We start from the raw sequence: 70,809 nt of genomic DNA on the forward strand, positions 1-70,809 counted from the left end.
CTCCGTGTCAATGATGGCTGGTTTTCTTCAAATAGGGCACCGGGGATCACGCTAGGCACATCCCCTCCAATGAAGAGAAATTCTGACTACTCTGAACAGCACAGTGGTAAACATAGATGACAGTATTCTTAAACTGAGTTCAGCAAAAATGAAAGAACTTGACATTGTATGTGAATGAGCCCTTCAGAAGTGACTCTTGTTACTCTTTCCCCCTTTTTGGTGTGAACTTACCCTATTTTATTTTTGGTGTGTGCCAGTCACAAGTCTGTTTCTTTATGTTATACTTAATGGCAAAAGGCATTGCTCTCAAGACTGAAATTTGTTCCTTTAATACTGGGGGGACAGAAACAAAAGATCTCTGCTTCATGTTCATGAAGACACTGGAGACGCTGCTGATACTTAATAAATTCTTCCTGATTGGAACAACTAGCCATGGATTCTTTTAAAGTGCTCATTCCAATTGGCTTAATAAATTAATGGCTAATACAGAATTCTGAGCACAGACAATATTCTCCCTCTTTTTAAATATTTTATTTATTTATTTGACAGAGAGAAAGAGACATCTAGAGAGAAGATCAGGCAGGGGGAGTGGGAGGGGGAGCAGCAGGCTTCTGGAAGAGCAGGGAGCCCCTGTGGGGCTTGATCCCAGGACACTGGGATCGTGACCTGAGCCAAAGGCAGATGCTTAATGACTGAGCCCCCAGGCACCCCTACAGACAATATTCTTAAGTGGCTGAATTAGAGGGGGAAATGTGGAAAGTATTCTGAAGTTGGTTGGTAGTAGAATACCATGGAGTATCCAGTTCACAAAAACTGACGCAAAGCCTCAGCTTCTTTGAAGAGTAGCCAATTTCCACAAGCTAGTAATGATTTGTGTGTATTAGGATTATTGGATCAGAAAATGACTCATATAGGTATCATTTGATAATCAGCTCTACTCAATATAAAAATCACCTGCAAAAGTTGATGTTCAAACATTCTGGTTGAGGATTCTATTTAGGAGGAGAAGGAAAAAATGGAATTTTAGGAAGTCATATAAAGAGATCGCCGTTTTCATTGTGGAATGATGTGGTGTTGGTATTGCTGGATTTTATGCTTTGAGTTTGGAGCCTTGTACCTGGAATTTTTGGTATTAGCATACTCAAGGTTACTGGTGTGTATTTAGCCAGTGCTTTGTGATAGACTTTGTGTGTGTTAATGGGGAGACAAAAATGAACGAGATGTGATTTGTACCCTTCCGCTCTCACAGACTAGAGGAACACAGGGATGTAGTAAAGATGAGCCACCTGTGACTCGATACTGTGTCCTATGATCACGATACTGTCTGGCCATAAAGGAGGCAGCGGTAATCATGGGAGTGCCACTGGGTGGGTGGCGGAGGAGAAAGAAGGCCGATGTGTGGTACAGACACATTGTGATGGTCTTTGCTGGTTTGGGGATAAGCTTTACAATCATTAGAATCATGCCAGTTGTGACTGCGGACACAGCCTAGGAAGCTCATGAGGACAAAACAGGTGCAAAAACCTGGGGCCAAGTGCTTCCCCAAGTGAGAAAGGCTACTGATTTGCCAGAAAGAAGAATCTTTTTACGTGTTAGACATTAAAATATTTGCACCCTGAAAGAGTTTCATTGCCTCTGCCACCTTCAATTTTGCCTCTGATGTAAACATGCTATGGTGGGCAAAAGCTTAGGGCTCCAGGGGTGCCTGGGTGGCTCAGCTGGCTGAAGGTCCGACGGTTGATTTTGGCTCAGGTCATGATCTCAGGGTTGTGGGACTGAGCCCTTCGTGGGGCTCCACACTCAGTGCAGAGTTGGCTCGTCTCTATCCCTCTGCCCTGATGCTCCTCCTGTGCCCCTGCATGTTCTCTCTCTCAAATATACATACATAAATCTTAAAAAAAAAAAAAAAGTTGGGGCGCCTGGGTGGCTCAGTGGGTTAAGCCGCTGCCTTCGGCTCAGGTCATGATCTCAGGGTCCTGGGATGGAGCCCCGCATCGGGCTCTCTGCTCAGCAGGGAGCCTGCTTCCTCCTCTCTCTCTCTGCCTGCCTCCCTGCCTACTTGTGATCTCTCTCTGTCAAATAAATAAATAAAATCTTAAAAAAAAAGAAAGAAAGAAAGAGAATCCTAGGATTCCATTCACAGAATTGTTGGCACATCTGTCACTGTGAAGACAGCATACTGGAAAGTACTATATACAGAAAGAGTGAGTTTATGATCTTAAATAATCCCGAGTAGGAAATGGCTTTCCCCCATATCTTTAGTTTTTTAATGCCTTTGATCACCTTCCTAACTTCTTGAGCCCTTGGTACCTCTGCTCTTCCCCCTCTTCTCCCTTCCCCCAAGAGATGGCCTGAACTAGAATGTACATTTTTACTTATTAATTAAACAGCTCAAATCTGCATGTTGAGCCAGGCACTCTTCTAAGCACTTCATAAAAATCAACTAACGGAGTCAACTCACATTTCTTTGGGGTGGCTACTGTTAGTAACACCCTTTAGAGAAAAATGAGCAGTAGAGATCTTTAAAACTCCCTTAAGAACACAACCTCAGAGAGCAAGCTGAAGAGCTGGGATTTGAACCTGGAGACCTAAGCTCTCAATGTCCACCTGGGTGCTTAGTCCAGCCATAGCACTAAAGCGGGGATACGTCCTGCCTCGGGCCCACCTGCTCAACCACTCTTAGGCTCTTTGCTACTTACTGAAGCCTTTTCACTTGGGCCCAGAGCATGGGGAGCTCTTTACAAAAGATGCCTTTGAAATGCAAAGGCTGACCGCATCATTTGTGGATTCTCACCCTGGCTTTCGGCAGGAGTCTACTGGGCACTGGCTATGTGGTAGGCAGTCTTTAAAAATGGTGTAATATTCACACTGTTTATGTTGGATAATTGCATACTTTTAATTTGTGGTATTATAAACAGACCAATAATCTCATTTAGGAGTAGCCAGAGAAAGTTATTTGATATCCATTAAGTCAAGCTGCTATTTTTATTCACCTCTGTAGAGGTATTATTTTGGTCCAGAAAAAGCAACATTGTAATATAGTCTAATGGATACCTCCTGGGGACTGGATAGGTTGGGGAACAAACAAACAAACAAACAAACAAACAAAAAAGAGCCTTCTGAAGAAGGTAGGGAACAATTTTGCTTACTTCCCTAAAAGGTAAGCCCAGTTTTCCCTTTAGGTATTACAACAGTTTAGCTTTTTTTAGAAAATGAATTTTTAAAAGGGGGGAAAAATCCACAGCTTCTTTAGTTCATGGATTTGGAACAGTGATTTTTTTTAAAGACCTCCTTCAACCACAACTGCCTAAAATATTTACCTTACTCAGAAATGTCTGAGAGTTCAAGAAAAGTGAGAGTATTAAATCACGTAAAACCAATTTAGTAAATGCAAAGTCCATATAGGAACCATATTATAAGTAAGAATATTCATCATCAGTGATTGCTTTTCATCAATGTCCTGTGATTTAATTTTATTATGTATTTATAGACAAATAATAGGTTATTTAGATAGCATCTCCCATCTGAAGACATTTCAGTGGTTTGCAAACTTGAGCCTGAGTTAACTGTTCAGTCTTTGGAGATGAATCATTCCTTTTGTTTAGCCCATTGGTATAGTATTTAGATTAACTTGTAGGTTTGTATTTAACCTGACAGAATCCAAAGAGCCAGATCAGACATGTGCTGGGCAGTCTTTTTCCTGGGGCCCGGACAGAGCTACATGCAGGGAAGAGGGCCTGAATCATTAGTTTGTGATTAATGTTTGTAGAAAAGTAATATTTCTACCATTTTATGGATGGAGCAACTGAGGCACTACAAGGTTAAGTGGCTTCCCCTCAATCACAAAGCTGTTTAGAAGATCCAGGAAAATCAGGCACGAATGGAAGCCAACCATGATTTTGTACTCAACTCTCACCAATTTTAAATCTTACAGTTTTGAGAAAAGTTCTAGTTCCTGTACCTGCCCACGGGCAGGTTACAAACCGGAAGTTGAAACTAAGATGAGAGGATGTTGCCAATCATTTTCTAGGGGAAGGGAGGGACCAAGGAAGGGTTGCTTTGGCTAACAGCTGCCTTGGGGGCTCTTATTCCCACGGACCCAGCCCTCTCGGACCGGCTGGCTCTCTGCTGATCCCCGAAGGCATCTGTCCATGAGGATTCAATCAGGCTCAGGACTGCTGGCCGGGGTGGGGAGCAGGGAGACTGTAAATCTGGGAAAGCTGCAAGTATTCAGGGTCTTGAACTTTATCAGGTTTGAATGTGTGATTGTGAAAGTAAAGAGCAGAGAAATGACAGCACTCAGTAAATCAAACATAGAGAAGATCAGGACTGTCACAGACAAGAGAAAAACAGGCTCTGGGCACAAGCCCCGCTGAAAACCTGCAGGCAGGCAGAAGTCTTTTATGTTCCCTCCAGACTGTGCCTTCTGAAAAACAAATCTCTTCCCCTGTCATTTTATCTAGAGAACGGTATTCTTTGTTTTGTCCCACAGATTTCTTTATGTTTTCATTACTGAAGCTGAGATCCTGTTTTAGAAGATGGGGTGCTACACGGAAAAAACAAAAACCAAACAAATCAAACCCCCAAAACCAACAACCCAGAAAGAAAATCAGTTGAAAAATGGCTGGAACGATGTAGATTTTCCTCTATCAGTGTGTTCCGTAACTTCTAAGTGATCTTTATTTTTCTATTTCTTAACAAAATGGGATGTTCAAGTTTCCTGCATATACAGCAGTATCAAACTGAAAGGTACAGAGCATGGGAAGAGTATAGAAGTATCATCAGATGAGCAGGTCCATTTAATGAGCCCCCGCCCTCCCTTTTATCTAATGCCAGCCCACAGGTTGCTCTCCTTCATGGTCCCATCTGTTAACTCACTGCTGTTGCCAGAAGTTGTTCTCAGGGAGGGGTGCTGCTGAGGACTGGGATACTTTTCTTAAGGATGAGCCTCAAGATTACTATCTTTGTTAAGATTACTATCTATATTGTTTTTTTTTTCTTAAAGATCTTATTTATTTATTTGACAGAGAGATATTACAAGTAGGCAGAGAGGCAGGCAGAGAGAGAGGAGGAAGCAGGCTCCCCGCTGAGCAGAGAGCCCGATGCGGGACTCGATCCCAGGACCCTGAGACCATGACCCGAGCCGAAGGCAGTGGCCTAACCCACTGAGCCACCCAGGCGCCCTACTATCTATATTGTAATAGACTCGCGTGTACTACAGCAGATTTCAATTTCTTGTGTGACCCAACTGTTCCCCGGAGCTAATTAATTTCCAGGAAAGAGGATGTTCGAGTCTGCTGCTGGCATTTGCAAAAGGGAACGACAAGGAATGTTTCTTCTTCAAAGGAACCAAAAGCCAAGTAAAGGATCTCTGTTTGTCTCACCCCACCCCTTTCTACTATAATGCAATAAATAAAATCCTCACTGCTGGTACACAGAGAATGCCTGAGACCTTTAATGAATGGCAGGACTTAAAGTGTGCTCAAAGCAGTTCTTCCCTGGAAATGAACCAGCTCCGGGGAACAGTTGAGACACACAACAAATTGAAAAATGGTGTAGTACAGGAGTCTAATACAGTATAGATACTAGTAATCTTTTAATCCCCTAACAATCCTGTAAGGCAGGTACTTTTATCATCCCCATGTTACGGATGGGAAAACTAAGGCAGAGAGAAGTTAGGGAATTTGTCCTGGTCATACAGAATGTGGCGGAGTCAGGTTTGAAACCTATCTCAGTTGCCTCAGTCTGTGAGTCAGAGTGACTCCCATCTTCACAAACTCACTGTGAAGCCGACAACACAACATGAGGCTGGGTACTTTTTTAGAGAAAGGATCAAGCATCTTCCTCCATCTTTGAGGCTCTACAGAAGTGCCAAACTTCTAGACTGTAAACACTTCAAAACTAGTTGCTAACCCTTCTAGTTCTTCTTTGGGCAGTGTACATGCAGTGCTGTGGAGCAAGTGCAGGAAACTGGAGGGCTGTATATGGGTACACAACTCTTGGTCCTGATTCTCTGCATATCTGTAACATAACTGAGTGTAGAGATCATAGTTCTGGGGGCAAATGCAGTTATTTTTTTATTTGGGGGCACTCCCCCCTTTAACTGACTTGAGGCAAACGTCCAAAAACTTATCTCCTTTTCCGCTTCTCCTTAGCAACACCTAACCAATGCCCCCCCCCCCCTCAACCCCCTAAGAAAAGAAAAAACAGGTCTCTGAGCAGAGACAGCTCTGGGGCAGTGGCATCTGGACTCTGACCCTGGAATTGGCATTGTCTGCCCATCTAGTGATACCAGCAAACTCCAAGGTAAGCCTGGGGCCTGTCTGTCTAGTGTGTTGAAAATTTCTGTATCTCGTTCCCCTTTTGGGGAGTAGAAATGGTCTTTCTCCTTCCGATGTTCTGAGTTTTCCTATCCCAGGAGGCTGGGGTGGGGGTGGCGGTGGAAGGATTAGATAAGACAGCTGGTTTTGGAGTTCACCTTATTTGGAGGAGGGCAATGAGAAAAGAGAGGCAGATTTCACTTCCGGGGCCCAGACCAAGGTGACAGAAACTGAGGAAGTTGGTTTGCCTTCGGAATTCTGACCCCTGTCTCCAACTTCACCATAGAGCACAAGGGGATGGCAGAAGATATGGGGAGAATCTCCCCGGCAGGGAAGTCAGTGCAGTCTCTGATCTACCACCCTGAGGTTCTTACCCACACATACTACAAAGAGGTAGGAAAGGCTTCCATGTGTGTTTAGAGTTATAGGGGAATGCTACCAAAGAGGAAAAGAAATGATTCAGTGCACAAACTCCCAAAACATAGCCCCTGGCTCCCCAAGACCACTTTCCAGTCCTGGATCAGGAAAGTGGATATTCCCTGCTTCATCTTTAGTGAAAGGGAAGGGATCCCGGCAGGGGCAGGGCCTCAGCCAAGCTGGCAGCCCTCAGCTTTGTGTAGTGATGCCAGTAGTAATTAATAATGATAATAAATACCACACTTCATAACCAGACCCAACCTGGGGATGATTGAATGGCCGGACCTCTGCCTCCCACCTGCACGCTCTTACTCTGGGAGTCCACACCCTCCCCATTAGCCTCAGTCTAATTTAGCTGCCCAGTTCCACCCACCAGGTTCTGACCGGGGTTCAAAGGGAGTTCTGCTCCCAACGGCCAGTCATGTGAAGTAACTCGGACCCTAGGCAAACCCGCAGGGAGTGAGGGTGGGAAGGCAGGGGTGGATGGCCTACAGTAGTATTCAGCTTCAGAAAATAATCAAAAGGGATAGTAATTCAGGTCCTAATGAGCTCGGTTTAGTTTTTCTGCCAAGTGCAGGGGGTCTGTTTTCGGAGCCCAGCCGGGTCAGGCCTGAATTTCCACGGCTCCCGGGACCGTGGGGCCTGGCACCCCCAAGCCCGGCCGCCTGGGGACCTCCGCATTCCCAGGGCGACGGACGCAGGTCTCGCCGGGCCCGGGGAGATCTGGCCAGCGAAGCGGAGATCTCAAGGCGTCAGGACGCAACCAGGCCGTGGGGAGGGAGGCCGGCGCCGTGTGGAATGTCTTTATCGGGATCAGAGAGCCACAAGTTTCTCCTTCGCTGCTTTAAGCGATCACGGATAGACACCTTTCGATCTTTTGTCAGACATCTTGGCCCTTAATAGCTAAATTTATTTGGTTTAAAGCGGCCGTGGGAGAAGCCGGGAGGGAAGATCTTTCGTCGGTCATGGGTGGCCTAGATAACAGGCTTTAAAAGAGGGAGGGAAGAAGAAAGTAAAAAGGTTAATGGATGAGGGGAGGGCTAGGAGGCGCCCAGCGTGGGGCTTTTACAGCGACCCTCCTCCCGCCGCCCCTTATCGCGGCCCTAACTTACCCGCAGCGTATGAAATACATTAAATCACGTAAACAGCGCGCAGGGAGGAATGCCACCGCGATGACCTCTCGCGCGCCGCCGCCGCGAGCCCACCTCCGCGCCGTGCTGGCGGCCGCTGGCTGGGGGCGGCCCGGGGGCGGCCGGGCCCGGCCTGCAGCCGCCGCGCGCCGGGACGCTATGCCGACCGCCCGGGCTCGGCGAGTTCCTTACCCGAAGTGACCGGCGGCTGGGGGCGGCCCGGGGGCGGCCGGGCCCGGCCTGCAGCCGCCGCGCGCCGGGACGCTATGCCGACCGCCCGGGCTCGGCGAGTTCCTTACCCGAAGTGACCGGCGGCGGGAAAAGGGGGCGGGGGACGGGGAGTGCGGGGGGGGGGGGGGACCCAATTTTCTAGTCTGCGCAGTTTTCGTGCCCCCCCCAACCCCTGCCACGATCTGATATTTCTAACATATTTTTGGGCTTTCAAGAATTAAAACAAAACAAAACCACCCGCCGCCCTCCACCCCAAACACCGTCAGGACTTTCCGCAAGCGCCTGCGCTGGACTGACAGCGGCTGAGTCCGAGAACAGGCCGCCCCACGACTATTGGGCGCGGAGGATGGCTGGGGTGGGGGGACACCAGGGTGACCCCTGTCCTTCGGCAAAAGCGTCCCAGGGACGGTAAGAAATCCGGTATAGGCGAAAAGGCCCTAGAGATGTGGCTTTGTAAAAACTCAAGTTTAAAACTTAAGTTTTAAGTCACAAATTCTCAAGTGTCGCTGGAGCACCCTGGAGCTTTGGGGAACTGACGGCGTAATGAGCTTAAGTTTGCAGGGGTCAAGGCGTGTCGTTATGCGGGCCCCCGCCCGCGTGTCACAGCTCCTCTGGAAACAGAGCGTGGCTGGGTCCCCAAACATCCCTTCGCATTTAGCAACAAAGCCTCCGCCCCCTGCCCAATTGGCTGCTCTATTCTGGCTGGATTCGAATCGCGAATAGTAGTGTGGCGGCGCGCCCCAAATAAATCAGCCCTGGGGACAGGTCGCGCCCCAGAGCCAGCAACTCTCCGAGGACGAGGAGGTGGGCTCGAGGACGGAAGGCACACTGCGGAGGGACCACTCCTTGAGTCTAAATAGTCGGGAGAGAAAGAATTTCGTTAAGATTAGCAATCCCTCCACCCCCAAAGGAGATAGGCAAAAGAAAAAGGAGAAAGAAAAGGAAAGGAAAGGAAAAAGAAAAAAGAACCACGAAGAAAATAGAACTGTTAAGAGCCTGTCTATTTACTGGTGAACTATGAGGGGACTTCTCCAGTTCTTGGGTTCCTCCCTAGTTTAGGGTACACTTCTTTCCTCCGCGTTCCCTATGATGCCCGCCTTCCCAAATCAACTGGGGTACTCAAAGGAAACTCACAGCGCGGGACCTGGGAACCCCTAGGGGGTGGCTTTGAAAATGTGCCACTCCTCTCCACCCCGGGGAGTGGAAGTTTTCCCCGGGGCCAAATCCAGTGCTTTAGGAAAATGGTAAACTGGATGGGTCAGGCTTTACTTGCCTTTCCGCCTGAAGAAACTCTGCGGATTTAAACAGTTTTGATTTTAAGTTAACTAAAAAGAAAAATATTTTACTATCCATTCTCTCCTTTAGTTGGTAAACCAATCTAAAAAACTGCTACCGTACAAAGGAGCAAATTACAATCTCCCACCCTTGCTTTAGGCAGTGTTAGAGAGACTGGGAATCGGGACAGTAAAAAAAAAAAAAAAAAAAAAAAAAAAAAAAGCCGGGTCCCTTCTTGAGCCCTTAGAAACAACAGGCTATAGTCAGCGTTTGCGCCCCTGCTCACCTCTGTCCCAGCGGTCCCAAGGCCAGTGCACCCTCTCACAACCGCTGCGAAGCTGCGGGAAAAGCAGGTCCCTAGAGCTTTAGCTGTTGTCCAAGGAAATTCACACAGACACCTTCATACTTGCTAATATGAAGAAATACAACAGGAACCAATTTCGGAGCTAGGTCTCCTCGGGGCTCAGGCTTGGAAGCTGTTCACAGCTTAAAATCTAAAGAGAATTTTTTAAAAAAACTCATCTCTATTGGAAATCACCTCACTGAGATAATTAAGAAAAAAACCAACTGCTTTCAAGAGTAAAACCGAAAAACATTTCAAAAACAGTTGGACTCAAAGGAAAGTCAAATGTCCACAACGTTTCCGTATCTGCTGACAAATGAGCTTCTGAAAAGCTCAAAATTTGGTCGGAACTCAGGCAAAAGCCAAAAGAGAAGGCTTTGGAAGCCTTGGTTGGAGTTAAGTGGGAGGTGGACACCGGGTCATCTCTTTTGCTAGTTCCATTCGATCGAATTCAGGTTAAATTTTAAAGTCCTGAATCCTGCTCCAGTGCCAATCTCTGTTCCAGAGTTTTCCACCTTCACTCTTCCAGAATTGTGGCCACATTGAAACTGGGAGCCACCACAGTGATTGGGGAAAAGCAAAGAGGAACGTAATAAAAGTGACTAAACTGGAGGAGAACGGTTTATGGACCGCCGTAACAGCAGTTTAAAATTCAAAAGTGTTTAGCAGCAATTTACAACGAAGAATGGAAAAAAAAAAAAAGATTTCTCGCCAACTTCCTCGATTTCGCTTTCTTCTCCTCACTGCCAGGCCCTGTCCCCTTCTCCCCCTAGGGTAGACAGCTTACAGTTCACATTTATGTTGAGAGAAAACATACTTTTAACGACGAGGTCTCACAATCTCTCAGAATCATTATTTTACATTGTCCCTACCTACTTAACGCCGGTTCAACTCTGTTTAAACTCCTCTCCCCTCCCCAACTGGAAAAACGCAGAATCAAAAACAACACAGAAACAAAAACAACCCCCCCCCCTCCAAGAACCCAAAATGCTTCTAGGGAGACTGACTTTTAGAAAATCATTTAACATCGATTTACCTGGGAGAAAAATGTAAAATCCATCCCCACAAAGCAACTCCTGCTGCCCTAGTTAAAATTCTCTCTCCGCGGCCTTCTGGGGTCGCGTCTGTCGGAAGAAATCTTTTTGTGAGCGAAAGGGATTGGAGACATATATCACTACTCCTGCCGCGGACGAACCCGCAGCCGCGCGCCTCGCTGCTGACAGATCCGCGCTGATAACCCCGCGACGTTCATTTCCAGTCCCCTTGCCGGCTCAGCACCGTATCAGTTTGTACACAGTTGTGATAACCATTTGGAGGGAGCGAAGAAGGGGTGTGTATGTGAGGGTGAGGGTGGGGGCGGGGAAGCGGTATTTCCCGCTGGGTCCAGGGAAGGTGAACCCCCTCCCCCCTTTCCAACGACTTATCCGGAGACTTACCTGAAGTTTTCTCCAGGATAAGCTCAGAGCAAACGGGACACGAAAACTTGGAAAGCACCTTGGAACGCGACTGGGGTGGAAGCCCTTTTCATTACGCGCACCTTTGGGGACTAGACTTTACGTATACCACTACCCCGAATTAAAAGTTCCCCAAGGTTAGCTGATGTGTCGACGTAAACGTTCCGAAACCTCCTAGGAATTTAGTCTGTTTTTAAAAAGCAGGGCAGATATAGGGAGCTGGGCACTAGAGTTCCTTCTTTCCCATATCTTTGGAACCTCGATCCCCGACGGTCACCACGACCCAGGGGCTCGATTAGAGGTCGGTGCAAGTTTAAGGTAGTTCACATACAAAGGCAGAGCATAAAGCTCTTTTACTGTGGGCTGAGGAGCGGGGAAGGCCCGAGGAGCAAAGCACTTTCCCCCTTATTCTGGAGGCACATTGACCCGAAAGCTAGAGCGTCCCTCCCGCCTCGATGGTGGCGCTGAGCTGTGCACTGCCAACTCCTCTCGTGCCACCCCCCCCCCCGCCCCCGTGAGTGCGTGTGTAACTGGAGGCGGAGGAAAGTGCTGGGCCGGGTGGGTGTGGGTCGCCAGCCAGGTCAAGCGTTCCGCCACCTCTGCGCTTCCCCGGGTGTCCCAGGACTCGGCGCCCCCTTGATGGACTGGCCCCCCTCCGTGGAAGGTACTCGCAGCTCAGCCCACACACCCGCAGGCTGCGCGGCGCTCATTGTCTGTTGGGGTGGCGCGCTCCCCTCCCCCCGCCGCCCGCGATCCCCTCCCCACCCTCTTTTCTCTCCTCCCCTCGCTCCCTCCTCCTCCTACTCCTCCTCTTCACCTCCAGCGCCCAGCTGCTCTCACAGCGCAGTTCCGACCCACAGCCTGGCACCCTTCGGCGAGCGCTGTTTGTTTAGGGCTCGGTGAATCCAATCAGGAGCGCAGGCTGCAGTTTTCCGGCAGAGCAGTAAGAGGCGCCTCCTCTCTCCTTTTTATTCACCAGCAACGCCGCGCAGACCCCGGACTCGCGCTCGCCTGCCGGCGCCCACAACCTCTCTCCACGCCCGAGAACAGTCTCCGTCGCGGCCGTTCTCCATGCGCAGCGCGCACTCGAGGTTCGGCTGCTTTCTCGCTTTCTCGGGCTCCCCTCTTTCCTTCCCTCTTCCCCCCGCACCCGTCGCGGGCCCCTCCGCCCCGGGCTATCCGACACTCTGCGGGCCGCGGTTGGCTATGGGGTGTCTCCCTTCTGTCGTGGCTGGCTGTAGCGACTCCAGGTTCCCGGGACACGGTGGACCAACTTCTGCTGTCTCTTCCTCTCCCCGAAGCGCTTATCTGCGCGCAGCCTTATCTCCGAGTTATCTGGCGCAAAGGGGCGGGAGCCGGCAGTCAGGCGGGCAGAGAGATTTCTTCCATGCTATCTAGCCCGGGTCTGTGTGTGGGCATTAATTTTAGTATGGTTATCTCGGAGGAGTCGAAGCGATTTGGAAAAGCAGTTCGGAGGAGGCCCGTCCGGCTGCATTTTGTCTTCCTATCCCACTCCCTCCGAGTCTCCCCGTCTTTTCTAACTGCTCTCCTCTTTGGGGTAGCTTCGGCCGCGGGGCGGTCTTATGCCCCCCGCCCCCCTGCATTTCCCCCTCCTCCTTTTCCCTGCGCTGCGCTCCACCCCGCTACGTCCGATTCCGGAACGGTCTGGCCTTTCGGCGGCTGGGGATGACCACGGGGTGGGCGGGGGTGGCCCAGCCGGCGTGAGCGCACGCGCTGGTGACTGCAGACGCCAGCCTTGTGTAAGGTGTGCGGCGCCACGGGGAGGAGGGTTGGGCGTGAGACTGCGGCCCCGCGGGCACCCAGCAGTGCCTGGGCCCGGAAGGTCAGAGACTCGTCTCCGCCCCGGCGCCCCACCTTCCCTGGGCTGGATCGTACTTCTCTCCGAAGCTCGCGTTCTGTCCCGTCAAGCTCAGGGAAGCTCTGGGAAAGCCAGTGTGAGAGAAGGCGGCGGTTTCGTTTTCCGGGACATGTTGCTTTTTTTAGGCTAATGATTTTTGCGCGGGCAGACCTCATACTGAGGCATTCCAGGCGGGGGGCATCCGTAGGAAGGCGGGAGAAGGCAACGCCGACAAGCACAACTACGTAAAAAATTCTTTTGTGTGTCAGCGGCCGAGAGGGAGCCACTTCGGGGGCGGAAGAAAAACGGCGGCTAGTCTCACCGTCACTCCTGGGATCTGGCGCGCGCAGATGGAGGATGCTGCGGAGGGGGGTGGGCGGGAAGGCGAGGCGACCCAGGCGGTGCAGACGAGGGAGGGCGGATATCCCGGTCCTGGGAGGATCCTGCGGCGGCTGTCCAGGCTCCAATTCCCTTCTTTGCCCATCTCCCGCGCCCGGGGCATCAACAGGGTATTTGAGGATTCCCGTAAGCTAGAAAAGGCAGTGGGAATGAGGTTTTATGCGGTCTACGGTTCTGGTAACTTTTCTTCCCCTGTTTTGCCTCCCCTCCCCCCGTGTCAGGAGCTAGAAGTTAGCTTGGAGAGGCGCCGGACCGTGGATGGCCTTGACTGACGGCGGCTGGTGCCTGCCGAAGCGCTTCGGGGCCGCGGCTGCGGACGCCAGCGACTCCGGAACCTTTCCAGTGCGGGAGCCTTCCACGCCACCTTCCCCCATCTCCTCCTCTTCCTCCTGCTGCTCCCGGGGTGGGGAGCGTGGCCCCGGCGGCGCCAGCAACTGCAGGACGCCGCAGCTCGACACGGAGGCGGCGGCGGGACCCCCGGCCCGCTCGCTTCTGCTCAGCCCGTACGCCTCTCATCCCTTCGGGGCTCCCCACGGACCTTCGGCGCCCGGGGTCGCTGGCCCCGGGAGCGCCCTGTCGAGCTGGGAGGACCTACTGCTCTTCACTGACCTCGACCAGGCCGCGACCGCCAGCAAGCTGCTGTGGTCCAGCCGCGGCGCCAAGCTGAGTCCCTTCGCACCCGAGCAGCCCGAAGAGATGTACCAGACCCTCGCCGCCCTCTCCAGCCAGGGGCCGGGCGCTTACGACGGAGCGCCCGGCGGCTTCGTACACTCAGCAGCCGCCGCCGCCGCAGCCGCCGCCGCGGCCAGCTCCCCGGTCTACGTGCCCACCACCCGCGTGGGCTCAATGCTGCCCGGCCTGCCGTACCTGCAGGGGGCGGGCAGCGGGCCCGCCAACCACGCGGGCGGCGCAGGGGCGCACCCCGGCTGGCCTCAAGCCTCGGCCGACAGCCCTCCGTACGGCAGTGGAGGCGGCCCGGCGGGCGGCGGGGCGGCGGGGCCCGGGAGCGCCGGCTCCGCCGCGGCGCACGTCTCTGCGCGCTTCCCGTACTCGCCCAGCCCGCCTATGGCCAACGGCGCGGCTAGGGACCCCGGGGGCTACGCTGCAGCTGGTGGCGGGGGAGCCGGCGGCGTGAGCGGCGGCGGCGGCGGCAGCTTGGCGGCCATGGGCGCCCGCGAGCACCAGTACAGCTCGCTGTCGGCCGCGCGGCCGCTGAACGGGACGTACCACCATCACCACCACCACCCGAACCCCTACTCGCCCTACGTGGGTGCACCGCTGACCCCCGCATGGCCCGCAGGACCCTTCGATACCCCAGTGCTGCACAGCCTGCAAAGCCGCGCGGGAGCCCCGCTCCCGGTGCCGCGGGGCCCCAGCGCAGGTAAGGGGATATCTGCTGCGTGGGAGTGGGGGCCTAAGGCTCTGGAGTGGACGAGGGTGTGGAACACCTATTTGACGTGGGCTTTGTTCGAAGGGCTTTCCTGTTTTCGGTGCCTAGAGGTCGGCTGAGCCCCAGGGAGGATTTGCAGAACTTTGGCAGGCCTACCCCCAGAGTCTAGCAGTGTCGATGAGGTGCTTTTGTTTTGTGGATTGTTTCGGTTCCTTTCCACGAAGGAGTTTAAGGTCGCGTGTACAGTCTCACTGCCTTGGAGAAGCTCGAGGGGCTTGAAAAGTGAATGGGGTGGGCAAATTGGAAAAAGCTTGGGAAGGAACTTGTCACCGTCTCTAGTTTGCCTTAGTGGAAGAATGAGATTCTTTGCGGGGGGGGGGTAAGTTTGGGAGGGTGTTGGGCAGTTGCTTCACAATCCCTTCACATAATAGCTTCTCCTAGTTCAATTCTGTAGGGGTGAGGAATTGTGTTTCTCTTAGGGAGGGTATTTAAGAACTCCACTGTGGAAAAGATGCTAAGGAGGTAGTTGGCTTGGTCCTCGGTGAGAGAGGGAGGAAGAGAATACCTGGACTGGTCAGCCTTGTGACTATGCTGAGGGAAAGCTGGTGGAGGGGCCCATTTGCTGGACATGTCTGGAATTGGTTCTGCTGGTGGCCCCCCTGCCAGTCCTGGGAATCAGGGATCCTGGAGGTCCCACATCACTCCCAAGTCCAGAGTTCAGTCCGTCACTTAAGGTTTTCCATACCACTGGTACCTTTCTTCCAGTGTTTGGGGGCAATGCGGGGTGAACTGGGAAAACACAATTGTCAAAACACCTGGAAACACCCCTGAAAAGTGGTTGTTTTTTTTTTTTTGTTTTTTGTTTTTTTTGCTCAAGCAGAGATTATGAACTGTGGTGTCTGGCCTGACGAGGCACTCGGGGGGATGCAGTATTCTGGGTTCTTCTAGGAGCTTTCATGGGTGTCTGTCTTTGTATTTAACCTGTTTGATAACATGACAGACTTCAAGAGAAAATCTTGTTGGGGACGGCGGGGGCTAGTTGTTTGAGTGGAGGCGTGAGAGAGAGGTGGCAAAGAGGCAGGAGACATGTCAGCCTAAATTAACCTACCTGATGTTTTCACACTCCAGGTCTGGGCTTTTCCGGGGAGCCTCAGAGTTCCTTTTTGGGACGACAAATCTTTCAGGGGCCCTAACTAGTGGAGTGAAGTGATGAATTGCCAGCCTTGTATTCAGAAGGTCTACTGGAAAATGCCAGGGGCCTGAAAGCGAAGGATGTGACTTGAATCCTCCTCCTAGTAACACTGGGAGGGGGGGCAACAGGCTTTTTGGTAGCAGGTTCTTTTTTTCTGTCTCCTAAGATTCTGATCTCAGAATTCTTTCCTCTTTTCCTCTGCAAAAGTGGCCCTGGAGACCGTCTTTACCATCGTGGGGAGTGGGTGTGGAGGACCCTGTTGGAGGAGAGACTCGAGAGCAGAGCATTGTCTCCTGTTGGGCAGCATAGGGACCCATGGCTGGTTCCCAGCTGGAGCTGAGAGACTGGGAGATGAAGATCTTCAAAGAATGGGAGGGGGGGACGGATTAGGGTGAGGCTTTTTGTCGGGAATCCAGCTGGGAATCCAAAAGGGTGTGTGAATTGGGTAGGGGGCACCTCCATTTGGAGCCACATTCAGCAGCAGCACCTGTTTCAGGCGGGGACACACCTTAAGTGTGGTCTCCCTATCCCTCTCCCCATAGTCTTCGGCATTTCACAGGCCTGAGAAAGAGAAGTAGTCCCAGAAGATCTAATCAGAGTCTTCTGATGTTCAAAGTAGCTTGTTTTGTATAGAAAATCATTTCATCATTTCAGAAGCAGTATGCTGCAATTGCAGGCGAGTTAACAGATTTCATTTAAAACCAGCTTCTTGGGGCTCCTGGGTGGCTCTGTGGGTGAAGGCAGAGGCCTTCAGCTCAGGTCATGATTCCAGGGTCCTGGCTGGGGTGGAGCCCTCCATCGGGCTCTCTGCTCAGCAGGGAGCCTGCTTCCTCCTCTGCCTGCCTCTCTGCCTACTTGGGATCTCTGTCTGTCAAATAAATAAATAAAATCTTAAAAAAAAAAAAAACAAACCAGCCAGCTCCTTATCCCACCAGTTTTTCACTGAACTTCGAGATAGGACATTGCAAAATTAGAAAAATATTCTGTAGATCCAGAGTATGTTTAAACAGTAAGAACCAAAAATTCTGGGGAGGGGCTTGGGAACACCCAGCTTTTACATAGAGTGTTGAAAGAAGGCAGGAAGCTACTGAGAGAGAATCAGCTGGTCTTGGGGGTGGGGGAGGCGAAAGACCTAATTTTTGTTGCCCTCACCAGCGTTCTAAGAGCTAGAGAAACCTTGACCTCCAGTGGTTCTTCTCCCGCTTCCTAGCTAGATTCCTCCTTTTTCCACTCGGATAACAACCATTTTTGAAGGTACTCTTTTTTATTTGATCAGGGCAAACAGCAGGGCTAAAACCTGAGCCCTCAGCGTTTTCAACCTACACAGTGCGGAGGCTTTCGGGAACCTGCTGGATTTTGGTGGTGGGTGGGTGGGGGGTTGCTGGGGTGAGTCTTTACAGTGATTCAGTCCCTGAGCTCAGTGGCCTCCTAAATCCCCGCCGAAGTGTGTTCCATTCTTTGGGTCCCGGGATGGCATTCGCTGGTGCGCTCTGCTCCCCAGAGCCTTTTATTTTCTCCGGGTGTGGGGGGGCTCCCAAATCAGTCCTGTTGGGAGATGATGCGTGTGGGGAAACTGGTGAACAAAAACGTCAGCACTTTTTAAGATTTTCTAATTTGTTAGAGTTTTTCTTACGTTAGTCCCTTGTAGATGGTAGCTGCTGGGTAAGGGGTAGCGGTCTGGAGAAAATGGGAGCTCTAGATGAGATTTAATTAGACATAAGCAAACTTCCTAAATTTTCCTTAAGCAAAGTCGAGTTTCAAGTTTTGTCTTTGGGTTTTCAGTTGACTAAAGAGATTTGAGAGTTCACAGTCTTCTCCTGGGAGTCTTTATTGTTTCCAGCCTGGGGGAATCAGGAGGCCAGGCCTAGGGCTGGGTTCTCCAGGGAATGCCCCCACTCCTCTATGGAGAGGGTCTCTGATAGGTAACATTTTAAAGTCAACAACTAAGACAAATACCTTGTTTAACTTCAGTGTCCTTGAAGTCCTGAGCATTTTACTGATTACCGTAGTCAATAGTGGCTTTTAGGGGGGAGAAGAATAAATCTTTGTGATAGTGTTGTAAGTTGCAGTATCCTACAATAACTTTGAACTGCAGTTATGTAGGATGCTAGTTTCTTTTAAACTTAATTCTCCAGGAGGTGGGAGACTTGTTTTCTGGGGTAAATAGATTAATGGAATTAAAAGAGTATTCATGCCAAAATTTAAATATCTTTACAACTAGTAGTTGATGGTAGAAACCAGCTGTAAACTGCTTAGGGATGAGAAGAAAAGGTTTGCTAGCACACATTTTCAAATGAAGCTTTAAAATGTAATGTTTATTTACTTTAAAAATTAATTCTGAAACGCTTCAAGAAAAGCCAAATTTAGATATTTAAATCCTCTATAAATAACCCTAAACAGAAGTATTTTTACTTTTATGAAGTGTCTTTTTAAAGTACTTAATAAGTACCTATCTCATTTTAGATAGTATTTATTCATTCATAGTCAACAAATTTAAGCGGAAATAATAAATGTTACAACCATTTACTCTTGATTTTTTTCTCTTACTAACAGGTTTAAGTTAGTTGTAAACACCAAAAATGAACCAAATAGTAACAAAGTGACAAAATTTAGGTATATTGCAAGTTTAGTGTATGAAAATACGAACGTTTCATTGAGCGTTTTATGTATGAAAATTTTATTTAGTGATGTTCTGAGTCAATAATACCAGCTGTTTGTAGATAGAAGCAGTTAGACCTATGTGGAACTCAAAATATATTAGTAAAGTTTTACTTAAGTCTTGTGGCATGAAAAGAAAACTTAACATTTATCCCTGTGCTTGTTAATGTTGGTGCTTTTTTCCCCTGGGGAGACCTGAGTTACTTACAGTCAACTGAGAGAGTGCCCAAGAACAGTATTTCTGATTTTACGTGTCCTTTTTTTTTTTTTTTTTTTTTAAATTAGAGAACAGGAAGGGTGACAAATAATAAATAGTTTAAAAATTACTTGGGATAAAAGTAATAAGGTTGCCCGACTGTGTCCCAGGATATTTGTGGGCTCGGTGCAGGGGTCAGTGATCAGTGTTGATACTGTATGGTCGGCTCGGTTTGGCAAGGGGCACACTAATTATGATGGATTTCAGTTTTGAGACGCTTGGGAACAGCCGGAAAGGAGGGGTCAGGGGACCCAAACCGACTTGGCCATAGCTTCTTACACCTACGAGGTCCTTGGAGACTGAAGGCAGATGGCTGGGGCTCGGCCTGCAGCACCATCTCCTGCTCTTTCCTGGGGTTTCACTGAGCGCGCCCCAGGGCTGCAGAAGTATTGGACAAACGCTCGATAGCGACCACGGCCGGCCGGCTCCTGACTTGGCTGCTGAGCAGAGGGAGCCGTGGGGAAGGGCGCGGGCGGGGAGGCGGGCAGCATGTTGCCAGCCCTGGGGCCAGGGGTACCGGGGGGTCTTCCGGGGAGGGGCGGGAGCGGCGCGGCCTCACCCGGCCTCCTGTCCCCTCTGTCGCCGCAGACCTGCTGGAGGACCTGCCCGAGAGCCGTGAATGCGTGAACTGCGGTTCCATCCAGACGCCGCTATGGCGGCGGGACGGCACCGGCCACTATTTGTGCAACGCCTGCGGTCTCTACAGCAAGATGAACGGCCTCAGCCGGCCCCTCATCAAGCCGCAGAAGCGCGTGGTGAGTGCGAGCGCCTTCTTCGCCTTGGGCCGGGTCCTGAGCGGCGCTCCTGCTGTGGCCCGGGCGCTGCCGGCTTGTCCCGGGGCGTCCCCGCGGGGACAGGTGCGGCGCGGCCCGCGGGCGCCGCGTCTACCCGAGCGCGGGGGACACACAGGCCCCCTTCACACCCTCGAGCTCCCGAGTGCAGGTGGCCCCGAAACCAGCGTCTGGGGAACGAAAGATAGCCTTTCCCTCACACTTCCACCCAGGGCATGATGTCTATACATGTGGAGGAGGAAGGTGTGGGGAGCTCCCATTTTAAAAATAACACACAAGTCTGTATTGATCTATCTCTGATGTACTTTTAAATGCACTAGAAAGATTCTGAAGGACACATAGTAATGACAGTAACCTCCGGGGAGGAAAACTGAGTATACCAATCCCGGTCAGATGAAGCGGGGTCTACTGTTAGGTCTGGTTTGGATTTTATTCTTGAAGAACCGGCTTGTTTATTCCCCTGCCCCCCAACCCCCCCCCATATGACAGTCACAAACCCACACTCGCTTTCTCCCCACAGCCTCATTCAGGGTTCCTTTGATGCTGTTCTTACACCTTTGGGTCCCATCTACCTCTTCTCCTGTGAAGTGAGAGATTTTAGCCCCCAAATTCCCTCCCTTTTGGATTGCCTTTGAGTTTGATGAAAATTTCCGCTAACTTTTGTTACTTGTGAAAATCTAGCTGTTCAGAACACTACATAGAACTTAAAGGGGGAGAAAGGCAGTCCTAGGTGCTTCTCAAGTTGGGATTTTCACAGTCCAAATGCATTTTTTTACTATTTTAAATTAAGGAATTCTGATTTCTTCAGGGATAAATCTTAGAATTAGGTGTGGTTTTAGGAGAGGGCATTTACCACTGTAGTGATTAGAGAAAATAAATGAAAGTGTTCGCAGGCCCCACTGTAGGGCTAACATTTGTTTAACCAAGCATTCATACTCTTAATACCTTTTAAAGTAGAATATTTTACAGTGAGATGCCAGACATCTTAAGTATCCAAGTAATTTATTTAATTGTTATACTCTAATTAGCAGGAACAAACGCTACACATGTTGTTTGTGTTAAATAGATTAGGGTGATATTGCATCACAATGGAAGTCTGACACCTTAAAGAGAAGCAATTAGTTTTATGGTTGTTTTGTTTTTAATGCATTTAAAATAAAGTGGCTGAGGCTAATTTAATGTATGTGCCTTAAACTTGTTACAACCTCCCACAGCTTAAAATAGTCTTCAGAGGGCATCCTGCATTTCATTTCAGCATCTGCCTTCCTATGGTTTTCATTTCTTAACGCATCATATTAAGAAAAAGTAGTGGCCAGAAAATACCCGGGAAGTTTGTTGTTTTCATGTCTGAACAGTGAAACTGATTTTTTTTTTTTTTCCTGGAAAGGTACATTGAACTGAATTCTAGCTGAGTTCAGCAAAGTCACCTTTTCTTGAGCTTGAGGGAAAAATTGGTAGAACTCCGAGTAGCTGATTAGGTTCTAGTTGGATTCTAAATTTGATCTAGTAACATACATGTTTAGAAGTGCCATTTGTTTCGTGCACTTACCAGGAAAGAGTTTTTAACATCTCCTAAATCTGTTGGTCTTCCTTCTGTGTGGCAGGTGTCTTGGCCGTGACCAAGGTCTGCCATTGTGCTTTGTAAATGGATTATAAATGATACCAATTGAAGGGCGTGTTCATCAATTAGTTCTTGTGGGCTTCTTATTTATGGTTTTGATGGATCTAGCTTAGTTCTCAGAAGGTTGAACCCAGGTTTGTTTAGCCAGCAGTCCAGAACCAATCACTGTGAATTTGAACTTGTAATACATTGCAAAATAAGAGATTTATGGTGTAACTTGAATTCCTTGTCAGTGATGAATATAACTGAGATCACTTGTTACAAGGAACTTTTATAACCCATTCACCTTCATTTCTCATGTTTATGGAGACTGGCTTCACTTATGATTTGCAGTTGACAGTCATAAAATTCTTTGTTACAATGGCAAATTCTGATAACAAGGTTACTTCACGTTGGCTTCAAATTCCACTGGAAACTGTCATAAATGACCTGTTTATAAAATGAACCTCCTTGTCCCTAGTTTGCTGATTCACATTCATGAAGAGAAAGGCGTTCTCTCCTAGGAAATTATTTTATTTTAACCATAAAAGGAAAAAGAAAGCAACAAGTCCCGATGTGTAAGGTTTTATGTTTTTATCATTTTAGCAAAAACAGTCCCACAAATGGTTGCCTGTCAGGCAAGCATGTACATTTCAACCAAAAGTCAATCTATTTTTTCATAGCGTTGAGTTCTAAGCTAAGAAGTTTACCAGTGTCTATGATTTGTGTTTAAAGGATAGTGCTACAGTAATACAATAGGATGTGAATTGCAAAATAGGACGTAAATGCAAAATTCAATGTTTTTTAAATATGTAAGCAGAGGATTTGATAAATCTGTCCTTAAACCTGTGGCTATTCAGTACACCCTCAATTCCAGTTTTTATTGTACATCTTGAAAACTATTCTTTTCTGAAATTGGTATAGCTAACTTCTGAATTCTGTCAAAAAAACCTTTGACTTACATTTGTCCTTGGATTTTTCCTCACAGCTTTTTTACTGAAGTCATGGTGCTGTTTTTTAGTTGCCTATCTAGGTAATTTTAAAAACAAATTTAGATTTTGGCATTTGGGGTAAGAATTTACACTACTAGTTTAAACTCTCCTTCTTTATAACTCACACATAATTCAGATGAGATAAATTCCCTCTAAGGATGTTATGGGCATACAGGGAACATGGAAATCAGAATGACAGTGCCTTTTCTGATAATACCAGTTAATTCTTCTATGAGCAAAAGTTGGGACTCTACTAACTGGATGAAAATACATCCCTATTACTGTAAGACAATGCCAGCATTAAAACAATGCTGTAACATTCGCTTATCCTTTGTAAAAAGAGTACAAGAATGCAGGTGGCAGGCAACTGTGATAATTAAGAGATGTATTAGAATACATTTCTTTATAAAAACTCTGTACATTTTACAAAATCTATTTCTGTCTTCTGTCTGCCTGTCTTCTGTAGTTTTGGGGTTACTCCTGTGCATATACCTGAGAAATAGACCCTGTTTATCTCTAGCTTCCATGTGGAGTAGAGACTGCCCAAAGACACTTGCGACACTGGAGTTGAGGGGAGGTTGTGATTGAGTTTTCATGACACATCCCAGACCTCTGACAGCAGTGAGCACAGTTAGTTGGCCGATATTGTGACTCAGTCTCTGCATGAATATTCCTGGAGCAACCCAAATACTCTTGGGGGATAGAGCACCCAATGTGATTCAGGAAGGTCATCTAATTAGTTTATACATTTTTCTCAGGGGACCTTCTATTTTTTTTTTTTTTTAAATACAATAAAAGGTACACGCTTACGACCACAGGGAAAGGATACATTAATGTATGTAGCAGATGCGTAGTCACTTACATCTGTACACTTACTTTTTTGTGCTACTTTTTAGCCTTCTTCCCGGCGGCTTGGACTGTCCTGTGCCAACTGTCACACCACAACCACCACTTTGTGGCGCAGAAATGCCGAGGGTGAACCTGTGTGCAATGCTTGTGGACTCTACATGAAACTCCATGGGGTGCGCCACCTGTTTGCTCTTGTGTATACGTGTCTAGTCTCTCATTTGTACGTGGTGTCCATTAAAAAAAGGTCAAGGAGAGGGAATGAAAGTGAGGAATCTGATGTTCTCTGTGCACGTTATTGAATTGAGGATGTTAATTAGAATACAATTAACCTTATATACCAGTAAGAAACAAGAAAATGCTGCCAATTAAACTGTCACACACATCCATGGTAAGACACCCCAATTGTAGAAATAATAAAAAGTACTTCCAAATGGAACGAAAAATCTGCATTTTAGAATCAAATGTAGTAGTAACTTTTTTAAACTGTAAAGTCAGAAAAAGCATAGAACCAAATAGAAATGCACAGTTAACTAGTTTATATCTTGACTTTTAATATGATCAGGTCCGTTTATGCAAAGGAGCAATGAGATATATTCGGTAGTCCTATTTAGCAACATCTTTTGAAGGATAGCATGAAATACTAAAAACACATCAGTCTTAAAAAGGAAATTAACCTTGTATGTGTAGGAGGAAGAGAATACACAATCTCCTTGAAATAAAAGTGCGTGCCCAGCGGTTTTACTCTGCAATTGAAGTTGTTAAAAACGATAAACAGTTAAGTTGAAGGAAAAATTTTCCCTGGCAAATCATTTCATTTTTCTCCAAAGGAATCTGCATTTGATAGGGAAAGTATAGTCTGTACATTTTGGGATCTGTTGAGCATGTATAAAAATTGGACTGAAATCGATGCCAACTTCTTTTAAATGAGGGCTTTCAGTACTGATGTTGAGTTCTTCGGTTAAAGTTGGATTTTTTTTCAATGTAATATTTATTAAACGTAAAGCCTGTATGAAAATTTTTTTAGGTGCCTCGACCGCTTGCTATGAAAAAAGAGGGAATTCAAACCAGGAAAAGAAAACCTAAGAACATAAATAAGTCAAAGGCTTGCTCTGGTAAATAAAATGCTATTTTATTGAAAGGTATTGGCCAACTGTGAGACTAGAATATGTGTATATTTATGAGGTTAATTTTGACTGTTGCAGGTAGTAGCAATAATTCTGTTCCTATGACTCCAACTTCCACCTCTTCAAACTCAGATGACTGCAGCAAAAATACTTCCCCTACAACACAACCACAACCGACAGCCTCAGGGGTAAGTGTGAAAGCAGCACAGCAGTCTTTCAAAGCTAGTGGGTTGCTCTGCTGTATATTATCTCAAATTTTATCTTATCTGGTAGTACAATAATCTAAACCAACAGTTCAGTTTAGTTAGCTGATACCTAAGAATAGTTTTCAGAGGAGATTACATTTGAATGTCAACAAAATGACAAACTTAAGTACTTTACAAACCTCTTAATTAAGATCTATATCGTTTTTTTTTATGGTTAAATTAACCCAAGTAAAAGCAAGAAGTTTTGGTTTGAAGTGCTTGAAGTTGTTTTATTTCCAGGTTACTGTCTGAGCTGCTGTATATATGGATTTCTGATGGAGATCAGAACAACTATGAACTCAGGTTTTATGGACATCTGTGCCCAGGGCCTTTACATTGCTTTTGCTTATCATAGGGACTCCCATCTTTTTTCCCTTTGTTCTCTTCCTTCCCTTACTGTTTGTTTATTTATTTAAAACAAAGCTTAGCATTATGTATTCTCTGGTGATGTATTTACTGATCATCCTTTACCTGCTGGCCCCTTGCTGCTGGGGGCTCTGGCCTTGTAGTGCACCTTCTTGATAACCTGGCTTGCTTCAGCCTTTGACCAAACTTGGTTTGTGAGGTTTGTAAATAATTCATGCTCTTAAGGGTAAGGATGCTGGGGGCTTTGTGAGGATCCCAGTTTGTGTAAAGGGGTGATTCCCACCCTAAATTTGTTTTCCAAATTTACCTGGAATGCTCTTGAAGAACAACCAGGCCTTATCCTAGGCCTCCCTGGGATCCCCGGGGCCGATCTGGGCCACAGGACTTTACAGCAGGCCCTGGTGATACTTTTTTTTTTTTTTAGGATTATGCTAGTTTAAGGCAAAACACAGGCATTAAAACCCCTATTTACTTAGTAATTGTTTTTGTTTGTTTGTTTGTTTTGTTTTTTACAAGTAGCTTTGCCCTGTTCGGGGTACTTTGAAATGCTACAGATTCCTGGGCTCCACCCTGGATTTTCTGAGTCAAAGTCTGTGGGGTGGGGCTTGGAGAATTGTGTTTTTGAACCAGCGCCCCAGGTGAAATTGAAGCTTGTTGCCCTCGAGGTGTTTTCTGACCTGGGTTTTGGAACCACAGAGCTGGTTTCTTTTTGTCCTATTTTCAACAGCTTAGACAAGTAAAAATGAAACATTAAAAAAAAATTAAATTTGATATTTCTGTTGGTCCTCCATCCCAAATTGTTTTTCGGCGTTTTCTTTCCAAGAAGTCAGTTCAGAATTTTCACAAGGCAAAAAAAGCCTTTCGGTTGTTTGTTGCAGATAGATGTTAAATAACATTTGTAGCCTTTGTAAAGGTGAACTCTGGTGCAAGATGATGTTGGTGGGGTTTTTTTTGTTTGTTTGTTTGTTTTTTTGTACAGAGGGTTAGGTGTAATTTTAAGAGTCTCCAGTGGTAAATAGAACAGTTACTTACGTGGAAATGGAGAAATAAAGATTATTTATACCTTATGTTCTAAGTTCTCAGCAGCACTTCTGTAGCAGCTAAATGAGGCAGAACGAGGTCTAGGGTTTTGAAAGCTCTGGGGAGCAGCCATCCAGGTTTTTGGCTTGGGTGTCAGTTTGTTCTGCGCCGAACTGCGGATGGCTGCGGGCTTCTGGTCACTTGAGTTTGTCTGGGTCGGCTGAAGCCTGGAAAAAGCCAGATTTGAATGATAAATGGCACAGGAATACAGGTATTTACCCAACAATGGACTTGGGGATGTGTCGTTCCTTTTGCTTTCCTGGTTTTGTGATGTGAAATTTCAAGAAGAGCCCTTTGTGAGGCTGATCTGTCCTCCTCCGAGGGAGGAACAGTGGGAAGTCAGTGATGGGGTCTGGTTCTGGCCTTGCTTGCAGGAGGGACCTCGGGAGCTGTGCTGGCCATACCCCAGCGGCTTGGCTGGGCATTTCATCTCCCTTGAGAGCATGGAGAGAGCTTGCTGGCCCTCACCCTTCGGAGGAATGCTCCATTCTTTGCTAGAGGCCAGGCGGCAGAACAGTAAGGATTTTGGAGGTTGGTGGAGTTGGAGAGCAGTTCCGTGCACCGTCTTGTGCTGTAAGACCCCCCTAGCACTCCTTAGCCCTGGCAGCCTCTACCAGAGCCAGCTCTGTGAGCTGTTGACTGGAGGGCAGGGTGTGTGTGTGTGTGAGAGAGAGAGAGAGAGAGAGAGAAAGAAAGAAAGAGAGAGCACCCGCTTATGTGAACCCAAGCCACCTCAAAGGGTTCCTGACACCTTTTCCCAGGGCAGTGGTGCAGATTGCCTGCCCCCCTCTCCCTACAGGGACCCCACTGCCCCAGGGTTCGCTCACTCTCCAGGACAGCCCTGTCAAAGAGGGGTTGCTGGAGCCATCCGTGATGGACTAACAGGTGAGCTGTTAGTCCATCACGGATGGCTCCAGCAACCCCTCTTTGACAGGGCTGTCCTGGAGAACAGGCCCACATGCCTTTGGGAACTGTCCCCCTCCAGCCCCTCCATGAATAATGGTCATAGACCCAGGCAGTCTCCCCAGGTGACTACCGAGGAGTGCCAGTGTGTGTGCCCCGTGGTTCCTGAGGACCTTCAGAGCCTTCTGTGCATGGGTTGGGTCTTGGTGTGTCTCTGCTGAGAACCTTGCTGGGGGAGTTGTCTGTGAGCTGCTGGTGGAAGCATTTTGGGAAAGGTGTCTGTGCTGACAAGATGTGTCATTTTCCAACCATTTTAGTCACAGTTTCTATAACATTGGAGGCGGCTGGTGAGGTGACTGGATGATTCTAGGATTTGGGAAGTGCTGTAGGTGAGAAAAACAGTTCCATGCACAGAGCAAGGTTGTGCCTGGTATTCAGCACGCAGCGCCCTGGTTGGCTCAGCCAGCCTTTAAGCCTCCTTTGATGATGGGCCCCTCCCATTGATCTCCAGTGGCCCCCGTGGCTGACGTGGTGGAAATTTGTAGTTCAGGGTTATTTCACTTGCATAGGGTCATCAGAGCTACAAAACAAAGGCTAATCTTAGGCATACTCCCAGTGGAAGACAGGAAGGGGAGGGCATATGATGTAAGTGGCAACTTAATGATCGGAACAGCAAGGAAAAATCAAAAGATGGTTGCAGTGGTCCACAGCAGACCTGCTGTTATTTTAACTCCCCCCGCCCCTCCAGAAAGCAACATAGGAGATGGTCAGAAGTATAGCCTTCCCAGCAGGCTCCTTTAAATCCTGATATTCCTGCCCTGCCCTGCATGTAGGGGCACCAGGTTCCCATGGCTGGTTCCTGAGCTACCCTGGCAGGAGCTGAGTGTTCTGGAGGGAGGGTAGTTGTCTGCTGCTGTGAGCAAAGGCTTGACAAGTGTCTCAGGGTCACATATACATTTTTGCGGTGCTCTGAGGCCTCATGTCTTCCCTTACTTACCTACGATAAAGCTACAGTGCTTTAGCTTTCTTTCTGTATACTTACTGCTAATTTGTGTTTCAATTTAGACCTCTTGGAAAAAGAAGACAATCCTCCTGATGGTCATCAGGTTGCTGACTTGGCCACCTTATGACACAGTTTTGTGTACTTTCTTTTTTTTTTTTAATGACTCAGTTTCTCTCTCTCGTTTTCCTGTGTGGTGTGTGTGTTGGAGACAGAGGGAAGGCAGTGTGATTTTTTTCTCTTGAGATTGGGAAGGCTGACTGCCATGCAGTCTAATATTAAAACAGCCTCTGTCTTGTCCTTTCAAATTCTTGTGTTTGTTAAGAAATGTGTTAAACTTAAATTTTGGTAGGCAGTTGATTAGTTTTGTGCTTTTTGAACTTTATAGATACATTTTCCAAGAAAGGTCTTACACGGTAAAATTTTCTTACACATAGAGGTTTACTGAAAAATAGGTATTTGGTTGACTTAAATAAGTAACATTTTCTTTGGCATTTATATTCTCTGGTGGATTGATTGTAAGAATATTTAAATCGTTCCTTGAATTCCATTTATTGACTAAATTACATCTTAACAGGTTGGTTTTTTTTTTTGGGGGGGGGTTGTTACTTCGGAGGCAAATAGGAAACATATTCTGTTCTAGCAATTCCCAAATTACATTTATTTGTTTTCCAAATAAGATTCAATAATGTATAAATATTCTTACCCCTCCTGTGATTTGTAACTAAAAATTAATAAAACTGGAGAATTACTCTACATATATGTAAAATATATGGTCAGTAGTATAGCCTTCCCAGCAGGGAATATACACAATATATTGTATATGTACAATATATTGTGTATGTGTAATAGATATGTATACTCTGTAGATATCATACATAACTGTATGTATATGTTTTGTAGCTCAGTCCCCAAATTTTATAGATAAAAGGTATTTCACAATTTCCTTCATGAGAGGAAGAATGAATTTGAGGACGAAATTAGCAGTAAGACGTAATGTTTGCGAATGAGAAATCAGTGAACACATTTGCCTGCCTAAAAGTAGTTCCATAAATAATTCTCTAAAAAAATTAAAAGCTACTAAAGTTTATTATTAAAACTGCAACTGTAATGTCGAAGTCATCATGAAACATGCAGCATCCAACATTGGAACAAATGGAGGTGAACTCTGTTGGACTAATCCTTGCTTTATAGTTCTTGCTGGATTTAAAAAAATAACTGTGCCCTGGAAGGTGGTGCTTACAACGGAGTAAAACAAGATACCTGATCTCAGATTGTTGCTAATGTGGGTAGGGGTGGGGGAGCATGTGTAGAGACTGAGCGCCAGTCAGATGTGGAAGGTGCCTTAAACGAGGGTCACCTTGGGGCAGGAATGGAAAGGAGGGAGTGGTTAATGCTGACCACGTAGTGGGAAATGGCTGCTCAGAGTGCATTTGAGTGAGTGGAATAGGACTTTCAGGGCAAAGGAAACGCTGGGTTGGAGCGCTCCAGAAAGGAGCTTGGGCATCGGCGCTACTTTGAGGACACAGTTGTAAGTGTCCGGTGTTGGCTGGAGCCTCGGGTGTGGAGCCAAAGGCAGGAGGTGAGACGATGGGGTGAAGACGTGGAAGGTACACCTTTGAAACAGGCAGAAATCCATAAAGGCACCCTTAAATGAGGGGCTCAGAGTGCCTTCATTTCTAAATGTGGACTTGTCTAATCCCAACGTCTGTCTCTGTGCTAGAGTCCCACAGTTAAAGCATTCTTCAAAGGATTTTGGTAATTGATGTAAAAAAATGCTAGTATGCTCCTGCTTTGACATTTTACAAGCAGGGTTTCCCCTCATCATTAGTAAGGAAAGGACTCCCTTCTAGGAGCTGGTGGCACGCACTGGCCTCAGGGCAGACGCTGTAGGCCCCAGCCCAGGCCCTTCGTTCTCTGTGCCCATGGCTTCTGAGGGCGCGATGGTGTGGGCTGGCTGCCTGCTGAATGTTCTCCAGAGCGGATACCTACCAGGCATGGTGTGTTGGCGATAGGAAATGTTTCTGTACCTTTGTGGTGCATTGCTGGTAATAGACAGCTTCCACGAAGAGAGGCAGATGTCCTCAGCCTGAGACAAAGACCCCATCTCAGATTGGAGGCTGGCTGATCTGCCCCTTTGCGGGGGGTGGGGGGGGGGACATTTACTGCTGATGGGTCATTTTCTCGATACTAAATAGATACTTCCTTCCTGCCTCATTTATTCTCTGGGATGCTGTGTGCCTAGATAGACCTGTGTCCCGACTGCTGTCCCTCCTTGGTGATAACTGTATTCAACGACCTGGTCAGAAAAAACACTGCTTCTGGCTGTGTAGTGCTAAAGCTCGGGCTGTAAGGGGTTTGAAAGAGTTAATGTGCACCCCAAGTGCTGCCAGGGTATCTGGGTGTCCTCAGAAGGCCTTGTGAAGAAAGGCTAGGTACTTTGTAGGTTAATATTTAAAGTTCTTTTTAATAGATGTTATGTGTTAATATTTGAATCCTATGCTGAAAATTGGAAAATACCGCTTCCCAGTCATGTAGCTTGCTTCCGTCTTAGCAAATTGAGACAACACTGTCCTCTTCTCCAGGTGATTGGATCACACTGGGATTTAATTGTGGCATTCTGGTTGGTCACAAAATAATAATTCTGGTTATTATTGATTATTCCTACAATAGTTAAGTATCTGAAAGGTACATTCATGAAGGACTCAACATGTACCGTATGAGCTGTTTTCACTCAGAGAAACTGGACTCTGCAGAGCAGTTCTGAATGAGGCTTCTGGAGGGGGACAAAAAAATGACTGCCCATCTCTTCAGTTCAGTATTTTTTTTTTACAGGAGCCTTTAGGTTGAAGGAGAGCAGGGCATTTTATTAGTGTTAGCCCTGCATTTTGTCGTTGTACTCTTGCTCTTGAGACGCTCTCTCCCTTGTCCATATACTTCATTTACAAGATACTGGACATAGAAAGCAGGTTTTAGGAAAGCAGAAACCTGCTTCTCCAAGTACTTTCTGTGTGTCAGGCATTCTGTGTACATTCTCTCTTTTATTCATAATTATCATTTCACCTGTGGTGGTCCATTTCCATTTTGATTTGGGTAGGGGGGAGTTGGACTCTGGAAAAAGTAACAGGCTCAAGGTTATATACGTACTAAGAGGCAGGATTTGGACCCAGGTCTGGCAGTTGGTGTTATCACTGGCATACAAGATTTATTTTTTTACTACTAAATTTTAATTAATTTAAGTTCAGTTCATTAACATGTAGTATATACTAGTTTAAAGTGTGGCATACTCGAGTAAGACGTGATAGATGATGTGAAATCTTCAGAGAGAAGACATACTTTCCTAAATCTGACTAATTTTCATTTGTAATTTAAGCATCAAAAAACAGTCCTGCAGGTGGGAAACAGGTGGGAAAATTTCACCAGAGAAGTTATTTGCTTGTAACCAAACATAAGGCACATTGTACAGATTTTCCTGTCTTTCTAAATAAGTTGTCTTACAGTACTAAGACTGTGTTAATTGGATAATAAAAGGATAACAGGTAGTGAAATTTAGCCTAACGTGATTATTGTGAAGGCTCTCTCACAATATCAAATACAAGGTCATAGTACGGAGATCCTTCTAATGGTGTGTGATTTCCGTCTAATAATCGTGAGTGTCCCGTTAGTTGGAATTGTGCACAATCTTCAATTTGCCTTCAGTTTGTTTTTATGAAATCATTGAAAAAGCATTCGGTAGGCAAGTGTCCATTTCCCCGCAGAATTTATGGCCCACGATACTCTATTCTAAATGAATAAAAAGAGTTAAAAAGTCATTAATCTCCCACCAGGGTCTGAGAGAGTGCTGCAGTTAGGTTTTATGATTGCCTCATTTATAAGCCAGGATCCAGAGGGACTCCATAAGGTCACAGAACCAGCTGGTGGTGAAGCCGGGGCTGGAACCGATGTCTCCTGCCTCCCCGTCCCGGGGCCGTTACCGCTCCCAGGGAGTTGACCAATCATCACAGTTATTAATATCCCACTTGCCACTCGCTACAAGCCATGAACGTAAATATTTTGTTGGCATTTTATCTTCACCCTCCCTACATGCCAGGCTCCCTTTCTTCTTCCAGTTCCTTCTAATAACTCACGTTCCTGTCTGACCACATTGGCCTTTGCTGAGAAAGTCACACGCCAACCTGGCAGGGAACATGGAAGCATGTGGAGTTCGCATACTTTCATTTTGATCTCAAGGCCTTTTCTGGACGTCCCCCTTTTTGTCTTGTCTGCTCGGCGCCTGTGTGTATGTGCATGCCTGGGTGTGACGGGGAGAAGAGTGAGGAGGAAGAGTTCAAGATGCATCTAATACCCAGTGCGTTTATATATGTATGAGGAGTCAGCCCACCTGTATCATCTTTGAAATAGTTTCTAATACATATATCCCCACAATTTATCACAGGACTGTGGTGTGTTTAATAAGTGACTCATTATCACAGTCTGAAGGCCCGGATGCTAGGTGAGGAAGAAGTGTGGGCAGGCTGTCCTGCGCCTTCTCCTGGCCTCAGGTTAGTTAGAAGGCTTCATCTTAGAACACACATTTCTCTGCAGATTACAGATTTCCTTGTAGTCCCCCCCCCACCGCCGCCCTCCCTCTATAAGAATATACAAATTGTCACAAAACATGAAATAATGTTACGGGAAAACATGGCCAAATTTAAGAAATCCTGGCTTAGAACGCTCTGAAATGTTATTGCTAAATGAATCTTCGAAGAAAATGAATTCCTTTACTGGAACAAAAGTAATTTATTATGCCTTTCGTGGGTGTCTGCCAAAAGAGTTACTAGCAATATGAGGATCTAATGGATATGAATTAAATACAATCTGCTAGCTAGCTTTGTTCCTGTTGAGATCTACCTGTTAATTTTTTTCTGAAATTTTAATAATTTTAAAAAAGCATCTCCAAAACACAGGTGTTGGAATATGCGATAATTCATAATTCGGCTCGGGTTGCACCAGAGCCAGCGCTTGGAAATTGTGGGACTGAGCACAAATAGATGATTCTGTTGACCTCAGATTTTAAGAAACACTTGAAAAATAAAGGACAGGTATTGATCTCTGTGTTCTGTTGGAGTCTTGTGAGTCAATAGCCCCAAGTCAGTATCTGAGGATGTTTAAATTTGCTTGCTATGCTGCTGTTTTTATTGTTAACGTGGCCTGGTTTCACTGGAGCTGGGGCACCCACTTGGGAATCCTATTTTATCTTACTAAGGACACACACACTTTTAATTTAAAGCCCTGATTAAGCTTATTTGCTGGATTCTTGGTGAAGTCTCCGTAGGGTCTGAAGTTTATTCTGGCGGTTCACAGATTAGCAGCTGGAAGGAAACAAATTCAGGCATCCAGGCGCTAGCTCCAGCTGTACGTGTGACTATAGTAAGCTGCCAAGGTTTTGTAAAGCCTCTGTTTTCCTCCTCCTAAAGGGAAAAGTAATTCCTACCATCTGGTCCTCAAGACCATTGTGTAGTGTAAGTGGGAGATGCCCACAGACCTCTTTGAAGCCCAAGAAGAGCAGCACTATTTAAACATAATCTTGGAGTTCATGGCATTGTTTTTTTTCCCCACCCCAAGACATTAGAAATAACTCCCTACGTTTCTAAGGGGGGAAATTAAGAAATGTAGACTCGTGGTATTAACAAAGTAAGCATGGTTTTTTGTTTTGTTTTTTAAGATTTTATTTGAGGGGCACCTGGGTGGCTCAGTGGGTTAAAAGCCTCTGCCTTTGGTTCAGGTCATGATCCCAGGGTCCTGGGATTGAGCCCTGCATATGGGGCTCTCTGCTCAGCAGGAAACCTGCTTCTCCCTCCCTCCTTCCCTCCCTCCCTCTCTGCCTACTTGAGATCTCTGTTAAATAAATAAAAATCTTTTCAAAAAAGATTTTTATTTGAGAGAGCATGCAGGAGTGTGTGTTGAGGGGATGGGGAGGGGCAGAGGGAGAAGCAGACTCCCCATTGAGCTGGGAGACTGACATGGGGCTCAATCCCAGGACCCCGACATCATGAGATCGCAACCTGAGCTGAAAAGGCTTAACCAACTGAGCCACCCAGGCGTCCCTAAAGTAACCATGTGTTAAATATTTTTGTTTTTCTGATAGCCACAATTTTTCATTCCTTGTGCCACTTAATGCTTACCCTTCATAATGCTGTATTGCAAATGCTGCCGGCTTCTCCGACCATGGTCTGCTTTTGCCGATTAAGATGGTGAGATTAAAATACTCATCCAATTTGGAAAGGCAGTTCTGTTACAAAAGATCATAATTCACCAGGTTTAAATCTTTCCTCAGGATCCTTTACAACTTTGACTACAATAGAGTCATCCGTTTTGATTCATTTTAGAAGATAAACTTTTCCTTTAGAATGCCAGTGACTTCAAGTCATGCTCCCCCCCACCATTTACGTTTATAATCAGCTTTTTAAAAAAAAGATTTTATTATTTATTAGAGAACAGAGGGAGAGCAGGAGCAAGGCAGAAGGAGCATAGGGAAGGGGAGAAGCAAGCTCCTTCGTCACTGAGCCGGGAGCCCAGAGCAGGGCTCCATTCCCAGGACCGTGAGACCATGACCTGAACCAAAGACAGACATTGAACCGACTGAACTACCCAGGCGCCCCTGTAATCAGCATTTTACTATTAGTTCAAGGTCATTTCAACTTTGGGCTGTGCCTTTCTTCACCGTTAAAACTTGCTATTTTTTTTTTTTTTTAAAGATTTTATTTATTTATTTGACAGAGAGAGACCACAAGTAGGCAGAGAGGCAGGCAGAGAGAGAGAGGAGGAAGCAGGCTCCCTGCTGAGCAGAGAGCCCGGTGCGGGACTCGATCCCAAGACCCTGAGATCATGACCCGAGCCGAAGGCAGCAGCGTAACCCACTGAGCCACCCAGGCGCCCTAAAACTTGCTATTTGAATGTCACTTTTCCCCAGGGTAGGTAGTTGCATAGAATTGCTCTTCCCTCCTTAAAAAGGGCATCATCCTGGGGTATGGATGGAACCTAGCCTACTGAGGTCCAGAAGGGGCGAAAGGACCCAAGAGGACAGCCAGTGAGCCCTCCATGGAAGAATTTGCTTGTTAAGTCACACACAAAACATAACTAAAATATTCTGCTAAAAGCTGAATTAGGTCAGTGGCTGTAGGCACAATGACTTTCTTTGGGAGAGAAGGTGCTTAATGTTCTTTTGAGTTGAGTTGTTAATGGGAGACATAAAGGGTTTTGTTGTGATCGACAATTTTTAGGATTTTTAAGGATCCTGATAGAGATGGAACCCGAGTGTGTGTATCTTCTTGTGCTATTCACCTAAACTCTAATTGATGAGCCACTTCTGTGTCTCCCTCCAAACTGAAATAAGTACAGTTTTTAGAGTTAAAGTTCACTTAACCTGAAAGTGTTTCTTTTTTGTTGGAATATGGTTTTATTTATTTATTTATTTAATTTATTTTTGAGGCAGGCCTCTGGAAAGCATTGTGAGAGCCTAACCTAGAGGTTACAAAAGCAGAGAAGAGAGCGTTGGCAGTGAGGGATGGCTGGTTTTCCCTCACAAGAAAAAGCCGTAACCACAAGCTTACTTAGATGTGTAGGAAGGACAGACCAGAGGCCACGGAAGCCGACAGTCTGAGTTCTAGCTAAGGAAGCAGTGTGATGATCATCAAAAGTCTCAGCTTTGGGAATGGTCGGAGACACTCACCTCAACCTGCCTGGGGCTCTGTGTGTGTGTTTCTTCTGCTCAGGACTCCGTTAAGAGAGCTTGTAACACAGAGGACTGAACACATTCCAGTCGTCTCCTTTTTGGTTTCCTTCCTTTCAGAGATGAAATTTATGTTTGTAACTCACAAGCTAGAAAAGCCGTGTTCTGGAATGGCTGTGTCCTCCAGAGCTGCTTTGGGAGCTGTCTCTGGGCCTGCCTGTAAGGGAAATGTGCAGTAGTGGAAAAGATAAAAGAGACCGGACAGGGTTGGTGAGAGCCCCCTGTGAGCCAGACACTGCTGGGCACTGACTTCAGGAGTTCATCATATTAGAAATCCTTAACTCTTCAGGGGACGTCCAGGGGGCTCAGTCGGTTAAGCATCTGCCTTCGGCTCGGGTCATGATCCCAGGGCCCTAGGATTGAGCCCCATGCTGGGCTCCCTGCTCATTGGAGAGGCTGCTTTACCCTCTGCCTGCCTTACCCTCTGCCTGCCTCTCTGCCTCCTTGTGCACTCATTCTCAAGTAAATAAACTAAACTAACTAACTAACTAAATAAATAAATAAAATCTTGACTTTCCCAGATCATATCCAAAAGTTGTTCTCACAGGGAAAAAAAAAAAATCCGTGTGATCTAAAGATGAATTGTGCCTACTTCACAGGCTAGTGGACATTTTCCATGTGGCTGCTTGGCATAAGCCTGGGTTGTTAGTCCCTGAAATCATTTATTCCTTGAAGAGGGAGATGGCCAGCCCAGCCACTCAGCTGGGTCTCCTACCTAACCTGGCCTGAGTTCAGTGCTAAGCCCTGGCCGAGTCTGGAGCTGATAACACATTCTTTCAACAGGAAGTGCCTCCATTTTCAGTTGTCTGTGGGAGGGTGGAGGGCAGATAAGCCGTGAATGGAAACACAGAACAGATTTCTGCCCCACCCTCATAATGCACTTTGATCAGAGAAAGCGAGGCTCTCCGCCTGCGTGAGCTGCCCGCCCAGAGGAGGAAGGATGGTTCAGCTGTGGGCATTGTGGAAACACTCGCCTCAGAGCTCCTGCAGGAACGCTGCGGGTGAGGTGGGTTTCAGTTAGTGAAGTGCTGGCTTATTTCTATGTTCAGATAACTGCCATCTGAACTAGGGTCCTTCCAAGGGTCTAACTAGATGTGGGAAAACATACTCACCAATCAGAATTTACGCTTACAATTTTCTGGTGTGTTCCGGGTCCAGGGTTCTAAGTTTTCTCTTCATTTTTCCTCCAAGTTGCATTGATTTTGGATCAGGTAGCTCTTGAACTTCATCAAAGAGGGAAAGACAGTTTAGACAAACAATTAGGACAAGCCAGGTTTCATAAGGAGAGTTGTGCTGATTCTGGATTTTTCACACAGAATACTGGTCTCAAGAGCTCAGATTCTCCCATTGTATGTAGTGTGTTCAGCGTTTCAGCGTACCTGGGGCCACGTTGCACCCATCAGCCAGGGTCCAGCCGGTGGCAGGTGGCATGGATGGAGAAGCCTTCAAGGGGTGCATGGGGGCCCCTTCTGGTCCCACTTAGTGCCTCCACTCAGATTCCTCCGTATTTTTTCATGCTACTTTATGACTCTTTCCAGTCTGGCTCATCCCTCAAGTGCTTGTATTTCTGGTGCTGATGTTTTCAAAAGCCTTCCCCAAAGTTAAACTGCCTTGTGCCATTCAGTTAAAATATTCAAAGAAAGGTACTGATGGCTGATAGATGGTCTTCTGTATGCACATGCTACTGGGTTCCCTTGAAATACTTTTCATATGTGCATAAATCGTAATGATGACAGAATTTATATCCCTGCTGTTTTTTAGTTAACACTGCATTACAGGATTTTTTCCACTTCGCTATGTGATCTTACTATTTTTGATAATTGCATAATAATTCATTGAGCGGATGTACCTTGCTTTTCCAAACCATCCCTTATTCTTAGACATTAGATTATTTCCATGGTTTCCACTATTGTAAGTTAACTTGCAATGGATGTCTTCCCCTGTGGAGCCTTTCCCTTCCTTTGAATTCTTTCCTTACACATTCCAGAAGTGAAATTACATAGCTAAGTGGGGTTATAAGGTTCTTGGTAGCTTTGCTAACTGCCTTCCAAGGCCTATACCACATTATAGCACTACTGGCCATGGATGAGGGGACTGGGGTTATCACAGTCTCATTTCATTACTATGATCTCATTATGCATCATTACATAAACATTTTTAATGAAGGTATGATTGATACACAAAAGCTGTATTTGGCAGTATTTTATGTTTAAATCGTTATAAATAAGGTTCTCAAGTGTTGGCACAAGCACTTGTTCCATTTTGTTCTGAGAAAGTCGTCAGATGTTGCTTTTGATTTCAGATGAGCTGATAGGGGTCACTCATGTCATTCGGGGTTTGCCTGCCCTTTGATGCAGGAGTCCTGGTCTGCCATAGCTTAACATTTTTTGACTGAACAACCTAGATAATAGGTACTTGAGTTGGTAGCTTTTGGAATTAATGCTCAAGTGTTAATTAAGAATAATGTTCAAGGTACTAGGGTTCTTTAATGTAGTTTATTTGAAGAAGGCCCATAAGCCTTTTGAAAGGCTAAGGGGGCACCTTTTTTTTTCCCCCTTTAGAGTTGTCAGTAACAATTTCATTGCTGAAGTGGATGGTTTTCAGTTAGTTCTGAATAAATTCCCCTTCTGCTTCAGCTAAGTGATGGCCCGGTGAAGGGCAGACATGGGGAGATTAGGTCTGTGCTCCTTAGCAAGAATAATAAAATACTGACAGTATTGTATACTTGGGTCATCCTTCCCGTTGTCAGATAATGTTGGCAATGCTTTATGTATGTTAATGAATTTAATTCTTGTAATAACCTTAGGACATAGGTGCCTCTTCTTCATTTTCTAGGGGTGCCTGGATGGCTCAGTTGATTAAGTGTCCATCTGGCTCTTGATTCCGGCTCAGGTCATGATCTTGGGGTACTGGGATCAAGCCCCACATTGGTCTCTGTGCTCAGCGCAGAGTCAGCTTGTCCTTTCCCTCTGCTACTTCCCCTGCTTATTCTCTCTTTTTCTGTAAAATAAAATATTTTTAAAAATGTCCATTTCCTAGCTAAGAAGCGGAGGCATAGAGAGTTCTAAGTCTGGCCTTCTGGCTTACCTCCCATATGGTCTCCTTGCCTCCTTTGCCTATCCTCCTGTTTCAGAAGGCCTCTGGTGTGTCCTGCGTGCACTGCAAGGCATCACCACGCTGATCTTGTAGAAGCACTGACTCCTCACAGCCTGATGGGTGATGTGAAGGCAAGTTTACCCAGGGAGGAGGCTTGGAGAAGCAGTGACCTTACTCAGTAGATGGGTGAACCAAAGCTGCATGCGGTCTGTCCCCAGGAATCCTGCCCCTCTGATTCCTTTTTCGACCTATTGCCCCACCTCTGTATCTCAGTCACTCATTTGTCATTGATGATAGGTAGTTGATGATTGTTGCTTTCCAGTGTGTATGTGGCCTGGGAGCTTGTCCAGGGATTGAGTGTCTCTTCGGGGCTCATGGTCCCAGTGTCTGGCTCTCAGAAGCACCTTGCTAATGTTTCCTGTTGCTGCCTGACCTCTCTGTTATCTCAACATGTCTGGTGAGGCGAGGTAGCCTGCTTCCTGGGCCAGTCCAGGTACACTTTTTGTTTCAGAAAACAAACTTGGCGGTCGGATTTAGTGCTTTTTCTGGGATTAGGTAGGTCAGTATGAGGTTGGATGAACAGGACAAATCATTTATAATTGCACTCTTTGTATTAGTTGTCTAGTAGCTCCCTTCTCAGATAAGTCCTTTCATAATAGAACGTCACTCTTTTGTTTATTATTTCTTCAGGGGGTGAATCTGGGTCCACATTGGGTTTGTTCACAGTGGAGTTTCTGGACTTAATGGCTAATGTGAATTACCATATTCATGGGTAACCAAACGCATTGCTTTGGTGCGTTCGAAAGGATTATTTCAGTCATTTCAAAACCTATTTTAAGTTTCAGTCATCTTAATGACTTCACAAAATTTGCTTTCTTAGGCACCCAAAGCCTTCAGTTTAAGTCTCATGTTAAAAAGAAGTTAGAGTGTGGTAGTACTATTGTGACTGGATTTTTACAAACCCTTATTTTCACCAGGAAAGGGAAGGATTGGTTGGTTACCTGTGAGGGGTGGGATGGGGAAGTTGGGATGGGCAGTTAGGAATTCCCATGGCCAGACCCCCTGGAGCTCTCCTTCCCAGCCTCATGCAGTTATCCTGAGGATGAGAGAAAACCAGGTGTTTAGGTCTATGAAGAGCAGAACCACATTGACTTCCAGGCCCTGAGTGGAGCCAAAGGGGCTCAGAGTACCTTCTGTTCAGTGCAGCCTGTGTCTGGTGCCTCAGGTTTGTCTAAAGTAGATGTCACATGAGCTCAGCCAGACCAAGGGATGTTTTTGATTCTGCCTATGTCAAAAAGCAAATACTCAGTAATTTATGGGATAAAACCCTGGAAGCTAGGAAGAAATAACAGACTTCTGAGTTTTTCAGGAGGAAAAGCTGTCATTTAAGTATGGAATCATGGCTAGATTTTTTTTTTAATCTTCAGCTCTTACTTATTTTAAAATACATGAGAGGGAACACAAGCAGGGGGAGAGGCAGAGAGGCAGGCAGAGGGAGAAGCAGGCTCCCACTGAGCAGGGTACCCGATGCAGGACACTGCCCAGGACCCTGGGATCACGACCTGAGGCAAAGGCCGAAGATTCAACTGACTGAGCCACCCAGGCATCTCTTTTTTTTTAAAGATTTTATTTATTTGACAAGAGATCACAAGTGGGCAGAGAGAGGGGATTGGGAAGCAGGCACCCTGCTGAGCAGAAAGCCTGATGCTGGGCTTCATCCCAGGACCCTGAGATCATGACCTGAGCCGAAGGTAGAGGTTTAACCCACTGAGCCACCCAGGTGCCCCTATTTTTAAATTTTTTAACAAACTTTTTTTTGGAATGATCTTAGGATTATAGAGAAGTTGTAAAGGTGATGCAGAGGGCTCCTCCTATACCCCTCACTCAGTTTCCCCAGGTGCTAGCTTCTCAGGTTTCAGGATGCTTTTGTCCAAATCATGGAAGGGACATTGGTCTTTTGACAGACTGAAGATGCTGTCCCCCCCCCCCCCGCTCCCACCCCCCAGGGGCATCTGTCTCAGACTTGGCCTAGCAAGGCTCCTCTTCATGCCTTGTAGGTCTTCAAGCCTGCTCTGGACTGCGATTCTCCATGAGCTCATTTAGTCTGTCTGACTTAAGGCGAGGTTCTGGGCTTTCAGGCCGAAGGGAAAGGGCCAAGCAGACACCTTGCTGAGTAGGGAGCCTGATGCGGGACTGGATCCCAGGACCCCACTCGGTGCCCCTAGATCCTTAACTTCTTAACTAGGCACAGCATGCATATAAATGCTGAGGGAAACACCCTGTGTTTCCTGTACCTGGCTGTCAGCACTGCGTGTCGCTGGAGGGAACCGTGGAATGTTCTGCAGGCTGATGCATGCGTACAGGCCAAGTTCTTATACTGGAGGTGGTATGTGTGCCTTAGCTCAGATTGGTAAGGATGCTCCAGGAAGACATTGTTGTTGTTGACATACTGGAGCTTCTTCAACCTCCAGGGGCACTGTGTGTGAACGGGGCACTGTCTCTCTGGGTATTGTTCACGACACTGACCCTGACCTCGGAGCCACATGGAGCTGCCTGGGTGTCCTGCTAGTCATGGCTAGATTTTTTTTTTTTTTCTTTTTAAGTCAAAGGCAACTTTTCTCAGCTTGTAGTCTAAACATGATTTTAGTTCTTTTGGTTTGATTCTACTAAGTTACATCATGTTTTCTATTTGGCTTTTCTCATTTGGATGGAGGGAAGGAATGAAACAAGAGAACAGTGACCTTTGGCTTCAACAAATCATGGCCACAGTCATGACAGGTACTGGGTGTTAGTATTTTCTTTATATTGTGCTCTGCTTTCCAAACGGCCCGTTCTCCTTGCAAGAGTTAAAGGTAAATGCGGTAGATACTAAAACCTGTGTATGCACGAGTTAATTTTCCTTGAAGTCGGTGCTCAAAAATTTCATTTATTAGGCCTTGCTAAGGTGCATAGCTTTTCTCTCTTAGACTTTCTGGCATAAGCACTAAGCGGTGGCTCTGCTGTGCGTGCGTGTGTGTGTGTGTGTGTGGCGGGGGGTGGTCGGCGTACTCTGTTTTCTCTGTAAACGTGTAGATTTCGTGGGCATCACGGAGACCTGTTCACCCAGGTGACGTGGTTTGTGTCACTCTCAGAAAGGAGAGTGAATTCAGAGTTCGGTGCTTTCTTACAAATAGGCCTCCCGCCTGGGTCCAGCTGTGCATTTTGCTGGGTGATTGCTGCCATGAGCTCCCAAGTTCACAGGAAAGTGTTTTAGGAGTTTACACGGCCAGGCTGAGGCCAATGGCTCCATGTTCCGGCTGGCCCCACTGCCCATCTCCTTTGACCCCAGGTTTTTCCTTGCAGGAGAGTGCCGCCTGACAGACTTAACGGATAACTGACTCTCCCCTTCTCTTTTCACTCTCTGTCCCTCTCTTCCGCCAGGCGGGCGCCTCGGTGATGTCTGGCACAGGAGAGAGCACTAATCCCGAGAACAGCGAGCTCAAGTACTCAGGTCAAGATGGGTTGTACATAGGCGTCAGCCTGGCCTCGCCGGCCGAAGTCACATCTTCGGTGAGACAGGATTCCTGGTGCGCCCTCGCCCTGGCCTGAGCCCACTGCCCAGGAGCAGAAGGCCGCATGGCCTGTGGGCATTGGGTCAAGCCAGCCATACCAGGGGGAGCATGCTGATGGAACATTCCTCTGATGCGTGATTTCCGTGCCTTTACTTTGAAAGAGATGTATTTTCCTTTCCCTCGAAGCCTGCTCTGCCTTACCACCCTACCCCCGTCTCTGAAGAGCCCGAGAAAAGACGGAGAGCTTCCAGGGAAGGGCTGGTGCAGCCCACAGCCTGTTGCCTCCTCCCTGTCCACGGCCCCTTCAGCCAGCCTGCCTCTGGGCCTGCCAGGGGCACCTCATGTCTGCCGCGCCACTTCCTGAAACTGGGACTAGGACTGGGGCCTTGCCTGCAAAGGAATATTGAAAGAAATTTTTTTTTTTTTAAAAAAAGGTTTTATGTGTATTGCCCCAAATCATGTGCTTCTTCTGATTGGTTTTGGTTGTTCCAGAATTTCTTCGTACCTTTTCCACACCTGAATTTCACCTGCTTTCATGGAGAAGACCATTTGAGGCCATTTGGTACACACACCTCTGGAGGCTGAGTCAGAACTGTGACTCAGTTCGCGAGACTGCGTTAATGACTAACGTACACTGTGACTGACGTTCTCTCAAAGTGCATATTGTGTGACTGATCTGTAGTCAGTCGGGATTTGTAAACAGGGTAGCAAACAAGATATTTTTCTTCCATGTAAACAATAATTTTTTTAAAAAGTGCAATTTGCGTTGCAGCAATCAGTGTTAAATCATTTGCATAAGATTTAACAACATTTTTTATAATGAATGTAAACATTTTAACTTAATGGTACTTAAATAATTTAAAAGAAAAAAATGTTAACGTAGACATTCTTAGCCGCCTTCTACAACTGCATCCCATTTCTATATTTCCAATTGCGAAAGAAAAAATATTTCAAGAACAAATCTTCTCTCAGGAAAATTGCCTTTAACCATCTGTTAAGAATTTTTATACAAGAATACCAGGATCCCCTCTTCATTCTTACTGTGGAATACGTGCTGGAAAAATTGCAACAAAACTTGACTACCTAACAGATAACATTTGTAAATATTCTAGGCATCTGTACACACTACGATGAAGTCTATAGCATGACTGACCCACAGGCAGGTTGGTTTACATTAATTTTTTTTTTTTTAAATGGGATGGCGTATGGAAACATTTCTCCAAAGTTTCAAAAATAAAAAGGGTATTGTTTTGTCTTCTGTACAGTGAGTTCCTTCCCTTTTAGTTTCATTTGGATATTGTATGTGGCTAGAGATACTCACATAAAACAAGTGCCCGTGGTGTTTGCAAACTGCCTTCTGACTTCCAATGAATTGTCCTTTTGGAACTGCTTTCTTCCTTTGTTTATTTGAAGTTGGCACATGGAGTTAGTTAGCGCCTTCAGTTATCATTGGGGAAATGACTTTTATAAGTGAAAAGGACCCATGTCTATGACAGTATCTGAGATGATAAGCCTTGTGTGTAGGGACTCATCCTTGAAAACATTTAGAGAGTCCGGAGTCTTCAAAGACACTCTTACAACCCAGAAACAGAATTGTTTTCCCCTTCTAGTTCTCCTCTTGCCACTGAAGTCTCCCAGCTCATCTGAGGTTGAAGTCCTTAACACTCTTCCAGAAGGTAGGAGGTGATCTGGACAGTCTCTGGATTTCAGGAAACCAGGAGACTGTTTCACAACAGAAAACCAGGATTCTGCCATTTCATTTTGGCTCCTGAAATGTGGGACATGTTTTACTTCTTTCTTCCTTGTGCGCTGATAGTCACTCTACATTGAGTCTTCCAAGGGGGCGGAATTTTGCTTTGTGGTGGTCAGTAATGCAAGTGAGACTCTGGTATGTGTACCTGCGGAAGCCACAGAGTCCCACATGCACCCTGCTACCTCTACAGTGGGCTAGAAGAATGATCTGGTAGAGTCAGACTGCCAAGGCTTCAGGTAGGTCCCTCTTCTACCTGCACCAGTGGCTCTTTGACCTTGGGTGAGGTTACCCTCTTCTCATTCTCCTCCTTGTTAAAACCAGTCCAGTTAGCATATGACTCTCAGGATTAAATGAGAGAACCCGTATGAATTGCCCAGAGCAGTGTGGGCACAGAGTAAGCATTAAGTGCTGACTTGGAGGGAGGGTGGCAAGTGCTTTAACCACATGAGGGTTTGGAATGCCTTACTCTCTGTGGGGTATTCAGAAGTTCATGGTCTGTGAGGGTATGATGTCCCTTGACTCAGCTTGTACTTTCTGAACAAGTGTGGGGTGAGTGAAATGGGGGATTTCCTCAGCCCAGGGGGGTGGCAGAGTTGGAGGGATGGACGGAGGAGGCACAAGAGAGACCGTGCTGAGTTTGGCTGACTATTTAAAAGAACAGGGTTAGTCTGAGAGCAGAAGAAAATCGTAACCTGACTACTTTTTTCCTATTTTTTCTCTTCTGATTCCCATTACTTTCAGTGCTTTCTGGTGGGTTGGGAGTTCATTAAAGAGTTAATAAGTTGAGAGTAAGAATTGAGTTAAATAAAATAAAATGAGTTGTTAAGAGTTGAGTTGGTTGGAAAATGAATTATTCGTTTTGGGGCTTTCAGATCATCTTTTTTCCTGTGGATGGTGTTAGATGTTGCTGCTTCCAAACCCAGCACACCATTGGGTTGCTAAAGCTCACTTTTTTTTTTGTTTTGTTTTTAAAGAACACAAAAGGGAAGGAGTTCAAGCTTTCATAAAGTACAAGGAGCAAGAACGAGGGGAGTGGGGCTGCGTGTATGCGTATGTGTGTAGCCTGTCCTAACACCATGAACTCTCCCAAAGTAGGCCTTTAAACCATAACTTTCTCACCTGTGATTGTATAAAGAACTTAGATAATTTGTTTCAAATAGTGATGTCAGCACTATTCCGGTAGAGGGTGACCTACGAAAAACAAGTCCTGTTTCTAAAGGGAGGGCGTTTAAATAGATGGTGCATCTCAGGCTCAGGACCACATTACCATGGGTGGCAGAATTACTGTCGCCTGTCCATTTCAGGCCACCTTCCGTCACCGAAGGCTCTGTCTGGAGTCTCTTTCCGGGGTCACTATGGTGTTTCCCGGTGCCTGTGGGAGGGTCAGGAAAGCAAAGGGAGCCATTCATTTCCCCCTGCAAATAAATGAACTTCTTGCTCATGGGAAATGTTTTCCCCAGTCCTTGGAAACTTGATGCAATTTCAGCCCATAGCTAGATGAGCTGCTGGGAGGGCAATGCAGTAAGTCTCCGGTAGTTGGGCCGGGTTCCAGGCTACTGGGAGTTCGGGGCAGTGTGGCAGCTGTGGTGCGTTCAGTTCTACGTCCTGGCATTTTCCATGGGGTCTTCGAATCTGGGACTCTGACGAGGAAATAACTGTGTAGGCAAGGCCAGGTCGGCAGCAGGATCAAACACTCATTCAGGGCAAGGCAGCTCTTGCTGATGAAAATGCCTTTTGTTTCTGGGTTGAAATAACCAAGTCAGCTTGGCAACAGTCGTTACCTATCCCCTGCTCAGAAGCTCTGATGGGCAGTCAGATATGAATTTTAATTATTTTAAGTCAGAAAGACCAATATGTTTTTTAGACCAGATTTTTCAAAAACAGGGTTTGTTGTAAAAATTCGGTACCTACAGCTCTGGCTGTTGGAGGCTTTGAGATAAATTTTGTGTGGCCGAACCTTCTGCTGCAACGGGGGTGCTGGGGTGTGCGAGACAAGGTGGGATCCATCTGTAGGATCCATCTGTAGGACCTGCAGAGGAATCCTATGCAGATGTCAACTACTAGGAGGGCTGAAAGCCTCAGTAAGTTCGTAGGTGCTCTGGATAAAATTTATGGTTGATACTTAATGCAGAGGTTCTCAAGGAAAGTTAGGAAGGGGCAGGTGCACGTTGAACCCCCGAGGTAGACCTTAGAGCAAGCGACCACGCTCCCATCAGGTACTCGCATCTCCCAACACTGCACCCGAGAATGAGTGGGACGGCTGGTCTGCGCTGTGCTTTCCTGCTTGGGAGCTAGCCCAGAGAAGCTGCTGTTAATTAATACTGTCCTAGTTAAAAGAGAAACTCGCTTGGAAGCTTTTTTTTGTTTTTCATTTTTAAAGAGCGGACATTTAAAAAACAGCCTAAAACAGCAATTAAAGATGAAATAATAGTATTTTAATTAGTGGAGGGGCTTCTATTTCAGTCGTCAGAGGTTCGAATCTGCGGTAAGGTAATGATCTTGGTATCTCTTCACTTTGGGGCAAGTCATTTCCTCCCTCTGGACCTCTGTCTCTGAGCAACCATAAAATGTGGAAATCAGGCAGCATGGCTGCTCGGAGGTCCTCCCATCAGCATTTGCTGCCCACGGGCCCAGGGGTGAGGCGATGGTGTGCCTGTGGGAAGCTGATGGAGTTGGACTCTCTTGTAGCTGTCTTCCAGTCTCACCACCACGGGTTCTGGTCTACGGAGTGCACGTGCTATCTGCCTGCTGCCTTAAGCCACAGAGGGTGAGAAGCCTGATCATACTCAGGAACATAGAGGCTTTGTAAGAGGTACTGCCCTAACCACTCATGCCGAACCTGCTTGGTCTGGGGCCCCGACACAAAACTTAATACAGCGATATGGACCCAGACCGGAAAATGGAAACGTCTGGCAGCTGAGTCGTCCGCAGAACAAGGAAAAAACAGCTTTGCTTTGCTTGGCCCATTGCTACAATATCTTGCAGTTGGTTTTTTATTTCTTGGAAACAACCAGCTTTTCATTGTTTGCTTTTTGTGTCTTCTCTTTAGCCATTGAGAGTTTTCCTGCGGGTCTTTCCACCCGTCCTTGGGGTTTTATCTCTTTTTGTGAATTCTGTTCCTTTAACACTCCAAAACTGGTCTGAAATAGCAAATGTTTATCTAGCTCAGACATAACGAGTTTCTGTACAAAGTGTTGCACAAATGTCCATACATGTAATCCTCATCCCAAGGGAACGAAGTGGTGCTATCCCCATTTTACAGATGTGTCTGCAGAGGCACAGAGAAGTAACTTGCCCAAGGTTACACGGTTGCACAGCTAGGATTTGAGCCCCAGCAGTCCAGCTCCAAAGCACGTGCTCTTACTCTCTCCATCCTACTATTTCTCATCTCGATTTAAAGGGGAAGAAACTGAAGAACGCAGAAAGGAAGCCGAAATTGCCTGAGACATGATGCTAGGTGGTCCTCCTCTCCCTCAGCATCTCAGAAATCCGTTATTGTGATTTGCAATATAGGTCTACCTGGATTGAAGACACCTAGTTAATTAATGTATTTCTAACCACAACACGTTTCTTTAGAACACGGAAGGTAGGGTGTAGTTAGCGAGAAAATAAGGGAAAGAGTTTGAAGGAATTTTGAGCAATTTACTTATGGCACTCCAAGTAAGGCTTGTTAATGCCCTTACCTGGCACAAAAGATGAGTAAAGCCTTTTGCAAAGTGTAAAAAGCCAGCAAAGTTATTAATAGTGGTTAAAACCGAACATGAGAGAACAAGGAATGCTTCATTGTGGTGCCAAGTCTTTCTATGCCTGGTTGTGCCAAGAAATTTTTTTGTTCAGAAAAACTTGTGCAAGATGTTGGCTGTGGTGTCTTGGGCTTTATCTTTTTAAATAAGTGTTCATTAGTGCTTACATCATTGTTGCTATTATTACTTTGCTAAGTGAACATTACTAATGATGCTCTCTGTTAGGGGTACTCAGACTTCTGTTTGCATGAGAATCATGCATTGTGTGTGTTAAAATTGCACAGCCCCTGACTCCTTCCCCAGAGAATCTGATTGTGCAGCTCCTGTAAGGCTGAAGATTGTGCATTTTTTGGCCTTGCATTAATTATAAAATTGCTTGAATAGTATAAAATTCAAAGGTTAAAAATTGGAATACAGTGAAAAACAATTGCCCTTCTTATACTTTATTCCCCCAGCCATTCTGTTCTTCTCCCAGATGTAATTTATTTCTTGTATTGATTATATGCACTGACTATCAATGCATACATAAGCATATGCAAGTATATATACTCATTTTTTTTTACATACCTAGTAGCGTACTAACTGCTTTTTTCACTACTATGGGTAGTTCATTATTTAATCAGTGCCTTACTGAAGAATATTTGTTTGCAGTCTTTTGCTATTGGAGCAGTGCTGCAATTATCCCTTATCTGTGTGATTTCACTCAGATGCAGATATACCTATAAGGTAAGTTTCTAGAAGTGGCATTACTGAGTCAAGGGGTATCTCTACTTTTAATTGGTCCTACAGAGGTTGGTTCAGTTTGCATTCCCCACAGACAATGTACAAGACTGCATGTTTTCCCATAGCCAAATACGTTTGTTAGCAAACATTCTGATTTTTGTCATTTTTGCATCTCTTGAGTTTTGTTTTGCATTTATCTTATTGTGAATACGGTTGAACATTTTTTTCCTATGATTAAGAGCCATGTGTGTAGTCTTCTATGTGAATTCTTTGCCCAATTTTGTTCATATTCTTTACCCATTTTTTCTACTGGGTTACTGGTTTCATTGATTTGAGAAGCTCTTTGTATATGAAGGACATTAGCCTTTTGTCTGAAATACACTTTAAATATATTTATTCCTGGTTTTTCGTTTGACTTTGTGTATACTTTTAAAAGAAACCATGATGATTTTTTCTTTTTTAAAGGTATTTCAGTTTATCAATCTTGTTTTTTATGGCTTTGGAGTTTTGCATAATATTTAGGAAAGCCTCCTCCACTGTTAAGATTTTTTTTAATCTCGTGTTTTCTTCTAGTACTTTTATGGTTTTGCTTTTGAGGTTTACATTTTGTTCCATCTGGAATTTTTGTTTTTGGTGGTTGTAATATGTAGAGTATATATTTAACCTTATGTTTTTCCAAATGGTAACCGAATTGTCCCAGCATCATTTCTTGAATAATCCATTTACCTCCCGCTGATTCAAAATGGGAATTAAAAAAATATGTAGATTCTCCTATGTATATGTATTCTTGTATAAATTCTTATGTGGATATATATAATATAAATTTTTATATATATTTGGCTCTATTTCTGGATTTTTCTATTCTGTGTCAATGATCTGTTTATTCATGCTTTGATCCCAAATTGCTTTACAATTCTATATATCAAGAGGGCTAACTCCTTTTCATTAATCTTTTTTAAAAAATGAGAACTTGATCACTATTTTCACTTTATTTACCATACAAACTTTAAATTCGACTTGTTCAGTTAAAATAAAAAAAACCTACTGGTATTTTTATTGGGATAATAACTAAAGTTTTGAATTAGGGAGAATTAATATCTTCCTGTCCAGGCTGAAGTATATCATTTCATTTGTTCAGATATTTTTTGTTTGCATCCCCCATTAGCATTTTAAACTTGCCATTTAGATCTTGTACATGTTTCTAGTGAAGTTTATCTCTAGGTGTTTCATACTTTCTGATACTGAGAGTCTCATTTTTCTAATTAGTTGTTACATATGCTAAGTGTATATTGAGCTTGTTTCCCAGAATCATTCTGAATTTTCCTATCCTCTTTCAGTTTATTCTCTGTTTTTTTCTGAGGGGACATGCAGTTTCTGTTTGCACTGCTGGAGGCCTGGGTATTGGTGGGAAGCCCTGATCTTGGTGGCGTTCCGATGAGGAAATACATACCTTCTAATGTACTTGTTCACTTAGAGATCATGGATTCATTTAACTAGAGAAATGGAAGGGACCTTCCTGAGGTTCAGCAGAGGAAACTGAGTCTTGAGAGGTTAAGTCGTGCTGGCCTGTGGACCCCGGGTTTCCAGGCTTCTGACTCAGTGGCCTTGGCTCTGGGCTAGGCTGAGAGGTCACTAAGTGAAACTAGAGGACCAAACACTGTGAGCAAAAATTTGGCCTTTGGCAGAGGCTAGTAACTTCTACTACTCTAAGCATTGCTTGCTTCGTTAATCAGTTTAGAAATTAACAAGCTACTGAGACTTGGGCCAATAGAGTTGTTCAGAGATTGCGTATGTCCCCAAACACCAGCTCAGAGTTACCTTTAGGGAGTAGCACAAATGACCCATCAGTCTCCAGTGAATCATCAGGCTGTATTTGCTGGAATAAATGAAAATATTGTGAGAGCAGGAAATCGGGACAAACACCTAAACTTGCTAACCCAAACAGCTTCCCTTTCTGAGCCCCTGGAGATCATTTATCACCAAATGGACAGATACACTCTGCAAAGTTTTTGTAGGCCTCACAGCTTGTAAATAAGAGACTGCATTCTTTATGCTCCCTTGTTGAATCTGGCAGAGGGAAGATCTCTGGCTTCAATCTGCTGGGCAATGACCAGTAGCTAAGCTAGCTGAGAGTGATGACTCCAGTCGAATGAACTTTGTAAACCCTGTGTATTTAATTCGGAGAACCGTACACTTTGAGAACACAATCCATCTTACTTGTGGTAAATCGTATTGGGAGCGCGTGTTGTGTGTAGTACCTGTCATTTATAAAGACCTACTGAATACCAGTTGGTCTGTGGGGAACGCACTGGCATAGATTATGTAATATTTAATGTTTCTGTAACTCTTAATCATCCCTATGCTCTTTCTTACACACTTCTTATTCCTTACCTACTTTTGACCAGGACTTTTTAAAAAAATTTTTTGCCCCATTTATGTTTTGTTGAATACTTGTTATTTCTCATACTTTGATACCACTAGATTCATTGCTGAAATTTCTAGTTGAATCCTTCCAGGAGACATTCCTAGACGGTGCCTCCTTTCCTTTCCAAATGAGTGAGAGGTTCCTTTACTTTGGAACTGACCAGAGAAACCCTGTGGTTGGTGGCTGTATCTTCGACGGGGGCCGTGCAGGAGGCTTCTCGGTTCAGCTGTCCTTCCTTGACCAAACTCTTCAAAGCAGTTGACATTGTGGCCTGCTCCATTTTCCCTGAGATCTCTCCACGTTTGACTTTTCATGATGTTACAAGTAAGTCAGAAGTGCGATGAGGGGGGAAGGAATGTGGCCTTCGGAGTCATGCAGTCAACATATTTTGAATCCTGGCTCCACACATCAGGTCTGTGGCTTGACCAAGTTGCTTAAACTCTCCAGGCTGCAGTGTTCAGTGTTCAGAAAGAAGAGTGATATTACCATGTCAACCTGGCTTTGTGAAGCTTTGCGAAGGGAGGAACAGCATTTATAACTCTGAGCATGGTTCTACTATACTGCATTTATGAAGTAAACACTCACTGATTTAGTTGCTTTTTATTTCCCATATGCAACCTAGAAGAACCACATTCATTCATTCATCCTCTGTTAGGGTTCTCCAGAGAAACAGAACCATATATGCATAGGTACATGTACGTGTGTGTACTTTTGTATGTGTATTTGCATGTGCATGTATATATTATCTCTGTGTGTATATTCTCTTCTCTTTCCCCCTCCCTCTAAGGAATTGGCTCATGCAGTGATGGGGGGGCGCGGATAGCAAGTCTGAAATCCATAGGGCAGGCCAGCAAGCTGATAACTCCGTGAAGAGTTGATGTTGGATCAACACCCATTTATGATAAAAACTCTCAACTAAGTGGGTATAGAAGGAATGTACCTCAACAAGATAAAGGCCATGTATGACAAGCCCTAAGCTAACAGCACACTCAGCAGTGGAAAGCTGGAAGCTTCTCCTCTAAGGTCAGGAACAAGACAGGATGTCCACTCTCACCACTTTTATTCACCATAGTGTTGGAAGTCCTATTATAAGCAATTATAAGGAAAAAAAAAAAAGCCATCCAGGTTGGAAGGGAAGAAGTAAAACTGTCACTATTTGCGGATCACATGATATATATAGAACACCCTCATGAAAGCCCTAATGACTCCATTCGAAAAATCAGTAAACAAATTCAGTAAAGTTGCAGGATACAGAAGCAATACACAAAAATCTGTTGTGTTTCTGTACACTAATAAACTACCAGGAAGAGAAATTAGGGAAGCAAGTCCATTTATAATTGCATCAAAAAGAATAAAATACCTAGGAGTAAATTTAATCAAGAGGTGGAAGACCTGTGAACTGAAAACTACAAGACATGAATGAAATGGAAGACATAAATGAAAGACATTTCATACTCGCAGAGTGGAAGAATCAGTGTTGTTAAAATAAAGGCAGTCAACATACTTAGTGCAATCTCCATCAAAATTCCAAGGGCATTTTTTTCACAGAAAAAGCAAATAATCCTGAAATTTGAATGGAACCATGAAATACCCAACCAGCCAAAGGAATCTTGAGAAGAAATTTGGAGGCATGCTCCCTGATTTTAAACTATATATTATAAAAACATAGTAATTAAAACAGTGTGATATTGGCAGAAAAGCACGTAGATCAGTCGAACAGAATATATAGCCTAGTAATAGACCTGCACACATATGGTCAGTTCATTTACAACAGAGGGGCCAAAAACGTATAATGGGGAAAGGTCAATCTCTTCAGTAAATGATGTTGGGAAAACTGGGCAGCCACATGAAAAAGAACAAAACTGGACCATTGTGACACCATACGCAAAAACTAATCAAAGACTTGAATATAAGAACTGAAACCATAAAACTAAAAAAATAAGCATAGGTGGTAAGCACCTTAATGAAGGTCCTCGTGATGGTTTTTTGAATCAAACCCCAAAATCAAAGACAAAAGTGAAGATGAAACTAAGAAGCTGCTGCATGGCAATGGAAGCCATCAGACAAAATGAAAAAGCAATCTAATGAATGGGAGACTATATTTGCTAATTACGTATCTGATAAGGGGCTCATATCCAAAATACATGAATAACCCATACAGTTCAGTGGCAATAAAACAAAAAATCTAATTAAAAATCGCGCAGATCTGAATAGACATTTTTCCAAAGAAGACACGTACATGGCCAACAGATGCATGTGCAGGTGCTCCGTGGCCCTAGTCAGGAGGGAAGTGCAAATCCAAACTGCAGGAGATATTTCCTCCCACCGGTTGGAAGGGCTAGCATCAGAAAGATGATAAACAAGTGTTGGTGAGGCTGTGGAGGAAAGGGGACCCTTGTGCATGCACTCTCGGTGGGAATGCAACTTGGTGCAGCCAGTAGAAAAAAAGGGACTGTGATATGATCCAGCAATTCCACTTCTGGGTATTTATCTGGAGAAAGATACATGCACTCCCTGTTCACTGCCGCGTTATTTACAATAGCCAAGATACAGAAGTCATGTAGGTGTCCATCAGTGGATGGACAGATGGAGACAATAAGAGAGAGACATCTGTGAGTATTACTCAGCCATAAAAAAGGAAATCTTGCCATTTGTGAGAACATGGATGTACCTTGAGGGCATTATTCTAAGTGAAATAAGTTGGGCAGAGAAAGACAAATAACCATCTGATCTTTTTTACATATGGAATCTAAAACAAAAACAAAGCCCTCCGCAAAAACCCAAACTCAGATGCAGACAAGAGATGGGTGGTTGCCAGAGGCAGGGAGTGGGAGGTAGGAGAAATGAGTTGAAGATGAAAAGTAAGAGTTGATGTTGGAGTCTTGAGTCTCCTTTGTAGGGTAGTAGTCTGGAAACTCTGGCCCCATTTCTATGCTGCATTCCTGAGGAGGCGTTTCTTCTTTGGAAAGTCTTAAGGCCTGCCATTGACTGGATGAGGCCCACCCTTCTTATGCAGGGTAATTGTTTAACTCAGCTTACTGCTCATATGTTAATTACATCTAAAAATTATTTTCAGAGCATCGTGTGGACTAATACTGGGGACTTCCGTAGGCTTGTCCCTGGGTGGGGACCGTTCTGTACGAGGGTGTTTTCCTGAAGGGCGGGAGCTGTTGACTCCCGTCTGCCCAGACCTGAGCCTGGCTTACCATGGTCTAGCTGTGTGACTCTGGGCAAGTCACTGGGTTCTTCTGGGCTTCTGCTTGGATGTTTAGACTTCACGCACCTTAACGTTTTCTTCTCCCTTTTAAGACCGCATTTCTCTGCTCCTCTAGCGTGGGTACAAGATTCGCAGAGACTTGTTAGGAATTCACAGCTTGTGATTGCTTCACTTTTTGGATAGGACTGTGTTTTCAGATGGTATTAAAAATTGACATCACATGTTTATGAACCAGAAAAGGGGTGTCATCTTATCATGGTGATGTGATGATGTCGTTCATCTAGTCAGTGTTTGAGACGTGTTTTTAGGTTAAAAAATACTTTTTAAAAAAGTATGCCTCATTAAAAAGACATGTTCCCAGCACAAACTCCGGGTAATGACAGGTAGACTCCCTTCTGTATTAGCTTCCTTGAAACTTAGGGAACTATAGAGGATCCTGGGAAGAACCCAGACTTTGGAAGAAGACAGGTCTCGACTTAAACCCTGCATTTCCACTTATGGCTGTGCAAACGTGGTCGTGATATTTGACTTTCCTGACTCCCTCCATGTATACTTATTTGTAGAGCGAGAGTAATGGGACGACTTCTGGGGTTGTTGTGAAATTAAATGAAATGCTGTATGTGAACTGACAAGCATTGTACTTGACACCAGGTAAACTTGAAATAAAGATGAACTCCTTTCTTATCCCCAGGTGTCTCTGAAGTTCTGGAGACCAACAGTGCCACTTAACTGTGAGGCAAGAGGCTTACTTTAAGGGGTGTGGAAGAATTCTATCTGCTTAAAAAAAAAAACCACAAAAAGCCCCCAGATCCGACCTAGGGTGTGGTTACTATCTGAGTCTATCAACTGAGAAAGGGGAGGGTTAGGCCGCTTTGGAGTGCCTTTTTTTTTTTTTAAACAGATAAGCTATACTCGAGGAATCAGCCATTCTTCCATTCTAGGAAGAAATGATTAATCATTATAGGAAGTAATTTTGTATTTTATTTTTTTTCCTCAAGTACCTTACCAATGAAAGTAATTACGACTAGAAACTTAGGTTGAGAACAATTTTGGGAGAAGTAAGAATGGAGGTGGGCATCCCTGGTTTGGAGTTGACCTCTTGGAGTTATTTAATCCTGTTACGGTTTTAATCCCTGTCGTGATGTCTCCAAGGCCACAAGGGGCTTGTATATTGAAAAATAAATCTGTTTAATGCTGCTTCCTAGCAAAAGATTTAGAATACCATCGACAGTAGGAATAATGACAGATAATGATGAGTAACTAAAAATGGGCCTCCATGGGTTGCTGGGAAAAAGTTCTTTTCTAGCTGTGGAAGATGGGGAACGTCTGGTGCTTCCGGAACACAAGGCCGGCTCATGCTGCCCACCAGCAGGGGTGAGCACAAGGGCCTGACCGTTTCCTTTCTAGCAGATTTATCCCCAACCAAGACATCCTCACCCTGTAGTCCACTGGTTTCATTCAAGCTCCAATTTGATGTTAATTTCCATTGACCGGTTTCTTTCACCTGTTCTATTCTTAAGTTATTCACAGGATTTTTTTCCCCCATGAATGTGATTTTCATTGACCCCAAGTGGCTGCAGTTGGCAGTTGATGTCACTGTATCATTAGACTCATGGCTCTTGGGATTGGTTACTACAAACCAGTCAGGTCAACAGACGGACAGGTCAACCGCCGGCCACTTGCTTCAATTCCACTTCCATGTGGAGCTCACAAAGCTGTTTCTGGCAGGGCTGATTTTAACCAGGAGCCAAGGATCTGGGGTTCCTTGCTCTTCTCTTACAAAAAGTAGAAAGGCAAGCTCACTTTTGCCTGCGGTGGATACTTCCCAAGGCCTGGAGCCCAAGCAGCTCTATCCAAGCTGATGGCCGCCATTTATATGGTGAGAGAAAGAATGAGAAAAGAGCGAGCATAGCACTAAAGATACCTGTTTCTCTAGAGCCTGCGCCCTTTGGCATCCCTTCCAGTGCTAGGCGGGGTTCCAAGAGGCTGCAGTTTGTGGCCCGTCCAACAGCTTGTCTCTCGCCTGAAACAGGTGGGCCGTCAAGAGGGAGTCCTCTGTTCCACTGGCCTGATCTCTCTCTCCCTCAGGCAGTGGAGGACAGGGGGCCTGTAGCTCTCAGCCTTACCCCTGAACTCACAAAGACAGAGACTGCCCTGAGTCCTGTTCACAAATTCCCTTCTTAAAGATTTGCTGCTCACATTCCAGCAAGGTGAGGAAACAGGAAGCCACATAGAGGAAAGAAGTACAGAGGGAGAGACCTTGCAGAAAAAAGATCAACTCTCAAATCTGATCCACTAATCGACTCATTCTGTTAACTTCAGGTAGGGTAGGCAATGGGAAGAGAGACGTCTTTAATTAAGTATTTTTATTTCAGTGAAATAAAAGAGCATATGTATCTGCATATATTCCAGTTCAAAGAATAATCATAAGATACTCAGGTACCCACCACACAGCATAAATAGTGAAACATTACCAGTATTCGTTAATCCCTTGGGGGGCTCCAGGAACAGATTTCGGTGGTCAGGTAGGTATGTGAATCCACCATACATTTACATTTAAATATGCCAAATTATCACCTCTTTGGGCATTCTCCAGATAAGAATGGGTTTTATTTTATTTTATTTTCGAGTAAGCTTTATGCCCAAAGTGGGCTTTAATCTTACAACCCCGAGATCACAAGTAACATGTTCTACCATTGAGCCAGCCAGGCAGCCCAGATACAACCTGGTTTTAATGATTTAAGGGATTCCTGACTTTCCCCACACCTTTATTAGCCTCTGCCCCACCCTAGCCACCATTAGAGATTTTCCCTAACCTTTATTGGCAAAAACCAGGTTCATAATCCATCTAGAGAGGCCTGATTCTATGAATAACATCCACTAGCTACCTGACTCTTCCTGAAGTCTGCAGAAGCTTGAGCCAGGACTTTACAGACTTAAGGAAGAAGCCGTTACCCTTCTTTCAGGGGAAGGGGGTGGGTGGGGAGGTTGCAAGAGGATTTTCCTCTCTTTAATAAACAGTCACCGAGGCTTGCAACAAAGATCTCTTTTCTTCGGCCTTTCCCAGAGGGATACAGTAGAATGATATCGTATGTTCTGTAGGGGCAACCTCAGGAACTGCAGGCTGAGTGGATGGATGGTGCAGGAAGGTTTGATCATATTAGGACAGACATAGCTGAGAAGCCCTTCTGAGCGATCTGCCTGCCTCTGAAGGTCCAGAAGCTTCTCCCATTGCTTATCACTCAAAAATAGGCTGTGATGGTTTTGTCACCCACATCATTTTCTGGGTGTCACCGGATACTGTTTCTAGGATTTTTAGTGCCCTCCACCCCATTCCTATAGCACGGACTGCTGGGCTGAACCTGCACCTAGCTTCGGCTGCCTCCTCCACAGCGCTTTGAGAATCATCTGGATGTGAGACCCAGATAGATCAAAGTCTGTATTCCTTGGTCTTGTTTCAGAGTGACTTTTCCTTTATTTTGAGTCTCCTTCCCAGAATTCCATTTCCTTACACCACCAGGTGGAGCTTTTTGGTTCTGGACCCAGAGGAACTTTTGGTCTTGGGGTTTTTTTGGGGGGTGGGGGGGAGTGGAGGATCTTTTGGATTTGTCATTGTCACTGATGGGCAGGATCCAGGCAAAAGAAGAAACTCCTCCTTATTCCTCTTAGGAAGATTCAGGCCATGGTGCAGAAGGTTACTCCTGAGAGCCTTGGTTACTCCTTGGAGCCTAAGGGTGGGACCTTATTCTGAGTCTCCGATAGTTTGTAGAGGACCTCAGATCCATTAATGATGGCCAGAGGCTGAGGTCACTAGTGAGTCAGGTGGAGACTGAATTACCAGCTAAGAGCAGGTGATCATGACCTAGGGCCTGCAAATATTTGGACTTACTTGAAAAATATATGTAGGTAGGTATGTACATTTTTTGGGGGGAAGGTCCATTATTTTCACCGTATTCTCAGAGGCACTCGTGACTCAAAGTAGATGAAGCATCAGTGATCGCTTCTGATTACTCATTCGCAATCAAATGAGAAAAATAGGAGCTACAATAGAATTTTTCATAAACCTAAAATTTGTAAGAATGCCTTTATTTTGGGGTTATGTCCATTCTATTTCTTTTTGGGGGGGGTTATTGATATATTTTGGTGCTTTTATGGGATAATGGTGCTAGTGAATGGTAATAAACACAGGAAGAAGTTCTTTCCTGACAAAGTCGAAAGTTAATAACACCCCCAATTATAATTTCTTTTCCTTTTTCTGGCCTGTGAAATCCTGCATCTTGGGAACCACTAATCTAGAACCTTGCTGTTACATTTGTATGTGGTTTCAGAGTGTGCTGTTGTCCATCACTCTCTACCCCTTCTTCCCTGAACATGAGTTGCCTGTTATGCGTACAGCTGTCTTAAAAAAAAGTATTAAAAGATAAACTGAGGCATGTTAAAAATTTTAAGACTTTAGTTGAACAAAAAATTGATTGGAATGGGCCCCAACAAGTAGGAAGTGGCTAGGAGTGCTCGTAAAGTCTTAGGACAAGAATTTTATAGAAAAGGGGCGCCTGGGTGGCTCAGTGGGTTAAGCCGCTGCCTTCGGCTCAGGTCATGATCTCAGGGTCCTGGGATCGAGTCCCGCATCAGGCTCTCTGCTCAGCGGAGAGCCTGCTTCCCTCTCTCTCTCTCTGCCTGCCTCTCCATCTACATGTGATCTCTCTCTGTCAAATAAATAAATAAAATCTCTAAAAAAAAAAAAAAATTTAAAAAAAAAAAAAAAAAGAAAAGGGGCGCCTGGGTGGCTCAGTGGGTTAAAGCCTCTGCCTTCGGCTCAGGTCCTGATCGCAGGGTCCTGGGATCGAGCCCGCATCTGCTCTCTGCTCAGCATGGAGCCTGTTTCCTCTCTCTCTCTGCCTGCCTCTCTGCCTACTTGTGATCTCTGTCTGTCAAATGAATAATAAAATCTTTAAGAAAAAAAGAAATTTTTATAAGGAAGATGCAGAAGCAAAGCAAGGAAATTATTTGATTGGCTAAAAGCTTAAGTGGTTTCCCAGTGTGGAAAGCCTAGTTGGCCATTAGTAATTGGTTGTCCGGGTTTGGGTTTTCTTAACCTTGAGGCATTTCCAGGCTTTGGGTTTGATTTGCTTATGTAGGCTGTTATGGTGTTGGAATCACCTCAGTCTGATGGCCTTCTCCTTTAATTAATGTAACCTAGTCAAACCCAGTTACTTGTGGTTCTAAGAAAATGTAACTATCACTTTGGGAAGATAACCTAATCTTCCTGGGCCTTAATTTTCTTTCTTTACTTTTTCCGTCTTTTTTTTTTTTTAAAGATTTTATTTATTTATTTGACAGCGAGACACAGCGAGAGAGGGAACATAAGCGGGGTGGCAGGGGGTGGAGAGTGAAAGAGGGAGAAGCAGGCTTCCCTCCGGAGTAGGTAGCCCATCGCGGGGCTCGATCCCAGGACCCTGAGGCAGGGCTCCATTCCAGGACCCTGGGATCATGACCTGAGCCACCCAGGCACCACTGGGCCTTAATTTTCTTACTGAAATCAGAGTTGGGCTGGTACTTCTTAAAATTTGGTCCAAGTCTAACGTTATATAGTTCGCATGAATACAGACCAGAGCCTTGAGGGGAATAGGGTAGAGAGAAAACTCTCTCTTTTGATTTTTCACAAAAACCACAGTGGGAAGGACACCTGGGTGGCTCAGTGGGTTAAGCCGCTGCCTTCGGCTCAGGTCATGATCCCAGGGTCCTGGGATGGAGTCTCACATCAGGCTCCTTGCTTGGCAGGGAGCCTGCTTCTCTCTCTGCCTCTGCCTGCTTCTCTGCCTACTTGTGATCTCTCTCTTTCTCTCTCTCTAACAAATAAATAAATAAATAAAATCCTGAAAACAACAACAACAACAACAACACAGTGGGAGAAAAAACTGGGGGGGATCTGTTTAAACTTCTGGGTTACATGATTCTGTTAACACATGCTGATCTGGTTTTATGAGGTGTTCTTCATGAGATTGCGTAGCTTTTGTCTAAAAGGGGTTAATACGCTTTTTAAACGAAGGTGGGTATAAGCAGAACTGATCAAAAGCAGATACAACAGGGGCACCTGAGCGGCTCAGTTGGTTCAGCATCCGACTCGTGATTTCAGTTCAGGTCATGATCTCAGGGTCGTGAGGTCAAGCCGCGGGTTGGGCTCTGCGCTCAGGCCCTTGAGGTGTCCTTGAGATTTTCTCTCCATCTGTCCTTCCCCCTGCTTGTGCATGCTTTCTCTCTAAATAAATAAACAAAATCTTTAAGAAAAAAAGCAAATGGAACACTGATAAAAGCAATGAAAATAAGTAATGGGGATTCCTGCTCAGTTCACTGAGCTCTAACTGAACTTCGCAGTCATGACCTCATGAGATCCTGCAAGGTAAGTCTGATCATCTCATTTTTATCGATCTAGTCATTGGCTGGCTAGCCAGGCAGCGGCAGAGCTGTGATCTGAACCCAGATACACTTAACTTGAAAGCTCCCAACCCATCGAATACACCTCAAATTCAGTTTCTCTTCTTTATGGGAAAGTTTGAGAAGCAACTGGTTTAGGCAACTTGATTTTTTAAAAAACTTGTCCTACATGATAATACAGATCAGGTGTTCCTTTGCTTGATGGTTCAAGGAAAACCTTCTACTGAGGATGAGAGAGTGAAGTTCTGTTTTTAGAGCCTGGAGTCCTTGCTTACTGACCGGTTTGTGAATTTCTGATCTCCGCTTGCCTATTTCCTTCCTTGAAAACTGAATATATCATAGAATATACAACACCAAGAGTGAATCCTATTATAAATGATGGATTCTAGGTGATGAGGAAGTTCATGGATTCCAACAGATGTGTCAGTCTAGCGTGGCTATCCATCGTGGGGGCAACTGTGCATGTGTGGGGAGACAGAGTATACGGGAACTCTTAGTACTTTCTACTCAATTTTGCCGTGAACCCAAAACTGCTCTAAAAATATATATTAAAAAAAAAAAAAACTGACCCAACACAATTGAGTATGTGAGCTGGTAGGCTTTGCCAAAGATGGGAGAGCCAGAAAGATAAAGCCTGTTAAATTCTTTTTTTATCCATTTGGATAAAAGGTGCTTTTGAAAGAGAGGGTTTTGTCAAGTGCCATGATCTCATCATCTGGCAACACCAGTAGGAGAGGAGCCAAGGGAAACCCAGGGCGTTGACGTGTGGGTGATTCAGGGGCCCACACCGCTGACAGTGAGCAGCCCCTGGTTTGGAGTTGGTGGGAGGGGGCAGGGGACATGCTGTTCCCTTTCGGGTTGTGCTGATCAGTCATGAGAGCCTGGAGGCTCCCACCTTGGGCTTCTGCCTGCCCAGAAGTGCCAGGCGCTGGCTTTTGCTTCTCTTTGTTGTTTTGGGCTATGTTTCCCCCTTTGTTCTTCCATAGATGGTTGCGAACTGTGGTGGTGGCTCTTTCAAGGGCTTTGCTGACACTGGGCAGCCCTGGATCTCCGTGTACGGACATTCCCGCCCACTCCCCAAGCTGTGCCCTCACAGGCAGCATCTAGGGGCAAATAACATGCCTGAAACACACCCTTTAATGTGTTTTGCGTGTGGTTTTTGTGTGTTTTTTTTTGTTTGGTTTATTTAATAATATTACTAGCCTATGTATAAAGCTTTATAAAACTTTTCATTCCTGTATCACATTTAGTTCTTACGACGGTATCTGGTCAGCGGGTGGGTGAGCGATGGTATTAGAGAGGCTGGGGGCTCGTCTTCTGGACTGTAGAAAGAGAAACTCAGTGAATGAAGTGACCTCCTTCAGCTCGGAGCCGCAGGGCGACATGGGTAACATGGACCATGGTTCCGGGACTCTTTCCCGTCCCGAGGTTTCTGGCCACCTTAGGCCCTGGGGTCTCACTTGTGCTGCTTAAGTACCGACAAAGTCAGCTAAAATAGGGGATGCTTTTCTTGGTAGCCATTGAGGGAGAAGATTAATCCTGTGTATTTGTGTTTGTGGGATTTTCCCCCAAGGTAGCACTTTCTCAGGAGATTTAAGATCCTGGGTAGGAAACAATAGGCAAAATGATTCTTTAGGAGGACTCTCTCCCCTTCTTCCCTTTGTCTGTGCTGTTGTGGCCAAGCACTTACCCAAACCTTTCTTAATTTTATCCATAGTGCTACATTTTAAGAAACAAACTCCACAGGAAAACAAAGCTGAGCGAAGTGGCTGGCCTCCTCTGAGGGACACCCAGCCCAGGTCACATGAGGAGCCATGACACCCTCGGGAAGCCGGGCTCCTGCTGACAGGACGGGGTATCAGAATCGCAGGCAAATGGTCCAAGTGGCTGTTCAGTATCTTCGGCTTTCACAGCTTCCCTTCCAAGCCAGTAATTCCCTTGAGTCCCTTGAGTGACCTGTGTTCCATGCTCAGGTGGTCCCCCGACCCCTCCCCAGCTGGCTCCTTCCCCAGCAAATGTGAGAGATGGCTGATTGGCGCCCCTCAGCCTGCTGCAGCCCCATAGGCTATAGGTGGATATTTAAGCCTTTTTTTTTTTTTTTTAAAGATTTTATCTATTTATTTGACAGACAGAAATCACAAGTAGGCAGAGAGCCCGATGCAGAGCTCGATCCCAGGACCCTGAGATCATGACCAGAGCCGAAAGCAGAGGCTTCAACCCCCTGAGCCACCCGACGCCCCTATAGGTGGATGTTTAAAAAGAACAACTCTCCTCCCACTCTGCTCCCCACGAGCTACTTGGATTAACCCTGGAAGGATGTTTCCATTAAGGAAACCACCGTAGCATTGAAGAGTTTTAAACTGGAAAGGCGCACATAGAAGGAATGCCGATGAAGTCTGAAAAAAAGGTAAAAACCTATCTACCACGACCATCTGAATGTGACTGCAGTCCTTGTTTTTCATATTTGCATTTTTCCTAGTCTTGCTCCACGTTATGTGTGTGGGGGGGACCGTGGCAAGTTCGTTGTGACCTAGCCTTTTGGTATTGTGCTTCTCGTGTTCACCACACACACATTCTCCATGTTCATATACTGCCTTAACGATGATCTTTTCCACAGTGTGTCTGCACAGCACTTACCACGCTGACACCTTCCGTGGGCTAACCAGTCTCGTTTGATGGACATTTTGATTGTTTCTAGTTTTTCTGTGATTGAAACGGCCAGGAGCATTCTGGTGTGTAGAAACTTTGTCCTCTTTGAATTTGTCTCCTCTAGGAAATACCAGTAGGGACCATTGAAGGAAGGTTGCTGGAAGGATGGTTCCAGTCTTCTGCTTCTGTCCCCACTGAAGGGGATGCGTTCAGTGCGTTTAAGCCATCTCCCAGGGGCCACTCTCTGAAATACTTTCTCCGTCCCTTTAAAATGTCCCTCCTCGGGGTGTGTGTGTGTGTGGTGCGGGGAGGGTTTGCTCCTGGTTGGCACAGGGGGTTAAGTGTTAGACTGTTGATTTCGGCTCAGCCTGCGATCTCAGGGTGGTGAGAACGATCCCCACGTCAGGCTCCAGGCTTAGCGAGGAGCCTGCTTCAGACTCTTTCTCCTTTTTCCTTGACTCCTCCCTCTGCCAAATAAATAAATAAATCTTTTTTTTTTTTTTTAAGATTTTATTTACTTATTTGACAGACAGAGATCACAAGTAGGCAGAGAGGCAGGCAGAGAGAGGGGGGAAGCAGGCTCCCTGCTGAGCAGAGAGCCCGATATGGGGCTCCATCCCAGGACCCTGAGATCATGACCTGAGCTGAAGGCAGAGGTTTTAACCCACTGAGCCACCCAGGTGCCCCAATAAATAAATCTTAAAAAAAAAAAAATGATCCTGCCTCAGTTCCTGCGTATGCTTCTGCCTTCTTTTCCTACTCTTCCTTTTCCCAACCATCATTCTTCAGCCCCCTGTCCACCCCGTGGACTCTCGGTGAGGATCGATCACCCCATTCCTCAGAAGGGCCTTCCCAGAGTGATCGATCCTTCCCTCCTATCCCTGCTCCTTTTTGAAGAACTGCCCTCTGGGGGATGGAGAGGGGAGGAGAAGAGCTTGCATTTGAATCTTATCAGCCCCTGCATCTGATGTCTTGTCTAAATATTGTTTCTTGTCCTGCTTATGTCACAAGCCCTCAAGGCAAGGGCCATGCCTCTACATGCCCGCCTAGAGAAGAGAAAGCATTGCGGGGGCTCTTATGTTGTCGCAGTGAGGTGTTAGTGACTGGAAGACAGGAGTAGATGTCTCGGGAGTAGAAACTGTGCTACAAACGAATGGGACTTCCTGGGAAGACCACTAAGGAAAAGGTCTTCACAAGAAGGGGGGTGATTCTGAGCTTTCTCCAATGTGTTCAGAGAAGAGTCGGGGGTTTCTGCTACTGGGAGATTCTGACATCCAAGTAGGCACCTGGATGGGGTGCTGCGCACTTGGACAACACTTGCTGGTGTATTTTGTGTCCCAAGTTAAATTCAGGGCCTTGGACAAGGGAGTGACACAAAAACACGGCTGAGTTTTCTTTCAGTGACCTTGAGCAATGGGACTGGAACTTCTTGACAGTTTTGATGTTTTAATATTTGAAGTTTCTGAATGGAGGATAAACTTTACAGAGGATGTTTCAAGTCTAAAAATCTCTTGTTGGGACTATCCATTCACTGTGACATCAACAGAGGGTAAATGGTTATCTTTTTGACTATTTTAAGATATTAGCAATACATACCTAACCTCCCTTGATGATTTCAGTTAAGGTCTTTCATTAGTTATGTAGGAATTACAAATAGGATAGAAATCAAAATCCTGTGTGGTCAGGACCTTTCACATCAGGTTTTCAAACAACACAGATGAGCAGGATGTTTCTCCAAATGGGTGGTTTTTTAATGCAGAATATGTCTTTGGATTTGAAATGTGTTGATGGTTATGAATTTGTGAATTTTAAAATACAAATTGCATAGGAAAGATGCCTATAACTCTGTTTACATATTGTTAGATAGCTCAGCAAGCACTTTAATACACATCCTCTCAAGTCTCGTAACAACTGATGAGGTAGATGTGGGTCTACTTCTATTTTATAGACGTGGACATGGAGGCAGAGGACAGTAAGGGATTCAAGGCGATAAGTTGTCGGATCAGAATTTAAGCTCAACATCATTCATCGAGGTTCACGTTGTCTCTCGGATAGGGAAAATAATAATTTCTGGTGCAATCGCATCCTTTTTCTGTCTTTATGAGTATTCAGTGATTTGCCCTTATGATCCTTTCTTATTGCCTGCCTTGTGGGTATCATTCTTGTGTTGTTGAAATTCCAGAGAATTCCTTGGACTTTGTATTGGTGAAATAGCCAATACCTGCAGCCCAGAAATGGCAGCCTCGCGGATTTTCAGGAAACAGAACTGGAAGAGGGGAGGAAAGGGAGCCAACTCAGCTAAAAGCATCCATTAGACACCACATGAAGCCCACAGGATGCATTTAAACAGAACTGTTCTGAGATGGGTGAGTTGAAGGAGACTTGACACTACGAAGTCGTGTTTGGAATGCTGTAACTACCCCAGAAATACTGTGGGTGATGCTGCCCTGGGAATGCTGATTGGAATCTCCAGTAGATCTAGGTTCTCCTTGCCACGTTTTGGTTCCCTACCAGGAGCGAATACTTTTTTCAGCCTCTAATAGGCAATCCATAAGTGTTCAAATTACCTTTTAATTAAATTACATGAATGGTCTACATGTTTTTAGAGTCCACTATTACATCCACTATTACTACTTGGTACATCCACTATTACTACTGTGTGACTTTGGGAAAGTGACTTCATCTCTCTGTGCTTCATTTATGAAGTGGAGATGGTATTACTCTCTACAACATAGGGTTATTATGTGGATTGATTATTTTTATTTTTTTACTGTTCTCTTTCTTTTTTTTTTAATTAAATTCAATAGCTGACATACAGTACATCATTAGTTTTTGACATAGAGTTCAGTGGTTCATCAGTTGCACATAACAGCCAGTGCTCATCACAACCCATGCCCTCCCTAATTAATGCCCATGGCCCAGTTATCCCATGCCCCCAACCCCCACACCTCCTGCAACCTTCAGTTTGTTTTCTGAGTCAAGAGTCTCTCATGGTTGTCTCCTTCTCTGATTATTTTTTAAATAAGAACCTTAGTAAGGGGTCAATAAATGTTAGCTATTACTATTAATAGTAGTAGTATTAAGGCTAACTTTTCTTCAGCTGTGTTATAGATGCTAGGTGTGTCCTTCAGTTGTTACTCAATTTTTTCATTTTTTAAGAATTGTAAAATACATATACCCTTAAATTTACCATCTTAGCCCCCCCCCCTTTTAAAAATATTTTATTTATTTACTTGACAGACAGAGATCACAAGTAGGCAGAGAGGTAGGCAGAGAGAGAGGGAGAAGCAGACTCCCCGCTGAGCAGAGAGCCGGATGTGGGGCTTGATCCTAGAACCCTGAGATCATGACCTGAGCCAAAGGCAGAGGCTTTAACCCACTGAGCCACCCAGGCATCCCCATCTTAGCCCTTTTTAAGTGATTTTAAACCACAGCTCTGTGGCTCAAGTCTCTTCACACTGTGGTGCAGAATATGTTATTTTAAGTGGGGAGCAGATCAGGGAAGGCATGGTTGCAGATGGGTGTGGGTGCTCTGTTCGCAGCATTCAGGGTCCTGCTCTGGGCATAGCCCAGTGTGGGGAGCGAGCAGGGTGACCAGGCCATACGGAGGAGAACCAGGCAATTGTTGTCCAGCTGTTCTGTGAGCAACTGAGAGGCTGACACTCAAATATTTATGTCGTGTCATCTCTCCACTTTGTTTTTATCCACTTCACGGGCTTCATTGGCTCAATCAGTTCTTTGATCCTGCAAAGTAAAGCCCGGGTTCAGATCCACTTTGCGGACATCCTTTGTTTGAAATGTCAGCAAATTAGTGGGTAAGAGAACATTTAGCAGTGCAGTGTGCCACAATTCAGAGGTTCATGATTCAGGTCTTAATCCGGATACCTGGATTAAGTGTGGAACTGAACGCAGTCATCTGACTGCATTCCTTGAAATGGACAAGCCCAGAAGTTTACAAGATTGATTTCTGAAGGTCGTAAGGATGTGACAATAAACAGACTTCCATAAAAAATGGAAAGCCTATACCTGTATCTCCCTGAGATTGTTTCTTGAAGTTGTTACTTGTAGAATTTACTGGAATTCTACTTAAAATGATGTCATCCTTTCCCAGAACAGGTTTTTGTGGGTAGTTTCTAATGTGTAGCTTTTCAGGTAAGTGCCTGTTATCCCTAAGGCTAAATTTGTTATTTAGCTCTTCTGTGCCTGTTAAGCTTACAGGTGTCAAAAAGACACGAGCTTTTAATTACATTTATTTTCCAGCTTTATTGAGATATAATTGACATGTAACATTGTATAAGTTTAAGATGTACAACTGCAGTGATCTGATATATGTGTATATTACAAAATGATCATCACAATAAGGTTAGTTAACACATAGTTATAATCTTGGGGTATATGTTGAGAACTTTAAAACTCTAGTCTCCCTTAGCAACTTTCAAATATGTAATACAGTATTGTTAACTATAGTCACAATGTTGTATGGTATATCTCTGAGACTTGTTCATCTTCCAACTGGAAATGGGTTTCCTTTGGTCACTTTTGCTCATTTCCTGCCCTGTTCTTCACCCCGTGCCCCTGGCAACCACCAGTTCTTGTGAGTACAGTTTTTTTAGACTCGATGTAAAAATGTGATCGTACATTACTTGTCTTTCTCTGTCTGACTTATTTCACTTAGCATGATGCCCTCAAAGTTCATCTGTGTTGTCGTAAATGGCAGGATTTTCTTGGTTTTTGTTTTTTGGTTTTTTTTTTTTTTTTTGATCTCTGGATAATATTTCTTTATTATTTCCTTTATCCATTCAGTTAGTGGACATTTAGGTTGTTTCCATGTCTTAGCTATCGTAAATAATGCCACAGTGAACATGGGAGTGCAGATCTCTCTCCAAGACAGCAATTTTATTTCTTTGGGTAGATACCCAGAAGTGGAATTGCTGGATTGTATTATAGTTCTATTTTTAATTTTTTGAAGAACCTTTATACTATTTTCCACAGTGGCTGTGCCAGTTTATATTTCTGCCACCAGGGCACAAGTGTTCCCTTTACTCCCTGTCCTCACCAACACTTATTATATCTTGTCTTTTTTGAGATAAAGATTTTTTAAAAAAGATTTTATTTATTTATCAGAGAGAGAGAGAGCATAAGCAGGGGGGAGCAGCGGGCAGAGGGAGAGGCAAGCAGAGGGAGAAGCGGTCTCCCCACTGAGCAAGGAACCTGATGGGTACTTGATCCCAGGACCCTGGGATCATGACCTGAGCCAAAGGCAGATGCTTAACCAACTGAGCCACCCAGGTGTCCTTGAGATAAAGATTTTAATTGAGCCATCGAAGCATCCAGAAAGCATTGAATATGCTCATAGACACTGGGAATTTTCATGAGGGGGAAATCACATATAGCATTTTCCCATGTAGTCTAACTGTGGAACCCTAAGTATTCTGCAGAGCAGAACACTAAAAAATTCTAGTGTTTTGGAAACACTAAATAACGAGCTGTGCAATGCCCTTGAATTCCCTTTAGTGCCTCCTCTATAACCCTAACCTGATGAATTTTTGTATCTCCTAGTATAGGGGGTGCTTGGGTGGCCCAGTCGTTGAGCAGCTGCCTTCGGCTCAGTTGTGATCCCAGGTTCCTGGGATGGAGCCCTGTGTCAGGCTCCCTGCTCAGCTGGGGAGCCGGCTTCTCCTCCTCCCTCTGCCCCTCTCCCTGCTGGTGCTTATGCTCTCTCTGTCAAATAAAAAAACAAAATCTTAAAAAAAAAAAAAAATAAAAAATAGGTCTTCTGGGGAATTTTGCAAAGAGTAAGATTTGGGTAAGCTGTGGCTAGAATTTGTTAAATTCACAAGATACTGTGAAATCCTAACTTTCTCCAGTGATTCGAGGCATTGAACACTCAGTTTGGATGAAAAGAATAGAGAAACAGGTATATGAGAATGCCAGACCTCCCCTCCTGCATTTTCTAGATAAACAAAAACTGCCACCTTCCTTTCATGCAGAGCCACCTGGCCTCTGGCCTCACACCTGGGATGTTTCATCTTTAAGTATCTGATTGACCTGCCTTTCCACTCTCTACCTCCTACTCCCAATTGGAATCCAGGGAGTTGTGAACGTACGTGTTTGGGGAGAAGGCAGAAGTGCCGTACCACCTGGAGGCTGGGCAGGCACACCCCTGCGTGCCATGTTCATGTTTGTGTGAAGGTGTAGAGGTCCTGGCTGGAAACTCAGCTCTTGGGTTGGGTCTAAGAGGCTGTTGATCCCTGAGGAAATCAGTTCCCAATTTCCTGAGTCCCCAGCTTCCTCCTCTCCCCGAGATCACTTCTCTCATCCCATTATCCATGGGGTCATAGCCTGATGGCAGGGGGGGTTCTGAGGGAGAGGATGAGGAAGACTGCCTCCCTTACATAGTCCTTGGGGATTGAAGAGTCCTAAGTGTTTCCTGTGAAGAACACTGCTTCCTGACGTGTTGCTTGTCTTGCGATCAGATTTCTAAGCAGGAAGAAATAGCTTCTCCTTCCCTCCCACAGCATTCCAAGGTGTGGGGCTAGTCATAGTTGAGAGATACGGAATAGAAAATAAGATGAGAATGGATTCAAGTCCCTTGCTGCCTATCTCGAGGAGGTAGAAGAATGAACCTACACACAAAACTGGTTTCCCCAAATTTGTAAAAATTGCCTTCACAGAAACATACCTTCATTGTCCCGATAACATCCTAGTGGCATGCTTAGAGAGGGAGTTGAACTCTAAAGCTCTATTTTCAGATGTGTGTATCACATCTTCATTAACAAAATAATACGTGTGAAAGTGCTTTATAAAGGCTAAAAGAAGGGCACTGGGTGGCTCGGTCGGGGGAGTGTCTGCCGTGGGCCCAGGTCACGATGCCAGGGTCCTGGTCAGCGGGGAGCCTGCTGCTTCCTCTGCCTGCCACTCACCCTGCTTGTGCTTACTCGCTCTCTCGGTCAAATAAATAAATAAAATCTTAAAAAACAGAAGAATAAAAGGAAATGTATAGGAAATGATTCTTGTTCCAGCAGCACTTATTAAAGCTTTGCTTTTTGTGGGGTGTCACGGCTGGCCCTTTACCAAGGTTGGCTTTAGCACCTAAGGTGGGTACTTGCCACGCGAAACAACTCAGGCTTAGATTCCCACCACTTGTCCTGCTTTTATGACAAGTGGATGGGGTAACATAGTAAGACGTGCTTACTATAATGCAGCTGATTTGAAAATATAGCAGAAAGCAGAGCACTGAGGTGCTGCAGGAAGGGACAGGTCCATTTTAAAAGGAGAAAGGAAGGAGGTGAAGCAGATGGCCTGTGGTCAGAGGTATTCTGATGTCTGAAAGGCAGCCTGCCCAGAGCCAAGGAGAAGGAATGATGAGGCCTCTATTTGCCTTATGGTTTTTCCATGTTGTTCAATTTGAGTGAATCCGACAAGATCCTTGACATGCAGAAGCTCATACGATGGCGATATAAATATACATATTGAAGACATTAATAAATACCTATGATAAATCGAGTATTTCCATTACGGTAAAAGCAGCCTGTGGGGTGTTGAGTGATGGGGAATTCTGTGAAGTTCATTT

General features: G+C 45.3%; 1 protein-coding gene and 1 long non-coding RNA gene across 10 annotated transcripts; one reads left to right on the plus strand and one right to left on the minus strand.

Annotated features, from left to right (window-relative positions):
• Window positions 1-7,270: 7,270 nt before the first annotated feature.
• On the minus strand, window positions 7,271-12,112 carry LOC106004855. 4 transcript variants are annotated; one of them, XR_006602071.1, is made up of 3 exons: window positions 11,988-12,112; window positions 10,753-10,840; window positions 7,271-9,867 (listed from the first exon to the last, which is right to left on the minus strand). It is a non-coding gene; the product is annotated as an uncharacterized LOC106004855 (long non-coding RNA). The 4 variants fall into 4 exon arrangements; XR_001177911.2 differs by lacking the exon at window positions 11,988-12,112 and adding an exon at window positions 11,153-11,952; XR_006602069.1 differs by lacking the exon at window positions 11,988-12,112 and having other exon boundaries at window positions 7,271-7,723; window positions 7,850-9,867; window positions 10,753-11,142.
• A 733-nt stretch (window positions 12,113-12,845) lies between these two features.
• On the plus strand, window positions 12,846-43,677 carry GATA6 (GATA binding protein 6). Of its 6 annotated transcripts, none has more exons than XM_045065439.1 (7): window positions 12,846-12,935; window positions 13,649-14,808; window positions 19,512-19,678; window positions 23,203-23,328; window positions 24,180-24,267; window positions 24,358-24,467; window positions 42,161-43,677. In XM_045065439.1, the coding sequence occupies exons 2-7, from the start codon at window positions 13,686-13,688 to the stop codon at window positions 42,326-42,328; spliced, it is 1,782 nt and encodes a 593-aa protein (XP_044921374.1). In that variant the 5' UTR covers window positions 12,846-12,935; window positions 13,649-13,685; the 3' UTR covers window positions 42,329-43,677. The 6 variants fall into 6 exon arrangements, with proteins under 6 accessions (XP_044921374.1, XP_044921375.1, XP_044921372.1 ...); XM_045065440.1 differs by having other exon boundaries at window positions 12,931-13,013; XM_045065437.1 differs by lacking the exon at window positions 12,846-12,935 and adding an exon at window positions 12,996-13,125.
• The last annotated feature ends 27,132 nt before the right edge of the window (window positions 43,678-70,809 follow it).

Source organism: Mustela putorius, unplaced genomic scaffold (assembly GCF_011764305.1).
Source record: "Mustela putorius furo isolate JIRA1106 unplaced genomic scaffold, ASM1176430v1.1 tig00003858_pilon_pilon_pilon, whole genome shotgun sequence".
In the NCBI taxonomy this organism is placed as follows: domain Eukaryota; kingdom Metazoa; phylum Chordata; class Mammalia; order Carnivora; family Mustelidae; genus Mustela; species Mustela putorius.

Bases quoted from the DNA above. Each gene is read 5' to 3' on its own strand.
- GATA6 (XM_045065439.1), top strand. From the start codon at position 13,686: ATGGCCTTGACTGACGGCGGCTGGTGCCTGCCGAAGCGCTTCGGGGCC. The intron at 14,809-19,511 runs GTAAGGGGATAT...CTGTCGCCGCAG, and splicing joins GCCGCGGGGCCCCAGCGCAG to ACCTGCTGGAGGACCTGCCC. The intron at 24,268-24,357 runs GTAAATAAAATG...TGACTGTTGCAG, and splicing joins TAAGTCAAAGGCTTGCTCTG to GTAGTAGCAATAATTCTGTT.